Source organism: Polypterus senegalus, chromosome 4 (assembly GCF_016835505.1).
Source record: "Polypterus senegalus isolate Bchr_013 chromosome 4, ASM1683550v1, whole genome shotgun sequence".
Classification (NCBI taxonomy): Eukaryota; Metazoa; Chordata; class Cladistia; order Polypteriformes; family Polypteridae; genus Polypterus; species Polypterus senegalus.
In genome coordinates, this window is record NC_053157.1 from 3369555 (window position 1) to 3441643 (window position 72089).

A 72089-nucleotide genomic window follows, 5' to 3' on the forward strand; every position below is an offset into this window, starting at 1 on the left:
GAATTTCTTGTACAATTTGTGTTTTGCGTTGCAGTGATTGCTTTTCCAGTTGTGCGTGACCATTTGTCCATTACATATATGTTCTTTATTTCAGACTTGGATGTGCTCCTAATGACTTATATCTGCTCTGGCGCTGCTTCCTCTGTTTCTTTAGCTTTCTGCAGTCTTCATATGTCATCAGATCTGGTGGTTCAAAATCAGACAAGTCCACACCTTCCACTAAACTAGCCCACTGAATTGTACAAATTCTTTCCTTAGTCTGTACTGGTGTTGTGCTAATTAGACCCCTGTTCCGAACTCTCCATTTAAGCATATGCAGGTGTACAATTTGAAGGGTAACATACCACAGGTGGCAGTACAATCACTTCTGCCCAAGTGAGAGTACATGTGCCACTGCATAAACTGTTCACACGGCAACATTTGTGGCCCCCCCTTCACACATTTGGAGTTGACTTAGTTGCGTTTTGTGCTTTTCCACCCATGGTGTACCTCTTGACTACCATCAAACCATTGCTGTTCTTATCAATAATGCAACACTAATATTACATTTGTTTTTGTGTAAGTTGCAAGTAAAGACATACAAAATGTATATACAAAATTTCACACCACATTTTAGAATAGACATGGATACTTTTGTAGGCGATGTAAAAACGTTTGTTGAACGAAGATCAATTTTTATTAAAAATGGAATTTTTAAACAAAGTGTTGTGGTGTGAACGTAGCCTTAAGGGCCAATAACGACACTTTCGGACTTGCCATCGTTCAGTTTTAAAAAGCTGCTTGCCATCCAACATCTATTGTCAGAGTTACAATTCATCAAAAAACTAAACTGAAAATGAGAGTGGAGGAAATGCATCGTGATGATCTTATGATGGTAGTCGAAAAATTAGAGAATAAATGAGCAAGAAAAACATTACGTTGGCAGACATCCAGCCACCATCATGCAAGTAAGTGAAGTAGTGTGATCATGTAACACAAAGATCAGTTAACACTAGAATTACCAGAGCCTACGAAAAAACTCATTGATCTGTCCCACCTTAAATTGCTTCTCACCTCTACGGCAGCGACTTTTGTCCTTTAAATGTGTTGATAAGCAGCAAACAGCAAGCAGTCTGCTATCACATCCTCCACTGGTGCACAGTTTTCTCAGCTCAAGTCTGTTTACCTGCACGGGTTCGATCCCCGACGAGTCCGTTTTGAGAAGTGAGCTGCTTTTACTCTTACTATTTTAGAATAAAAAAATACATTTGATTTCAGTCTGTAACAGCCGGTGTAAATGTATGATACTTGTAAAGGTTAGCTTTGTTTTTTTGTTATTTTTATTCAGTTTCATTCTCTCAGTCACGTTCACGATCCTACCCTACACTCCCCACCATCTGACATTGCTGTTTTCACATAAAGACACACATTCTCGTACCAATGCTTGCGAACTGAAGTGTCTGTGTGCACTTTTTGTGGCATTACACGTGTATTTTTTGAGCGTGCCCGTGTCGTTCAAACACAGGAAGCTCTGCAATGTACTTGTGGCTTTCTTTTTTCTTCGGTTATAGTCTTGAATAAAAGTGCACTTGTTTTGTTATACTTGTACATCAACATTTATATGTTAGCCAGATCAAATGTTATTTATTTGGATTTATTTACTTACTTTCTACAGAGTGCAGAGTTATAGCGCGTCTTTATGTGAAAACAGCAGTGTCAGATGGAGGGGGTAGGGTATTGTGAACACGACTGAGAGAATGAAACTGAATTAAAAAAAAAAAAAACAAAGCTAATCTTTACAAGTATCATAAATTACACTGGCTGTTACAGACTGAAATCAAATGTAGGTTTTTATTCTAAAATAGTAAGAGCAGTTCAATTCTCAAAACGGACTCGTTGGGGATCAAACCCGTGAAGTTTTGATTACCAGTCAGCAGTTGATACCGTTGCGCCACCGAAGCAGTCGTAGTAAATGCGTGTCAATGTAGCACCCTAACGCATGTTTTTCTGCAGTTATATTTTTGAATAAAAGCGCACTTGTTCTGTTATATTTGTACCTTTTGTGAAAGTGTTTCTTTGATATTTGGACTTCAGGCTTCACACATTATACACTTCATGTCTACATTTTCTCATTCATTACGAAAACATGAAAAACGTTTCTTTTTTAACGATGTGTTTACATAGATCGCTGTAGACACGGAACACACATGAAATGCATGTGTTCCAAATGATGATATAGTATTTATAAAAGGTGTAATTTTGCTTGACTTCTCACTCTATACAACTCTATGCAACTGACACGCAGGTAAACAGACTTGAGCTGCGAAAACTGTGCGCCAGTGGGGTATGTGATAGCAGACTGCTTGCTGTTTGCTGCTTATCAACACATTTAAAGGACAAAAGTCACTGGCAGAGAGGTGCGAGGTGATTTAAGGTGGGACTGATCTACGAGTTTTTTCGTAGGCTCTTGTAATTCTACTGTTAAACAGATGAATGTAAAAGTCATTTTGTGTGACTTCCTGCCTTCTTCTTTTCCTCTGCAGGTTATCTGGTGTATGAATTTGACAAATTTTGGTTTCAAGAAGAACCAGAAAGCATCATGTTGTTTAATCAGTACAGAGAAAAGTTCCATGAGAAAGTGAAAAGACTCTTGCAGCAGCCCAGCGTGGTGCTCGTCTTGACTTTGGACTCTGAAATATAAAGCTGGAAAGTCTGAACGGATACGATTTACAGCAATATCATGCATCTTGAAATCTGAATTCTTAAAATATAATTTATTTGGATCCGATTTTATTTAAAACTTTAAAATGCGGCCTTAATAACGAGACAATCATTTAACTTTTTTTATTCTTTTTATTGACTTCTTTTTGTAAAAGCAGCATTTTTCATCTTGCATTTGGCACAGATTCAGAGCATCTATGTGAACACACAAAGTGTGCTCCACTTCAGTCTTTTACCTTGTAGCGCGGACCACCATCTCCCTTTTGTGGCGTCTAGGACTCGTTGACCAATTTCTTGTATTTTTTTTTCTTTTTTCAGGAATCTGAGCAGGAGTCCCATTGTTGTTAACTCTGTAGTCGTTTGCAAAAAATAAGTTTCATTCAGTGGAATAAGTCCTCGGTATTAGTGGTCCACACACGTGTAAGTGAGCGGGAAATAGACAAGCCATTTATACGATTTATTGTTTTTAATCGTCTATGCGTACAAGAGCCCGCAGCACATGGCGTTAATCATGGCAATGATCATTGTACAGATTTAACAAAAAATTTAAAACGGTACAGAATGTTCACTTCTGGAGTTTGCATGCGTTTCTCACAGTTTAACACTTGGTTATGTGTTTTGGATTTGAAATGGTTAAAGTCGTGTGGTCAGGGAAAATATTCTGATCTTTGGTTGAGCCTCCAACATGTGGCTGTGTGCCTCACTTTCTAGACTGAAATGTTTTAGGATATTTGCTGAGATTGCTTTCTTATTTGCACGTTATAAATAATAAATCATTTTTATTGTTTCATTTTTTTTATGTAATTTATTTTTTGTCTCCTTCGTTGACAATACCCATCTGTCGTACAGACTGCTACGCTCAGTTCTGATATCCGGAGAGTGGCAGTGTGTTGCATGTTGGCCAGACACTCAAGTAAGAATTCCACTCTGCTCTGCACTGCTTTTTCTTGATTCCCTTTCCACGCTGGTTGGTAAGTCGGTGAGTGTAGTGTTCCTAACTCCAATTTCTCAAGTATCACTCAACCATTAAGTTGTATGTCAACAAAAGTTGACGTCAGGAACTAGAAGAATATTTGTCAACCTAAGAAAAAAATGCTTATAGTGGTTTGTTTGCTTTTATCCACTAGATGGCAATAAATACCACAAAATAAACAAAGTAACGCACACTTCAGGCATTCATTCTCCTTCCAGCAGGTCAGGTGAGGTTGGGGAGCCTGCACTGCTACACCACACGATGAAACAGGTTAGGATCCCAGTTGGCAACCCCTGATGTAGCCACGGAGTCCAGTCTCCACCTCCGGAAATGACCCTCTATCTGCCGCAGCCAGGTGTTATGTGGGCATCCCTTTGGCCTGATCCAGTCACTCTGGTCGTCAACAATGAGTTGGATGTGCCTCTTTCGGGACTCCGTGAGCAACACATAGTCAAACCAGCGGTACTCAAGGGAGAGACACACATGAAGGAGTCCAGTCTTCGTCTCAGGTCACTGGATAGTGTCCATGTCTCGCAACCATATAGCAAAACAGGAAGCACCGGGACTGTAAAGACTTGGACCTTCGACCTTTTGCATGAATATCGGGAGTGCCCCACACCCCTTATCAGTGACCTCATGACCCCCCCCCATTCTCTCCCAGTCTGTCTACTGGCTTCATAGAAAGAGTCACCAGAGACATGAATGTCACTGCCAAGGTAAGTAAATCTCTCGACACTCTCTCTGCAGACAGAAACTATGCTAATGCCTGTGCCCAAGAGGTCATTAAAGGCCTGGCTCTTGGTTTTTATCAGAACCCTCACATGCCCAGACACTCCGACTCCTTGCTTAGTCTCTCGAGACCCCCAATCAGAGCCTCCATTGCCTCCGCGAAGATCACAGCATCATCGGTAAAGTCAAAATCCGTGAATATCTCTTCACTGCCCCACAGCCACAGGACCCCACGTCTCTGCCCAGCAACCAGTCCATGCAAGCATTGAACAGAGTAGGAGCAGAACGCAACGCTGACGAACCCCAGAATCAACTGGGAAAAACGCAGAGGGTCTGTCTCTTCCACTATGCATAGCACTCACAGTACCAGTGTACAGGCCAGCCATGATATCCAGCAACCTTCAGGGGGATCCCACAAAGTCTTAGGATGTCCCACAGAGTAGCTCAATCAACTGAGTGAAAAGCATTACAAAAATCGACACAGGCCACTAAGAAACTCTGCTGATATTTGCATCTGTGCTCCATGAGAATCCTCAGTGCCAGGATGTGGTCAATGGTCGACTTCTTAGTCGTAAAACCAGACTGATCTAGTTGCTGGTAGGTGAACAAGTGATCAAAGATCCTATTGTGGACGATCCTAGCAAGGACCTTACCCAGTACCAAGGGCAGTGTTACCACCCTGTGGTTGCCGCAATCCAGGTGATCACTCTTCCTTTTCCAGATAGGGACGACAAGTCCAGTTTTTCCAGTCAGTTGGGATGATGCCCATCTCCCAAATAGAAGCAGAGATTGCTGGCAATGCCAGGAGGACACCCTCACCTCCAGCCTGGAGAAGTTCACCCATGGATACCACAGATCCCTGCAGCCTTCCCTACCCTCATCTCAGTGAGACTGGGGGGGTTCACCGCTAATTGGAAGATCAGCCTCAAGAACCGCGGATCCACAGATGTCCAGCAACCTGATCGGAGGATCAGCTTTAAACAGCTGCTCAAAGTAGCCAGGCCATTGGGTCACAACTGCAGTGTCATCTGTAAGGACCGTTCCATCAGCTGCCCTGACTGCAACTCTCCGAGGAACAGATTCAGATTTGCGCTGATGAAGTTAGGAAAATATTAAAGACGGACTGAGCCCCAACTTGACGCTGGTCATTCAGGGTCTGCCAAGTCCTTTTTTTATGTCCATTTCTTTGTTCAGCTTGTTACTGCTGACCACCAATCAGAATCATTTGTGACCGCACTTCCTGGTTATTTCAGTGTTTTTTGCTTTTTGAATTCTATTGGCGCCAATGGCTGCCTCATCGTATTTTGGGTTGTTTGAATTGTCACTCTGAATCCAAGCAGGACTGCCTAACCGCCATATTAATTTGTTTAATTTTAAAAAACACAAAAGAAACCAGTGATATTTGTATAAATATTTTTTTTTATTATTCACTCACTGTATGAATAAATAAATATAAGGTTAGAGTTTTCTTTTTCACGTTTTAAAACCTTAAATAAGGATGCTAATTAAACACTTTAATTAATCGCTGCAGTGCTTTACCGTCGTGTCGGATGAAAACGAGACGCAGGCCTTTGGCTCGCATGTGGCTTGCCTGTTGTTAGTCTCATCTTTGTGACTGGTTGGTTTGCACAGGAAGATCTAAATGGTGACTGTCAGGCCAGCGGCTAATTGAACTGTGTAACCGTGGTCAGCCCACTGCCCACCAGGTGACACCCACCTTCCTGCAGTCCCCTTAAAGTGCTTTGTGGTCTCGCTCCGTCTCCTGCATTATGAAGATGGCCTCGCGTCTTCACTCGTCTCCACCGTCAGTTTCCCATCTCAGGTTCAAACACACACATCCAGGGCGAGGGTGCTGATTATCTACTCCACTACCGGCTCCGAATGGCGTGAGGGATTGAAAGTGCTTACGGATCATTTCTGGTCCGCCCTCCGAATTTTAATTTCTAACGTGGTCTAAATCAAAACGACCTGAATTCCCTTTTTTTTTGTTTTTGTTCCGTTTGAAGTCTGTCTCCGTGTGTCTGTTTGGATCAAATTCTAGCAGGACAGGCAGATTCTGCAGACGCCCGTCTTCACGCCACGTATTCCATGGACTGCTTGGACTTCATCATGGCTCGCTTCAGTTGTTCGTAAGACACAAACATCACAATGTTCCAGGAGCCCAGCCTCAGGAATGACGGGACAAACCTTGAAAAAAGGAAGACACGACAGAAACAAAGAAAAAAATCATTAGGTCCGTCAGAAGCTGGCATTGCAAGGGCACCCTTGATGTGGGTCGTGTGTAATTGTATTCTTGCTTGCTATTTACAACATAAATCATCTTCTGGTGGGACAAATGGTGCAAATTACAATATAAAGTGCAGATTGATTAATGAATAAATATTTAACAGAAAGCAAACAGTAGATTTGAGGAGCCGCATTATAGTTTTAACAGTAGTAGTGAAGAGCAGTGTGATTTGCATTTACAGTATCCCACAAAAGTCAGTACACAGTGCTGTCCCCTCAAAACAACTCAACACACAGCCATTAATGTCTAAACCGCTGGCAACAAAAATGAGTCCACCCCTAAGTGATAAATGTCCAAAGTGTCAATATTTTGTGTGGCCACCCACCATTATTTTCCATATTTCTCTCTTGGGCATTGGAGTTCACACGAGCTTCACTGGTGGCCACTGGAATCCTCTTCCACTCCTCCATGACGACATCACGGAGCTGCTGGATGTTCGAGACCTTGCGCTTCTCCACCTTCCCCACAGATGCTCAATAAGGTTTAGGTCTGGAGACACGCTTGGCCAGTCCAGCACCTTTACCCTCAGTGGTCGTCTCGGAGGTGTGTTTGGGTTCCTTATCATGTTCAGTTTCTTAAGGGAGGGGATCACGCTCTGCTTCAGTATGTCACAGTAGATGTTGGCATTCATGGTTCTCTCAATGTAACCGTAACTCTCCAGTGCACTCATGCAGCCCCAAACCATGACACTCACACCACCATGCCTGACTGTAGGCGAGACACACTTGTCTTTGTACTCCTCACCTGGTTGCCACCACACACGCTTGACACCATCTGAACCAAATACGTTTATCTTGGTCTCATCGGACCACAGGACTTGGTTCCAGTAATCCATGTCCTTAGTCTGCTTGTCGTTCTTGTGCATCATCTTTACAAGAGGCTTCCTTCTGGGATGACAGCCATGCAGACCAATTTGATGCAGTGGGCAGTGGGCATATGGTCTGAGCACTGCCAGGCTGACCTCTGCAGCAATACTGGCAGCACTCATAAGTCAATTTTCAAAAGACAACCTCTGGATATGACACTGAGCACGTTCACTCAACTTCTTTGGTCGACTATAGCGAGGCCTGTCCTGTTAAACCTGTCGCTGTATGGTCTGGGCCACCGTGCTGCAGCTCAGTTTCAGGGTGTTGGCCATCTTCTTGTAGCCTCGGCCATCTTTATGTAGAGCAACAATTCTCTTTTCTCAGATCCTCAGAGAGTTCTTTGCCATGAGGTGCCATGTTGAACTTCCAGTGACCAGTGTGAGAGAGTGTGAGGGCGATAACACCAACTTTAACACACCTGCTCTCCATTCACACCTGAGAGTCACATGACACCGGGGAGGGAAAATGGGTAATTGGGCACAATTTGGACATTTGTCACTTAGTGGTGTACTCACTTTTGTTGCCAGCGGTTTAGACATTAATGGCTGTGTGTTGAGTTATTTTGATGGGATAGCAGATTGACACTGTGATACAAGCTGTACACGGACCACTGGACATTGTATTAAAGTGTCGTATCTTCAGTGCTGTCCCATGAAAAGATATCATAAAATATTTAGAAAAATGTGAAAATTCCGTCAAGCCCTTTTATTGGCCAACGACAAAGATTACAATCTGCAAGCTTTTAAGGCCACTCAGGCCCTTTCTTCGGACAGCTTGCATAATGTGATCTTTGTCATTAGCCAATAACAGGGCTCAATTGGCTCGACTTCTCATTACATCCGTAATGGCAAACGCGGTACAACCACAGACATATATAGATAGACGCCTCATTCACTGTGTTGCCCAGTCGACACGATACGTCAGCGCGTCCGCCCTATTGTGAGTGGCAAAAGTGCATCATACGGCCACTTTGTAATGGAATGGTGGGAGAGACTGGTGCCAACGCACATTAAACTGATCATCTTTCACTCACAACCAATCAATCAACAGAGTTGGCCATATTCCCTGATATTTCTTATACCCTGGCATTGAGTACTGTTGTCCCCAAGAGTTATTCGGGCTCAACCCTATGAAGCATATCGGTACACGTCACTCTGAACCAGACTCGGGTTTAATCGTAATTGTATAGAATTCCAAGCCCGAGTCCCACCAAGGAGCTTAAGGTCTCCACGGTTTTCCCCCAACCTATTTGGGCACCTTTCATCTCCTAGTCCTTAAACTTCACTGAGGTTCTTCCTGGTGTGGCACCTGCTCAGCCCAGGGTCACAAGGCACTCCAGAGGGTGGTAAATTTGGCCCAGCACATGCCTGGCACGTGTTCAGGCCATATTCAGTTACTGATAGCCAGACTTTATAGCAGTTACAGTGGACTCAGAAAGTGTTCATTCCTCTTCACTGGCTGCACACTTTGTCGTGTTGTAGATTTAATTTTAAACGGGTACATTTGCCATTTTTGTAGGCAAAGGGGTTTCGGCAAAGTACCGAATTAGGGGTCTAATTACTTATATGAAAGAGAAATTTCAGTGTATGATTTTGAATAAATTTACAAACCTTTCAGGCCACACGTTTTCACTTTGTCATTATGGGCTTTTGAGTGTCGATGGATGAGCAACAATGGCAAATGTAGCCGTTTAAAATGAAATCAGCAACACCGTAAAATGTGCAGGAAGTGAATGGGTCTGAAGACGTTCTGAATGCACTTCATAAGCTTAAATCCTGTCTTGTGCCATCCTGGCTGTGTCTTTGCCCCTGGCATCCTCTTCCTCAGAGGTGTTAAGTGCCCTTCAGGGCAGCATGGTCGTGACCTCTGGGTGGACTTACCCTTTGTAAAACGCCGTCGGCCCCTCTCTGGTGAGCATCCTCCAGGCACAGTTGATGGCACTCGTGTATTGGCCCGGGGGCGAATTCATATAGCGGGTTTTGACGACATCTACTGGCGAGGCCACCACCGTGGTACAGAACCCGGCTCCAAACGCTGAAACAAAGTGGCAGGGCAAGTTGTCTGTCCAAAAAAAAAAAAAAACAAGAAAGGAAAGCGTTAGTCTAATGTGACATGCGATACAAAGGCGCGTCGTCTTTTAATTCCGTTCGATTGTCTCGACGAACTGTAAAGCTAAAAGCATTGCATTTCTCTTGGGGTCTGCTTGGAGCTCTTGGCCCGTTTCATTTCACAGCCACACGTTCACTGTGCCCAATAAAACCAAATGACCAATCGGCTTCGAGAGGTGGGGCAAGTAGGCGTTCCAATCCTGTCTAATCTTCAACAGATGAAGTCGCTGAAAGCAACGGGCAGAGGCGTCCAGAAACCGTTTACTCTGCTGTTGTTGTTACTGATTTTCGGTGCAGTTAGCCCTTCTCACGACGTTGGGAAGTGACACATCGATGTTTAGCTCTACTTCCTGTTAGTTTGCCAGTAATGGATGGCACATATTACGGGTCTCCATTTCCACTTTGAATAATTGATTTTTACCATCTGAAAACTATTGTTGAAAAGCAGTGTATGGCAGAAGCCTCCAAGCTGAAAAAGACGGCAAGATTTCGGTGGAGGAATGATTGTGTGACTACAGAGGTAAGTAAGTCTGTTTGTTTTCTTGTTCCAGTTTCCAGTTTCAGGTAACTTGCTGTTTTTTTTTGTTATATTTAAAGTTCATTTGCTCCGTTTCAACAGATGTCAGAATAATGTAATATAGAATACCAGTAACGGCGGACTGCTGTAACGATAACGTGCAGTGAATACACTTATTAACTAAAAAGCAAAAAATACAATTCTCGTGGTTATATGTGACTACATACAGTATCTCATAAAAGTCAGTACACCCGTCCCATTTCTGTAAATATTTTATTCTATCTTTTAATGGGACAACACTGAAGATGTGACACTTTGACACAATGTTACGTGGTCCGCGTACAGCTCGTATCACAGTGTCGGTCTGCTGTCCCCTCACAATAACTCAACACGCAGCCATTAATGTCTTAACCGCTGGCAGCAAAAGTGAGTCCACCCCTAAGTGACAAATGTCCAAATTGTGCCCAAAGCGTCAATATTTTGTGTGGCCGCCCAACATTATTTTCCAGCACTGCCTTAACTCTCTTGGGCATTGGAGTTCACAAGAGCTTCACTGGTGGCCACTGGAATCCTCTTCCACTCCTCCATGACGACATCACGGAGCTGCTGGATGTTCGAGACCTTGCACTCAACAACAACAACAACAACAACATTTATTTATATAGCACATTTTCATACAAACAGTAGCTCAAAGTGCTTTACATATTAAAGAATAGAAAGATGAAAGACATAATTATAAAAAATAAATCAACATTAACATCGAATAAGAGTAAGGTTCAATGGCCAGGGGACAGAAAAACAAAAACTCCAGACGGCTGGAGAAAAAATAAAATCTGTAGGGATTCCAGACCATGAGACCACCCAGTCCCCTCTGGGCACCTCCTCCACCTATCGTTTGAGGAGGCTCAATAGGGTTTATGTCTGGAGACATGCTTGGCCAGTCCAGCACCTTTACCCTCAGTGGTCGTCTCGGAGGTGTGTTTGGGGTCCTTATCATGTTCAGTTTCCAAAGGGAGGGGATCACGCTCTGCTTCAGTATGTCACAGTAGATGTTGGCATTCATGGTTCTCTCAATGTAACTGTAACTCCCCAGTGCCGGCAGCACTCATGCAGCCCCAAACCATGACACTCACACCACCATGCCTGACTGTAGGTAAGCCACACTTGTCTTTGTACTCCTCACCTGGTTGCCACCACACACGTTTAACCAAATAAGTTAATCTTGGTCTCATCAGTTCCAGTAATCCATGTCCTTAGTCTGCTGCTTGTCTTTCTTGTGCATCATCTTTAGAAGAGGCTTCTTTCTGGGACGACAGCCATGCAGACCATTTTGATGGCGTGTGCGGTGGACGTATGGTCTGAGCACTGACAGGCTGACCTTCAACCTCTGCAGCAATGCTGGCAGCACTCATACGTCTATTTTCAAAAGACACCCTCTAGATATGACACTGAGCACGTGTACTCAACTTCTTTGGTCGACTATAGCGAGGCCTGTCCTGTTAAACCTGTCGCTGTATGGTCTGGGCCACCGTGCTGCAGCTTAGTTTCAGGGTGTTGGCCATCTTCTTGTAGCCTCGGCCATCTTTATGTAGAGCAACAATTCTCTTTTTTCAGATCCTCAGAGAGTTCTTTGCCATGAGGTGCCATGTTGAACTTCCAGTGACCAGTGTGAGAGAGTGTGAGGGCGATAACACCAACTTTAACACACCTGCTCTCCATTCACACCTCAGAGTCACATGAGACACCGGGGAGGGAAAATGGCTAATTGGGCACAATTTGGACATTTGTCACTTAGTGGTGTACTCACTTTTGTTGCCAGCGGTTTAGACATTAATGGCTGTGTGTTGAGTTATTTTGAGGGGACAGCAGATTGACACTGTGATACAAGCTGTACACGGACCACTGGACATTGTATTAAAGTGTCGTATCTTCAGTGCTGTCCCATGAAAAGATATCATAAAATATTTACAGAAATGTGAGGGGGTGTACTCATTTGTGTGAGATGCTGTAAAATCGTGAGGTGCACATACATTAATTCATTCAGTCAATTAATAGAAGAGCTACTTTCATCATAAAATATTAAAAAAAAAACAGTAACGGCGCACTGCTCTAACATTTGCGCGATAGACATATGAGCGCCGACAAAATAGCGCTGATTAAAACGCGAAAGTTTCATTAAATATGAATTACTAGTTTAAAGCATATATAATAATGTTTATTTTAGAAGTCAATATTATGAGACGCGGCATGCCATCAGCACGGCACGCAGATAGTCCTTAAGATCACACCCTGCATATGTAGGACGTCTTGATAGTTGAGCGTATTTAGACTTGCTGGCTGCCTGGCTGCTGGTAATTCCGCTTTGTATACGACGCGTTATGCCAACCCTCGACTGAGTTATTTGTTCGTGGCATGCCATCAGCAGTTGTGACAGTTATAACCTAGCACATAATGTGTACATAATGCGCACGTACGCGTCCCGCTCTCTTGGCCTTTCTCGCGATTTTGTCGGCGTGCATTTGTGGAAAAACCAGTTAGCGGGTTTGTCGGCGCTCATTTGTCCGTCGCGGTTTTGTCGGGGCGCATATGTCTATCGCGCTTTTGTCGGTGAACCCTAATGATAACGTGCAGTGAATCCACTTGACTTATAGTCTTCCTCCTCTTTCTCTGTACGTTTATCATTCGTTGGCTCAGAGGTTGATGCGCTTGTTCCTTCCTGAGCGGCTCTTCTCTTCTCCACCCTAGCGGCCCGCTGCTTCTCTTCTTTCATTGCCGTCTTTTCTCATTAAAACTGATTAAGTCAGAGTTTGTTTTTCAATTACTTAGTATGTTTTCCTTCATTTTTCACTTGAGCTGGCACTTACGTCTTCAATCTGCCTCAAGAATGATTTAAGATATTGTAATGACCCGGCAGTCAGCGCTGGCGGCATGGTGCATTGTGGGTAATTCTGTAACGTTCACTGTTTGCGCTGGGCAAGCAAGGCAGTCGATTTCCTTTTGTATTGGGAATGTATATGTGTATTGTGTTGCAGTTGCTTGGGGGGTTTGGGACATTTGTAGCCCAAGTATAATAAGTGTAACAGTTACCATCAATGAGAAAGATGTCTTCAGAAATGGCCTTGGCAATGGCTTTGTTTCTGACTATCTGCTCTAATAAAGAGATACAAAAGGACAGAGCTGTGTGTTGCTAGATTTCATCTATGCAATTATTACGGAGACACTCGGAGTCGTGCGGTGTATGGGACACGAGTGCTCGCCTACTTAATGAGCTGGGTACAGCTGCGTGCATGACGCTGGCATTCCGCTAGCCGATAGCTTGGGGGAAGTGCACGGCAGAGTTCGGCTCCGAAAACTTCAACACTCAACCACGGGTTGCTACAATATGAAGAGGTAGGGGATGTGACGGCGAAGGTGCAGCCACCCTGCTGGCCACTGCCGAGAGTTGATTCTACGATAAAATAAAAATAAAAAGAGGAATAACCTTGGAGGTCAATCATCACCCTGAAATCGGATAGTAGACGTCACGTAATATACAGTGGGATGCAAAAGTTTGGGCAACCTTATTAATAGTCATTATTTTCCTGTATAAATCGTTGGTTGTTACGATAACAAATGTCAGTTAAATATATCATATAGGAGACACACACCGTGATATTTGAGAAGTGAAATGAAGTTTATTGGATTTACAGAAAGTGTGCAATAATTGTTCAAACAAAATCAGGCAGGTGCATAAATGTGGGCACCACAAAAAAGAAATGAAATCAATATTTAGTAGATCCGCCTTTTGCAGAAATTCCAGCCTCTAAACGCTTCCTGTAGGTTCCAATGAGAGTCTGGATTGTGGTTGAAGGTATTTTGGACCATTCCTCTTTACAAAACATCTCGAGTTCATTCAGGTTTGATGGCTTCCGAGCATGGACAGCTCTCTTTAACTCACACCACAGATTTTCAATTATATTCAGGTCTGGGCACTGAGATGGCCATTCCAGAACGTTGGACTTGTTCCTCTGCATGAATGCCTTAGTGGATTTTGAGCAGTGTTTGGTCGTTGTCTTGTTGAGAGATCCAGCCCCGGCGGGCGCAGCTTCAGCTTTGTCACTGATTCCTGGACATTGGTCTCCAGAATCTGCTGATACTGAGTGGAATCCATGCGTCCCTCAACTTTGACAAGATTCCCAGTCCCTGCACTGGCCACACAGCCCCACAGCATGATGGAACCAGCACCATATTTGACTGTAGGTAGCAGGTGTTTTCTTGGAATGCTGTGTTCTTTTTCCTCCATGCATAACGCCCTTGTTATGCCCAAATAACTCCATTTTAGTTTCATCAGTCCACAGCACCTTATTCCAAAATGAAGCTGGCTTGTCCAAATGTGCTTGAGCAGACCTCAAGCGGCTCTGTTTGTGCTTCCTCTGCATCACTCTCGCATACAGCATCTCCTTGTGTAAAGTGCCGAATGGTTGAACGATGCCCAGTGACTCCATCTGCTGCAAGATGATGTTGTAGGTCTTTGGTGCTGGTCTGTGGGTTGACTCTGACTGTTCTCACCATTCGTCGCTTCTGTCTATCCGAAATCTTTCTTGGTCTGCCACTTGAGCCTTAACTTGAACTGAGCCTGTGGTCTTCCATTTCCTCAATATGTTCCTAACTGTGGAAACAGACAGCTTCAATCTCTGGGACATCTTTCTGTATCCTTCCCCTAAACCATGATGGTGAACAATCTTTGTCTTCAGGTCATTTGAGAGTTGTTTTGTGACCCCCATGTTGCTACTCTTCAGAGAAAATGAAAGGAGGAGGGAAACTTACAATGGACCCCCTTAAATACTCGGATTCACCTGTGTATGTAGGTCAGGGGTCACTGAGCTTACCAAGCCAATTGGAGTTCCAATAATTAGTTCGAAAAGTTTTGGGAATCAATAAAATGACAACGGTGCCCAAATTTATGCACCTGCCTGATTTTGTTTGAACAATTATTGCACACTTTCTGTAAATCCAATTAACTTCATTTCACTTCTCAAATATCACTGTGTGTGTCTCCTATATGATATATTTAACTGACATTTTTTATCGTAACAACCAACGATTTATAAAGGAAAATAATGACTATTAACAAGGTTGCCCAAACTTTTGCATCCCACTGTACGTGTACCAAATTTCAGGTCAAGGGGTCAAGCGGTTTGCGAGCTTCAGGTGATTTAAAATCCTGGACAGACAAGCGGACAACCACGGTAGCGCATTATAGAAGAAGAAACAAGGAAATTTAGTTGTAATCTATCAAAGAACCGTGTGTGATCTGTTTCCCTAGCAGTTTCCCAGCATTCCCAGGCAGTGACTGAAAACTCCAAAGGTTGTGCAACCAAATACGAGGTGAGGGTCTTTTCGTGTACACGGAGAACGACAGACACTTGGAATAAGCTGCCAAGTAGGGTGGTAGACGTTAGGGACTTTCAAAACTCGACTTGATGTTTTTTTGGAAGAAATGAGTGGATAGGACTGGCGAGCTTTGTTGGTCTGAATGGCCCGCTCTCGTCCAGATTGTTCTAATGTTCGTAATTTCTTTCATCTCTTCCTCCATAGTCTTTGTCCAGGTGCTCAGGGGTCTCCCTCTCCTTCTTTTTCCTAATGTCCACCAACACATGGTTGTCCGTTTTTGCCCGTCTGCAGTACATGGCCTGGCCGCCTGCAGTGTCTCTCCTTCACTACATTAGCGATGTTGTTGGTGTCTGATCATCTGCTGACTCCTGGGACCACCGAGAATTCAGCAGACGAAGGTTAAAGGATTCACAAAATACATGAACAGCTGAGTGACCCACCTTACCTGTCATTAGATTGTGCTTCAGGATGGCCTCCTTGATAATGTCATAGGTTACCAGTTCGGCACAGTTCACAATGGCGTTCCTCGTGATGTTGGGCAAAGTGCCTGAAACAAAAATACAAATGTCAGCATGTCTGTCCTGGAATACGGAGCCCTTTATATCCGACCCTCCTACTGATGTTATGACCCGCCCGACCGGGGATGATCCTCAGCTCTTCACATCCGTCACCTCACTCTAACCATGGATAATTTGCACAAAATTCCTAAATGGAGGAATCCGAAGTGTTCACTTACCTGACCTGGAATTATGGTTGCTATTATCGACGGGTACTTCACAGCGGGACTGCATCGTTGTTTTACTGACCGGCGTAGTGAGTGAAATCTGCCGAAGTTCACCGAAGGACGTTGACTCAGCAGGGAAGTGAAAACAGCAGCTCAGCGATAAGTTGATAAATGGGTCGGACAGTTAAAAGAGGAACGCGAGTAACCGACGAAGCTCGATCTGGTTGACCGTCAACTTTGTACACAGAAGCCCACATCGATATGGCGCATGTCTTCATGGGAGAAGGCCGATGGATTACGTTGTCCGCTGTTGCTGCACATTTGGACATCAGCTGTGGATCTGCACACGCCATAGGGGTACGTAAAGTTTGCGGAAGATGGATACCCAAATGGCTTACCAGATCTGCACAAGCCAACATCCTTTGGTGGATTTCAGCAGGTTGCTCCCCGTCTGCCCCAAACAATCTCGCTATGGTGCGTTGTACAGCAATGGTGCGACCCCACAGAGGAGCGTCCATGTGCACTTGGCCTTGGCTACAACTAAATTAAGGACAGAGTGGTGCGCTGTGTGTGTTCAAACTACCCATAAGCCATTGTGAACGTGTCGCATTGTGTCCTCTTTTGTTAGTTGCAGTTACCACGTAATTTTCAAACTGATGAATATTGTTTCAGCTCTTTCATAAAATTTAATCCTATGCTGTACACGTGGCAGTTTACTTTCTGCTTGGTTGTAAACCGGAATGGACTCCTCGGACCTTCACCATTGTCTTCCCTACCCTGGAGTAAATCGGTCATTTGCAATTCCTCTGTGACGGTGGTTTCGAGAACCTACAGCTTGAGGTGTTTGCAGTTCCTTGCTGTTCTAGAACTCCTCTCATGTATTTCAGACCCACTGGGCAAATCCCCGCGCCCGCTCAGCTCATTACCCTGCTGCTCTTACCTTTCCAAAGCCCTCGGACTCCTTCTTCTAGGAAGATGGTTTTGTACGCGTGGAGCGTGCCTTTGTATCTCCTCTGTACGCCCCGGAGGTTCATCTGAGCCTGAAACCTGACCTTTACCACGTCGGTAGGCTGAGCGACGGACACGGCCATCGCTCCCGTGGTGCACCCTGCCAAGATCCTGATCCCAATGCTGGCATCTGCAAGAAACACAACATGGCCGCCTTTAAAATTGGAATTCACAGAGCAGACGCTCGTCCTCTCGTCTGGACGCCGTCAGGGTTGTGCGTCCCCCTTCGTGGCTTCCATATTGAGGAAGAACATCTGCTCAGTTAAGGAAAAAAGAAAAGAATTCAGGGGTCTGCACCTTAAACAGCAAGTCAATTACAAATAACGCAAAAGGAGTTAATTAGCAGCAGAAACTGGCCACTCATTAAGAAAACGGTTAGGATGAAAGCCTGAAGCCACTGTGGTCCATCAGGACTGAGTTCGGGGACCCCTGCTGTAGAGATGCAAATGATATTCCAAATAGGAGACCCCAACAAGCCTCTCCGCCACGAGGGTCATGGATTAGAGAAGAGGGCGGCTTACTCTCCCTGCCGTTCATGTAGAACTGCTTGACCGTGTCATAGAGTCCGATTCGAATGGACGCAAAGCCCATCTGGCGCTGCAGCCCGGCCACCAGACCGTTGTAGAGACTCCTCGGGCCTTCAGTTTTAATCATGGTCGTGATCGTTCCAAACACTCCTCTGTAGCGGATGTTTTTTGCGGCTTCCACAGCTGTTTTTTCTCCTTGAATCTGCCAGAAAAAAAATAAAAATAATAATACGTTAAGGGCGGCGCGGTGGGCAGCAATGCTGCCATGCAGTTAGGAGACCTGACTTCGATTCCTGGGTCCTCCCTGTGTGGAGTTTGCATGTTCTCCCCGTGTCTGCGTGGGTTTCTTCCCACAGTCCAAAGACATGAAGGTTAGGTGCATTGGCAGTCCTAAATTGTCCCTCGTGTGTGCTTGGTGTGTGGGTGTGCCCTGAGGTGGGCTGGCACCCTGCCCGGGGTTTGTTTCCTGCCTTGCGCCCTGTGCTGGCTAGGATTGGCTCCAGCAGACCCTCGTGACCATGTGTTAGGATATAGTGGTTTGGATAATGGATGAATGGATGGACGTTAAGGGTGAAACTTTTTTACTAACATTTGCCGGCTGATTTGGCAAAGGTGAAATCTTTTTATTCAGCCTTGAGGACACGTCCAGACTTCAGAACTTCATGCAGTATGGCGCAAAGGAGGCAAGTAGGTGAGGCAAGAGGGAAGGACAGCCCATTGACCAACTGGGACCTCCCCTGAGGTCTGGCCCCACCCCCTCATTCATTTGGACCCCACCCACACCTTTAGTCACACTTTACTTCCATTTTGTGTTTCAGGGATTTGCAAGGGTGGCGAAACTTCGCCCGTCCCAAAAGTCGTGAATAAGGCGGCCAAGACTTCCGAAGCACGTCGTCCCAAACGCTACCAATATTGGCCACTGCAGGGGGAAGTCGTTAAGGAACGGTTTGAGGAACATGAAAAAGGAGTTCAAGGTGTTGACTTGGCCCCCAAATTCCACAGATCTCATGATGGGATGTGCTGAAAAAAAACAAATCTGATCCATGAAGACCCCCACATCTGCTGTGAACATCTTGGTGCAGATGCCACAGGGCACCTTCAGAGGTCTTGTGGAGTCCATACCTCGGACTATGGATCAGAGCCGTTTTGGTGGGCACGAGGGGGGTCCTACGTGATATTAGGCAGGTGGTCTTAATGTTGTGGTGGATCGATGTATACTTTAAACTAAGTTTAGGTCTGAAGGAACTGCAGTGGGTTCAGAAAGTACTGAGCCCCACATTCTGCATTCTTTATAAAAGTGGAAGCGTTTGCCATTTCGGCACATCGGCCTCCACTCAGTGACTCATAATGACAAAGTGGAGACACGTTTTCAGGTGACACTTGGAATAAGCGACCAAGTCACATGGTAGACAAGAGGACTTTAGGGACTTTCAGAACTGGACTTGATTTTTTTTAGAAGAATGAAGTGGGCAGGACTGACGAGCTTTGTTGGGTTGAATGGCCTGTTCACAACTCCATTGTTCTAATGTTCTAACAAAAGTTTATTGAAAATCAGGCTCAGGTGCCTCTTGTTTGCTTCAGGTCTCCTTGAGATGTTTCAAGAACTTGACTGGAGTCCACCTGTGGCCACCTGAGCGGACTGGACGTCATTAAGAAAGCTACATGTGTCTCCGTGCATAGAAGGTCCTCAATATGTGCTACGTGTCAACACGAAAACCAAATGATGAAGTCCAAGGGGGTCTCTTTGTGGGCAAGGGGATCAAACCACTTCTAAAGCTTTTAGTGGAAGCCAAGAACCGTAAAATAGAAGACATTTGGAACCACTTGGACTCTTCCTAGAGTTGACAATCCATTCAAACTAAGTAACCGGGCATGACGGGTCTTGGCCAGGGAGGTCACCAAGAACCCAATGATCATCCTAACAGTGCTTCGGAAGAAGAAGACATTTTTGGTAGAGTAGTGAGACACTCTTGAATTGAAAGCATTTGACGGCATTCAGAAGACTCTTAACGGCACGAGGGAAAAAAAAATCCTCTACTCCAATGATACAAAAATGGATCCCTTTGGGCAGAACTCCAAACAATATGTCTGGTGAAGACCAAGCACTGCTCACCACCTGCCTAATAATGCCATCCCTCTGGCACAGTGAGGTGGTGGCAGCAGCATCAGGCAATTGGTGACAGGCAGACTGGGCAGAATTGAGATCAGGATGAATTCAGCCATCGACAGAGAGGTCCTTGTTGAATATCTGCTCTGGAGTCCACACAACCTCACACTGGGGGGTGACAGTCCACCATTCATCGTGACAATGACCCAAAGCATAGAGCCAAGGCAATGCTGGAGTGGCTTCAGGACAAGTCTGTTGGGTGGCCCAGACCCTAAGACCCTTCCAGTCTAATGGAGCTGCCAAGGGTCCGCCAGTAAGAATGGGATCAACTGTCAGGTGTGCAAAGCTTGTGGAAACTTCTACAGGAACATGTGACACTGCCAGTGGGGCTCTGCGAAGTGTCAGGTTAATTGTATTAATAATTTCAGGAATTCGAGGTTTTGATTTTTTAATACATTTACAATCCTTTGTGGTCACATGTTGTCACTTTGTCATTATGGGTTATTGAGTGTAGATTAGGTGTGTGCTTGGTGTGTGTGTGTGTGTGCCCTGAGGTGGGCTGGCACCCTACCTGGGGTTTGTTTCCTGCTTTGCGCCCCGTGTTGGCTGGGATTGGCTCCAGCAGACCCCCGTGACCCTGTAGATAGGATATAGCGGGTTGAATGGATGAGTGTAGATTAATGGGCAAAAACTGCAAATGTATTTATTTAGAATTAATTTTACAACACAATAAAGTGTGCAGAAAGTGAAGGGGTCTGAATACTCTCTGACCCCACTGTATGCTAAAAAAGAGAAGGAAAAAAAAATTCTGAATATGAAATTGTGAATTCCATCCTGGGCTGATGGTCTTAACACTTTGACAATGTGATTACTGCTGGTTTAAGAGGCTTGTGTTGAGTTTGAACAAAGCCCAGCTGTGTCTGTATTTACTAATGAAGTGACTCGGCCATCGGACCACCCTGCCCACACAGCCTGGCTCCCCATCTCCGGCCTTTTACCTGCAGCCTGACTTTGGCGGTGTCCAGCGGGAACGTGAAGAGGTCGGCGATGCAGGCAGCAGTCCCGGCACTCAGGAACTTCACCCCGGGGGTTGGAGGAATGTCTGAAGGCTTGAGTCCAACCATGTTGATGGAAGCTCGGGGGGCACCTGGAGAAGAGGAGGACATTTGGGCAAATTTCAGATTAGTGTTGTTATTATTATAAGAGCATTGAAACAATGGCATTCGTGAGTATGTCGCCCTCTAGTGTCTCAACTCTCTGACTGCCCATATCCTTGACTATGTCACCCCCTAGGGTTTCTTCTCTCTTACTGATGGTGTTCATGACTGTGTCACCCTCTAGGGCAGGGGTGGGTAATGTCGGTCTTGGGGGGCCGCTGTGGTGTCAGGTTTTTGTTTCAATGCAGTTTCTTAAAGAGAAGTTAATTACTGCTAATAAACCCTTACTGCTCAAATGTCATTTTGAAGCTTGTTCAGGTTCCCCACCCTTTATAGCTTATTGCAGCACTGTTTTTAATGGCTCCTTATTAGTATTATTAGTAATATGATGCAAATGACAAAGGTGCCAGCAGTTCTCTATCTAACTTGATTCCATTTATACCTTTGTGGATTCATCCTGCACTATCTAGTTTAATAAAACACTTCATAGGGAAATATGGCAGACTGAAAATGATCCATTTTAGGCTTCAAATCATTTGGGTGATATCCTTGGAAAGGAACAAAAAAATCTACAATATAAGAACTTAACATTGTCGACTAACAAGCCATAACATTAAATAAGGTCTGAGATTGGCAAGGTTTGGCTTCTAATTAAGTAACTTTGTTGGAATGAAAACCTGCAGCCGCTACGGCCCTCCAGGACTGACATTGCCCACCCCTGCTGTAGGGTCTCGACTCTGTTACTGATGGTGTTCATGACTGTGTCGCCCTCTAGTGTCTCGACTCTTTCACTGCCCACATCACTGACTATGTTGCACTCTAGTGTCTCAACTCTGTTACTGAACATCTCCCTGATTAAGACACCCTCTAAGGTCTTAAATCTGTTACTGATGGTATCTGTGAATACATCGCCCTCTAGTGTACGAACTCTGTCACTGCCCATATCCTTGACCATGTCGCCCTCTAAGGTCTCGACTCTGTTACTGATGGTGTTTCTGAATATGTCGCCCTCTGGTGTCTGAGTGCTGTTAGTGACCGTATCCCTGACTATGTTACCCTCTAAGGTCTAAAATCTGTTACTGATGGTATCTGTGAATACATCGCCCTCTAGTGTCTCGACTCTTTCACTGCCCACATCCCTGACTATGTTGCCCTCTAGTGTCTCAACTCTGTTACTGAACATCTCCCTGATTAAGACACCCTCTAGTGTCTCGACTCTGTTACTGATGGTGTTCATGACTGTGTCGCCCTCTAGTGTCTCGACTCTGTCACTGCCCATATCCCTGACCATGTCGCCCTCTAAGGTCTCGACTCTGTAACTGATGGTGTTTCTGAATACGTCGCCCTCTAGTGTCTGAGCGCTGTTAGTGACCATATCTCTGACTATGTCACTCTCTTGGGCTTCTTCTCTGTTACTGATGGTGTTCATGACTGTGTCGCCCTCTGGTGTCCCAATTCTCTTACTGATGGTGTCCCTACTGTCCCTAACAGTTTTTATGACTACACATTGAATTGAGTTGCACAAAACACAAGCACATATTCACAGGCACAACAGCAAACATGGAGGCCACTTGGATACAAATGCACATCAATATAATGCATATATGTATAATATACATGCATTGTGACCACTAGGAGGTGCTCTTGAGTCAGTTCCGAATATAAACTGACCCAGAGAATTTATTGAAGGAGAAGGTTTCTTGGGGGGCCTGACTCCTTAATATACAATATATGTATGCAGGTGACAATCGTCCTTCCTCCTCCTCCATCTCCTCCCTTGGTCACCACTAGCACTGGAATTTCCTCCTCTTCTTCCTCCATCTCTTTTGTCAGAAAAGCCCTTTGCCTCCACTCCACTCCTGACCTCAAGCTCAGCTGGCTGATGGCAGGAAGGTCTTTTTAAAGGGCAGCACAAGCCTGCTGCCAGGGCCCCCTGGTTTTGGGTCATTCCTGACCCCTCAGGAGCTGTGAAGCACATTATTTGGCCGGACCATGGCTGATTCTGAGTGGCCCGAGGGACTAACAGTCAGTTGTTTGACCTTCTCTGGACCCCCTTTAACATCACATCTGCGACAGGACCTCCAACTTCCAGACGGCTCCTTGGCCTTCCATCCGGGCAGTGCACTTGAGCGCACCCTGCTGTCCTCCACCGTATGGAAGCGCACAGAACAGAAACCAGAGTGACAGCTGACAGCACGTCCTCCTGAACACAGAGACGTTCCTGGTGGAAACTGTGTGTGTCATGGCGGTGGAGAGCAGCAATCTGCTGTATGTGTAATCGGACAAGGGCGGACATTTTTATACTCATAAACCGATAAACCTGTTCAGTGAGAAGTTAACTGCACTCCGTACACGTGGCAGCGCACGGCGACTACTACGACTGTCATTACTGTATTTGAAGCTCACCTGTCACAGCGAGCATCCACAAGCACTTTAGAAGGCAAGTAGTGAAACTTCATGCCAGGGGTCCACAACTCCAGTCCTGGAGGGCCCCAGTGGCTGCAGGTAAGTAATTAACTTCTTTTGAATTGATTTTAATTGACTTGTTTTTTTAAGATTTGTTCCTCTGAGTTACTTCATTTCTTTCCTTAAATGGCCCCCAAACAGAAATGAAATGTGAAGCCAGTAAGTCAACAGAAGACCACCTGAGTCAGGGCCTCAAACTCCAATCAGTTGCTTAATTAGGTTGTTAATTGAACCCGTTCTTTAATTCCATGGCTTGTTTCTGCTCTCATTGTGTTATAGCAGACATGTCCGAGATTGTGGATTTTCTCTTTTCTAAGAGCTCTGTTTGGGGTCCTGAGCAGATCAGCAGTCCTGAGACCCTCACCTTTCTTTATTTTCAGATGTGATGGCCACAGTTTGCTGCTCATGTTTTGGTTCATTTTCTATCTCATTATTGTTTGGCTGTGTGGTGGACGGCCCGGCCAGGATACCTAGAAGGACCAAGAGTGGGACTCTACCTCCGCCTGGACCACAAGAGGGCAGCCACCCTGGTCTGTATGGGGGCCACGGGAACTGAGCATGGAAACTAAGCCCTATTGGGGCCCAGGCCACCACAGGGGATAGGGGGGTCCACCCAGAAGATTGTGGAGCCCTTGATGTCAGCACTTCCGCCACACCCAGAAGTGCCACTGGAAGGAATTCCAGGGACACCTGGAGTGCTTCTGGGTGCTCATGCGGCATTTCCGGTACACCAGGAAGTGCCGCCGGAAGACCATCACAGAGCACCTGGAGTACATCCGGGTGGCTATAAAAGAGGCCTCCTCCCTCCAGTAGACAAACCGGAGTCGGGAGGAGAGGAGGAAAGGCAGGAGGAGACATCCGGAAGGGAGAGATCCGACTTGAACAAGGGTGTTTGGTGCCTGGGTGCTGTGTTGTGTGCTGGACTTTATAAATAAATGCGTGCGATTATGGGACCTTCTGTGTCTACCTGTTTGTGTCCAGGCTGAACCCACCACAGCTGCTAATAAAGGAAAAAGAAATAACGAAGGGGTCCGAGTCTTCAAGAGCAAGTCAATTAAAATGAATTCAAAAGAAGTTAATTAGGGGCAAAAACAGGTCACTTATTAAGAAAAGGGTTAAAATGAAAAACCTACGGCCCACCGGGACCGGAGTTGGAGACCACTGATATATCATGAAGCAGGGGTCCCCAACTCCAGTCCTGGAGGACCACCGTGGCTACAGGCTTTTCATTCTAACCCTTTTCTTAATGACTGACCTGTTTTTGCCCCTAATTAACTTCTTTTACATTCATTTTATTTGATTTGTTCTTGAAGACTCGGACCCCTTAATTGTTTCGTTTTCCTTAATTAGCAGCCAAACAGTCATAAGATAGAAAATGAGCCAAAACAACTGGTGTCCATCATACAATATCTGAAAATAAAGAACGATGAGGGCCTCAGGGATGTTGCTCTGCTCAGGACCCCAAACAGAGCTCTTAGAAAAGAGGAAATCCACAATCTCGGACACGAGAGCAGAAACAAGCCATGGACTTAAAGAACGGGTTCAATTAACGACCAGAGTCGACACCTAATTAGGCAACTGATTGAAGTCTGAGGCCCTGACTTAAGTGGTCTTCTGTTGACTTACTGGCTTCACATTTCATTTCTGTTTGGGGGGCCATTTAAGGAAAGAAATGAAGTAACTCAGAGGAACAAATCTTAACAAACAAGTCAATTAAAATGAAGGGTAAAGGAGTTAATGAGCAGCAAAAACAGGTCACTAATTAAGAAAAGGGTTAGAATGAAAGCTTGCAGCCACTGCGGCCATCTGGGACCAAAGTTGGGGACCCCTGTGTTATATAGTGCCTTTCACAATGAACTAATATGGAAGTTTACATCACCCAGCCAAGGGGTATTTTATATTTCACAGTGAGCACTTACAAACAGTTCAAAGAAACAGAACCAATTTCTTATATAGCGCCTTTTTGCAATGCACACGTATAAACTGTTTAAAAAAGCTTATAGCCATTTTTTTAATTTAGTGCCTTTGACAATGTTCAGATATACACATTTGCAAATCATCTAGTGAAGCACTTGCAAACTTATTAAAAATCACTTAGAGCCAATTTTTATAGAGATTCATTCAAATGAGCAAAGACGCAGGCATACAACGCAGTTAGACAAGGTTGATCTTATATAGCGCCTTTCGCAATGAGCAATTTACACTCTGACCAAAAAATGACCCAATTTCATATATAGCGCCTTTCGCGATGCCCACTCACCAACTGATTTATAACATTTCTAGCCAATTTTTATTATACAAGGCCTTTCACCAGAACCGATATGCCGGTTTAAAACACACCCAGTCAAAGTTAATTTCATACTCAAGGCACAGACATACAAATTTACAAAGCATCTAATCAAGGATTATTTTATATAGCGCCTTTACGATGAGCACCTATGTACTGATTTTTAAAAAAGCATAGCCGATTTTTATATAGCGCCTTTCACAATGAACAACTACACCGGTTTAGAAAGTATCTCGTGAAGGTTTATGTTATAATAGTGCCTTTTAAAATGACCGCTTAGAAACAAATTTCAAAACTATAGCCGATTTTTATCATATAGCGCCTTTCTCAAAAACAAATCTGCCTGCTTACAAAGCATCTAATCGAAGTTTATTGTATATTGCGCCTTTCACAAGTAGCATCTACAAACTGATTAACAGGAGTAGAGCTGATTTTTATATAGTGCCTTTCACAATCATCATTTACAAATGGACTAAACCCTGTGTAGCCAATTTTTTGATATAGCGCCTTTCACGATGTGCTTATATACAGATTTACAAAGCGTCTAGTGAACGTTTATCACATATAGTGCCTTTCACAATGAGCACTTACGGTGCAGCTAATCAAGGTTTATCCATTCATCTTCCCAAACCACTGATACACAGCAGGGTGTCAGGGGAGATGAGTCCATCCCAGCAAGCGCAGGGTCCCAGGGCAGGACGCTGGCCCACCACAGGATGAACACACGAGCATCAGGGCCAGTTTAGCACCCCCAGTCCATCTAACCTGCAAGTGTTTGGAGTGTGAAGGAAAACCGGAGCAGCCGGATGAAACCCAGACTCTGACATGGAGAGAACAATCAAACTCCATGCAGGGAGCACCTGGACTTATTGCAAGATAGCAGCAGCACCACCACTATGTCACCCTTCAAGCTTTATCTTGATATTCCTTTTCACAATGAGGTTCATATTATATAGCGTCTTTCACAATGAGCACCCTGGACGGATTTATAAAGCAAATAGACATTTTTTATAGAGCGTCTTTGCACTGAGCACTTACAAAGCAGCTTATCAGGCTTCATCTTGATATCACCTTTCACACTGATGACTCACATGGGGATTAACCAGACATCTGATAAAGTTCTCTATTTTATAGCGCCTACATAGCAAACAGCAAGCACCCCCTCCCACCCTGATGTTGATGTCTTACAGAACTGAACTCATAGGCGGCCCTCATATGCCGACTCATGAAGACGCCTCGGCTCCTTGCACCTTCAGAGGCCACTGCTGTCTAACAGAACATGAGCTACCAGACCATCTCAAACAGAGGGGATGTCTGCAGACTCAATGGCGGTCAAATCCCCCCTGAGAGCGCCCACTGACTCTGTGGTACTTACAGCCGTGTGGAGGTGTTGGTGGCCGGCAGGTGTGCTGCTGATGTCCTGCTGTGTGAGCTCCAGGTGCTCCTCTGCCTGCTGCCTGTCAGTGAAGGACCATTCCAGTGCCCGGACTCCATTTATAACACCGTCGTGACGCACGGCTCTGCCGATCATTCGGTTGACAAAGTTCAGTGAGAAACTGTTTGGCTCCTCATTGCTAATTATTAACTATTACACAACTGGAAAAGAATAAAAAACAACAGCCAACCACCACCATCACCAGCTCCACCACAAACAGGGTGAGCCCCTCTGGGATCGTCTACTTTTGTGGTTTAAGAAGGAGTTCTTCTCAGAACGTGTGAACTGTTGGCACTTTGGCCAGCAGCAGGTTTTGGGTTCAAGTGTGCTTGAGTGGGGCATTGTAAAGGTCAGGACCACCCCACTGTGGTGGGCTTATTCACTTGTTTGGCCTCATTTCTCTCACCTTGTGACTTCTCGGTGCGCCTCAGTCTGTTTCTGCTTGCATCTGCAGTAGAGGCTCGGTCTGCAGAACCAATCACAGTGGGGGAGTGACAGGAGCCGGCCAATGGTAGCGCACTGAGGACACACACATCCGTCACTCTGGGATCATCTCTTTACGTGCAAATAAAGCAAAACAATGAAAAGCAATATGCATGGATTATTTAATAAAAAACAAAAGAATAATAATTAAACACAGAGAGCTCATGGTTTCTATGCCTGCGTTCGTCTGTCCCTCCATTCTGCTCAGTCAGATAGCTTGATGCTCCCACCACCATGCATCAGTCTAGGAATATCTTCTTATTATGATGGTGATGATGATGCTAGCTCCATCCTCTATTCTAGGAATGTCTTCTTCTTCTTCTTCTTCTTCTTCTTATTATGATGATGATGATGTGATCAGAATATTCTGGAGTTGGCTGCATTCACCCTTCCCTCAACTCTGACCCTCCTGTCTCCATATCATGATAACGATGCTGCCACCTCCATGCTGCACCATAGGGATGATATTAAGCAGATGATGAGCAGCATCCAGGTCTCCACTAGTCACAGTTCTTGAAGTTCTGCCCAAGAGTTTACCATTTTTGCCTCACGGGACCAGAGAGTCTTGTGCCTCATGCTCTTAGACACCTTTTACTTCCTTCTGGCCACTCTACCATAGACCAGCTTCTTGTACCTTTAAAGGTCTGTGCCTTCTAACAGGACATGAACTACCAGACCATCCCAAACATGGGGGGGCCTGCAGACCCGATGGCCAATCCCCCAGAGGGCACCTACTGATTGGTGGAGCTCAGCTGAGACGATTTTCCTTCCAGCAGGGTGTTCCATTTCAGCAGAAGATCTGCTGCATTCTCGGTTACCAACCCTGACCAAGGCCCTTCTCATCTGGAAGTGCCAACTCTAAGAAGATCCCCTGGTGTTTCCAGATTTCTTGTTTCATAATTCTTGAGACCACTGTGCCCCTAGGAACACTCAAAGCTCTTTGATCCCCTTGCTCTGACCTTTGCCGTACCACAATTTAATCACAGAGGTCTTGATGGGTAAAAAACAAGTGTGACCCCCATGTTCCTCCTGATCCCTGGTTCAATGCCAACATTCTCAGGACTCCAGCAAGTAGATGAGACATTAATTGAACCAAGATGCCTCTGGCACACACTGAGAAAGTTGTGTTTCCATAAATGGGCTAACAAGTGTTTGTTCGGTCAAAGCTTTTACAGATATGAAGATACGAGAGCATCTTTAGCATTTAGGTGATGGCATGGAAATTATGGGCAAGAACATTTACTGAACTAAACCTGAATAATGGAATACATTCTCGCTGATGGGACTCAGGGTCACTTACTGCGTTCTACAGACGTGTCTACATACTTTAAAGTGGACTGACTCAAACCAGTATCAACCAGTAATCTTACGGGGTCCTTTCAAGGTTGGATTGACCAAAGCTCATCTCTTAAACAATCCTTGCTTATTTATCACAGACAGAAAAATCTTCGTGAGCCTGAGACTCCCTGATGCTAAACGGTTAAGAGAAGATTCTCTTCAAGGGTCTGCTGAGAGCTCCTTGGACTTCATGGTTTGGTATTTTTGTTCTGATGAGCATTATGAATGGTGGACCTTCTATACACAGTGTGAGGGGCACCAGCTGGGACCCCCAAAGCATGGAAGGGCAGGGGGAGACGACCAGCATGTGGCTTCATCTCCCCAGGGTACTAGATGGCAGCCCCCCCACTGGGTTACGACATTGCCATGGATTCCCACAAGGCATCGCAAGACTTGGAGTTTGTTGGCTCAGCCCTGTTGGGTTCCATGGGTGCCACCAGGGGGTGCTGGGGGGACTAGGGAGCCCTACTTTGTGGGGATCCAGTCTTACCTGGAAGTGCTCCCGGGCTAGGCCTTTGTGGGATAAAATAGGAGTTGCCCTCCATAGCTTGGGGAGCCAGAGTCAGGTGGAAGGAGATGAAGCTTACTGGAGGAGCAGAGGAAACAGTGACGCAGAGAAAGGGAAAAAGAAGACAAGAGTTGTTGTGTGTATTAGTAAGAAACGCTTACTCTTTCCCACAATAAAAAGCCTTTGCTTGCAGCTCTTGTGACCAGAGTCAGGTGTTTGGGGGGAGCTGGAGCCCCCCACGGTGGCCGCCACTGCTGCACATGTGCCTTTCTGAGCAATGTCCAAACAACTCACTTTGCCACAGGTGGACTCCAGTCAATGTTCTAAAAATATCTCAAGGAGAATTCAAGCAAAGCAAAGGCACCTGAGCACAGTTTGGAGGGCCACAGCAGAAGGATCTGAATATTTTGAAGAATGAGAGATTTCAGTTTTGGATTTTTTAAGAAGTTTGTACGCCTTTCCGAAAACACATCTCCACCTTATGGGTTATTGAGTGAGGATTGATGGGCAAGACATCTCCATTTCAAATGAAATCTCCAGTGTGGTAAAGTGTGAAGTAAGTGAAGAGGTCTGAAGACTTTCAGGATCCAAGGGGTGTCTGATGGGGAGTGAGCCCACCTAAGAAGGAGTAACGCCAGGTACGTGAAGTTATTTTAAGTTGACCAAGACCTCGTTTGTGAAGCTGAAGGGCACCATTGCTGGAAATTGTCCAGAAGTGTTGTCCCTCGGGGTCCTCATTCATCACGGCGAACACACGTGACAGTGGAAACATCACAAGTACGATCTCACCGATCTTGCCTCTGTGCCACATTAAATGACACGACTGAAAATCGCAGCTCACATCGTGGTTACCGTCTTAATCTCGTTTCCTGGCAGCCAGTGGCATGGCACCTGACGGAGTTGCAGTGAATTCAGCATCGGTCGCTGCCCTTGAATTCGGTCCTGGTGTGTAAAATCAAAGACAGACAAGCTCTTCGGTTTGTTGAGGTTCAAAATGCACACGTTTGTGATTCCTCATCGCAGCATTCTGTGCGTCGTACTTCCCCACGAGCGTTCGTCAGTTCATCACGTTGTCAGCTCTCCTTTGATGACTTCAGAGAGTCGATATCTGCAGATCGGATCAGGGTTTGTACTCATCGAACGTTGGAATAATCTGGACGAGGACAGGCCATTCGGCCCACCGAACATCAAGTCGAGTTTTGGAAGTCCATTGAGTCCTCCTGTCTACCACACTGTCTTGGTCGCTTATTCCAAGTGTCTGTGGTCCTCGGTGTGAAGAAAAACTTCCTAATGTTTTTGTTTCCAAATGTGTCCCCGTGTTCTTGATGAACTCATTTTAAAGTCACCGTCTCAATCCACTGCACTAATGCACTTCATCATTTTAAACACTTCAGTCAGGCCTCCTCTTCATCTCCTTTCAAGGCTCAGCTCTTTTACTCTTTCCTCATAACTCATCCCCTGTAGCACCCAGTCAGCCGAGTTGCTCTTCTCTGGACCTTCTCTTGTGCTGTTATGTCCTTTTTGTAACCTGAAGACCAAAACTGCACCCAGGACTCCAGACGAGGCCTCACCAGTGTGTTATAAAGGTTGAGCAGAACCTCCTGTGATTTGTACTCCACACATCAAGGCGCTATATAACCTGACATTCTGTTAGCCTTCTTCATGGCTTGTCTGCCAGTCGATAGTGTCAAGTCCTCTACGACTCCTAAAGTCTTCACAGAAGGTGGACTTTTGATATTCAGAGCTCCCCTTTTGACTTCCTACGTGTCATACTTTGCATTTCATTAAATTACCTTTTCTTCTGTTCAGACTCTAAAGGCTCGGCTCTTTTCATCTTTCCTCATAACTCCTCCCCTGTAGCCCTCAATCAGCCTGGTTAATCTTCTCTGGACCTTCTCTTGTGCTGTTATGTCCTTATGGAGACCAAAACCACACCCAGGACTCCAGATGAGGTCTCACCAGTGTGTTATAAAGCTTGAGCAGAACCTCCTGTGACTTGTACTCCACACGTAAAGGCGCTATATAACCTGACACTCTTTTAGCTTTCTTAATGTCTTCTGCACACTTATCTGGAAGTCGATAGTGTCAAGTCCTCTGTGACTCCTAAATCCTTCTCATAAGGTGTACTCTCGATTTTCCGACCCCCCATTGTGTATTCAAACTTCACATTTTTATTTCCTGTGTGTAATTCTTTACATTTACTGACATTAAATTTCATCGTCCATAAATCTGCTGTCCAAGTCCTTCTGTGATGATATAACGGATTCCAAATGATCTGCTAATCCACCTATCTTGGTATCTTCTGTAAATTAACCAGCTTGTTTTTTATATTACCATCTAAATCATTTATATTTATTAAAAATAGCAGCGGCCCCCACACTGCCCCCTGCTGCTCACCACTCTTAACGTCGCCCAATTCTGAGGAGGTTCCTCACCCCATCACCCTCTGTTTCTTGTGTCTGAGCCAATTCTGTACCCGCCTACACACCTCACCCTGAACTGCCTCTTCTTTTAGTGCCCACCCTCTCATGGCTCCTCATCAAACACTTGCCATCCTTTTATCCCATCACACCGATTACCCATGAGTCCTGACTTCAAGGCCACGCCCCTAGCAACGGGAATAAACACTGACGGCCTTTGAGGACCCAAACTCCTATCAAATCATGACAACCGTGGGTTCTGTTTTGCCATCTTGCCTTTCCAAAAATGCTGTTCCCCCATATCTGAAACCTTTTCTCAGAAATCGTCAGGCATTGCTAAACCCTTAAGGAGAAGCGTGTTTCATTCTTTCCACTCCCCAAAAAGCCTTTATAAATTACAAAAATAAATAAATAAGACTGTTTTACTGAATTTTGCAACTGCCAAGTTGCTTGTAAAAATGGATTTTCGCATCAGTTTCATGAACAGCTCTTTTGCTCGTCACTCCCTATTTTATTTTGTGGTGTGATGTCTTCTGTACGGCGGCATGGTGGCACTTCCTGGGTCCTCCCTGCATGGAGTTTGCATGTTCTCCCCTTGTCTGCGTGGATTTCCTCCCACAGTCCAGAGACATGCAGGTTAGGTGCATTGGCAATCCTAAATTGTCCCTGGTGTGTGTGTGCCCTGCGGTGGGCTGGCGCCCTGCCTGGGGTTTGTTTCCTGCCTTGTGCCCTGTGTTGGCTGGGATTGGCTCCAGCAGACCCCCGTCACCCTGTAGTTAGGATATAGCAGCTTGGAAAATGGATGGATGGATGTGTTCTGTACACTCGTGAACCTCACCACGAAATGCAGTCTCAGACAATGAGATGAGATCTTAACATAACCGAGTGATTTTCAGACACTGGCGGGTGGCATGTTGGCTGTTTGTCTTGACAAATTGGAATGTGCTAACAGTAGGAGCGCCACCGAGCCCCCAAACCCCAGATATACACAACCCAACACAACTCAATGCAATCACAGTTACAGCCAATATTCAAACTTGGAAGTTCTCTCGCCTTCTTTCCTCCAATGAGTGTTGCCCGCTGCCTCCCGACTCTGACTCCATCCAAATGAGACGGCAGCTTTTCTTTTAAGCCCGATCTGGGAATTGTTTCCAGTCTCTTGTCCCAGTCATCCAGAGCACTTCCAGTTCATGCCAAAACCAGGGCAGTCCTCCCCTGACAGAAAGACCCCAACAGGGTTCTGTTTCTGGACTCCATTTCCCATGCACCCCTGGAGGATTTGGGTTTAGTCCTGAGGAACACTGTTACCTGCCTTGTGGAGGAATGACCTGCTCCTGATGAGTCCGTTTGCCTGGTCCTTCCATACAGGTCTGGCATGATGATGATTCCTTCCTTTATCCCTGTCCTTCTTCTGGGGCACTCATGAATGTCATTGCACAGCATAAGAGGTAATACATTACAAATAAACTGACGACATTATATGTTTTTAAAATAGCCAGGGCCATTGCACAGCTGCATTGCAAGTTCACCACCCCAGTGAACACTCAGCATTGCACGCCTTGTACGACACGTCGTTTGCACGTATTATTGGAAGATACTTGAGGAAATGGAGAAATACAACATGAAATAAGAGATACAGCCCAGCCACGATGAAACAGAATACGAGTACAATTCTTGCTGTTGTGTGTGCTGAGTCGCTTTTGCTCAGAAGACGGTAGAAGGAGAAGGACTGAGGAGTAACTGGTGACTTTTACTGTGCTGCCATTAATTTAAATCAGTGTTATGTTGAGGCAGAGCGAATTTTTGAATTTGGTCCCAATACGGCATCTTAATTTGTCACAGTTTTAAATCAACTTTGAGAGAAGCTCCTTTGAATCTTCTTCTTCTTAACACTGCTGGATATTGTCAGGTGTGCACGGGGCTGCGGCGGTCTCGGGGACACCCGCCTTCTGTGGTCTGTGGTGACGCATCCACCCTGACCAGTTTCAGGCACAGCCTACAAGATATTCACGTCACATGTGGAAGCCTGAGTGGTCTATTGACAGCGTTTCCCAGGCTGTGGGCCGCGGGTGACCCCAGATGAAACCTCACCCACCCCTCACCGCTCTGACGGCTGCACTCAATTCACAGCAGCATTGACAGATAGATATATGGATGAAAGGCACTATATAATAGATAGATAGATATATGGATGAAAGGCACTATATAATAGATAGATAGATGTGAAAGGCACTATATGACAGATAGATATATGGATGAAAGGCACTATATAATAGATAGATAGATAGAGTGATAGATGTGAAAGGCACTATATGATAGATAGATAGATAGATAGATAGATAGATAGATAGATAGATAGATAGATAGATAGATAGATAGATGTGAAAGGCACTATATGACAGATAGATAGATAGATGGATGAAAGGCACTATATAATAGATAGCTAGATAGTGTGAAAGGCACTATATAATAGATAGATAGATAGTGTGAAAGTCACTATATAATACATAGATAGATAGATAGATGTGAAAGGCACTATATAATAGATAGCTAGATAGTGTGAAAGGCACTATATGATAGATAGATAGATTGATAGATGTGAAAGGCACTATATGACAGATAGATATATGGATGAAAGGCACTATATAATAGATAGATAGATAGATAGTGTGAAAGTCACTATATGACAGATAGATAGATAGATGGATGAAAGGCACTATATAATAGATAGCTAGATAGTGTGAAAGGCACTATATGATAGATAGATAGATAGATAGATAGATGTGAAAGGCACCATATGACAGATAGATAGACTGATGAAAGGCACTATATAATAGATGATAGATAGTGTGAAAGGCACTATATAATATAATAGATAGATAGATAGATAGATAGATGTGAAAGACTAGATACTTTATTAATCCCCAAGGGGAAATTCACATACTCCAGCAGCATCTATCCATCCAGTATCCAACCCGTTATATCCTAACTACAGGGACACGGGGGTCTGCTTAAGCCAATACCAGCCAACACAGGGTGCAAGGCAGGAAACAAACCCCGGGCAGGGCGCCAGTCCACTGCAGTCTCCAGCAGCAGCATGCTGATAAAAAACAATATTACTTAAAGAGCAATAAAAGTGCAGTGCAAGTTAAAAAATGCAAGGTGGAGAGTGCCAGGCAGGTATAACAGACAATAACTTTGTTTAATGTTAACGTTTACCCCCCGAGTCGTATAGTGTGGGGTCTCCTCAGTCTGTCACTGAAACTGCTCCTCTGTCTGGAGATGATCCTGTTCAGTGGATTCTCCATGATTGACAGGAGTCTGCTCAGCGCCCGTCGCTCTGCCACTGACGTCAAACTGTCCAGCTCCGTGCCTACAATACAGCCTGCCTTCCTCACCAGTTTGTCCAGGTGTGAGGCGTCCCTCTTCTTTATGCTGCCTCCCCAGCACACCACCGCGTAGAAGAAGGCGCTCACCACAACCGTCTGGTAGAACATCTGCAGCATCTTATTGCAGATGTTGAAGGACGCCAGCCTTCTAATGAAGTATAGTCGGCTCTGTCCTCTCTTGCACAGACCATCAGTATTGGCAGTCCAGTCCAATTTATCATCCAGCTGCACTCCCAGATATTTATAGGTCTGCACCCTCTGCACAGTCACCTCTGATGATCATGGGGTCCATGAGGGGTCTGGTCCTTCTAAAATCCACCACCAGCTCCTTGGTCTTGCTGGTGTTCAGGTGTAAGTGGTTTGAGTCGCACCATTTAACAAAGTTCTTGATTAGGTTCCTATACTCCTCCTCCTGCCCACTCCTGATGCAGCCCACCATAGCCGTGTCGTCAGTGAACTTTTGCACTTGATTTGTATTACGGAGATCCTGGATGATCCATCAAGTATTGTGCTTGACTCATCTAACACTCTGATGCTCTGGTGGTCGTGCAGAACATCCCTCCTTGACTGGATTCACCAAGTGGGACCACCATACTCCCCCACTCACACTATCATAAAAATTCACAAAGGGGGGGACCCAAGGTGTGTTGTGCTAAATTCCCGGTGGGCTGCAAACACACTGGCATGTGAAAAACTGGGCTGTGACACCCCAAAGGTTGGGACACACTGGACTCTGATTTGACTTCATCATTGGCATCAACCTCCTTGGAATTTTATCATACCAGAAACCAAAAATAGCGCCATGTTTGGCTGGAACCTCGTACTCCTGAGTGAGCATCCATTTACTAAATCTGATGCTCCTTATAATACGGACATTGGAAAAGACAGGAGATACTGAGTAAAGCCATCCATGGTGTCCTGGGCCAGCTGCAGAAGTGGGCAAACATTTGGAAAATGACAACTAATGTGGAAAAATTGCAAAGTGTATCAATTGTAACTTCAAAACTGAGACGTCCTATTGAATCAACCACCAAAATGGATTTAGTTGATGCAACATTTTCATCCACTAAGCAATGCGGAGCAGGAGTATGTGATGATAGAACACCCACTACGCAACAAACCACCTGGACTGGGACCCGAGTGCAGCGGGTGAAGCTGTCAAAAAACGTTGGGTTAGTTTGTAAAACCTGCTGAACGTAAATCGAGGGATGTTGTAATGCGCTGGTAAGAACACAACATAGCAGTGCTTCTTCATTGGACTGCAATTCCCAGCAGTCCCGAGAGTACTACACCATTGGACACACCGCGGGGATTGCTTGGAGGAACAAGATGGGGCTCTGCTGTTTAAAAAGGAGCTAAGAGACAACCGGAAAAGGTCACCATCATCTGGGGTCTTGGTATTCCAACTGTTCACCCCACAAGTGGATTTCAAGTATCATCCACCATTGGATTACACTTTCTCTGTGCCCACTTGTCTGTGTGATCTCTTCATTCATTGGCTGGAAAAAGACTTTGTCTGGGGAGAACTCACAATCACCGTGGATCTTCATTTGCATCGGCTTCACGGTTAGGACTGAACTGTTCAGAGCATTCAGGAGGCTCTTCGCTTTGGAGTTCCGTTTATTTCTCCCCATCATCTGCCTTCTGTTGTGCTGCTCTGCGTCGCACTTTTGTCAAGAGTGTTTACCGTTGATTGCTCCCCTCTTTGTGTATTGTTGGGTTTCATTTGTTTTGTCTTAGTTAATTAATTATCGCCGTTGGAGTTATTCAGGTGGGTTCCGTCGTTTGCAATTTTTGTTTAATTGTATGGGCTTCATTATTTATTATTATTATTAAATCTATCTATCTATCATATGGTGCCTTTATATCTATCTATCTATCTATCTATCTATCTATCTATCTATCTATCTATCTATCATATAGTGCCTTTATATCTATCTATCTATCTATCTATCTATCTATCTATCTATCTATCTATCTATCTATCTATCTATCTATCTATCTATCTATTATATAGTGCCTTTCAATCTATCGCATACTCGAGGACAGCAGTGCAAATTAAGGGGAAGTGCCATTGGGGCTGAAGCCACAAAGCCCCTCTTTCCTCAGAAGTTTTATGGCATTCTGTCCCAAACTCATCTATCTATTATATAGTGCCTTTCATATCTATCTATCTATCATATAGTGCCTTTATATCTATCTATCTATCTATCTATCTATCTATCTATTATATAGTGCCTTTCATATCTATCTATCTATCGTGCCTTTATATCTATCTATTATATAGTGCCTTTCATATCTATCTATCTATCTATCTATCTATCTATCTATCTATCTATCTATCTATCTATCTATCTATCTATCTATCTATCTATCTATTATATAGTGCCTTTCATATCTATCTATCTATCTATCTATCTATCTATTATATAGTGCCTTTCAATCTATCACATACTTGAGGACAGCAGTGCAAATTAAGGGGAAGTGCCATTGGGGCTGAAGCCACAAAGCCCCTCTTTCCTCAGAAGTTTTATGGCATTCTGTCCCAAACTCATGGAGGTGAAGCAGTGACCCTGGTGGCCTTTAATGGGGACCTCGATGAGATGTTAGGACCGCTTAGCTCTGAGCTTCAGACAGAAACAACAAATGGACTGAATGGTCTCCTCTCATTTTTGTCAATTTTCTTATCCAGAGAAGCCCAGCGTTGAGCATCGCCCTCATCACATTCTCCCACCCGCTCAGTCCAGTTCAGGGTCCTGCTGGTCCCAGTACGAGCTCTCCAGTTAGTCTCACAATCCCATTTTTAAGGCTGTGGAGTAAAAGGTGCAAACGCCACACAGGCAACAAGCAGGCCTGAGATTCAAGTCCAAGTTGCTGGGGCTGGGAGGCAACAATGCTGATGTCTGTGACATGTGCCATCATAGCGTCCAGGGCCTCATTAGTTAACATTTACGTTTAGGGTGAATGGTGTTTTTGTTTTTTGTGCTCGTATTCTTATCGCTCTCCCTTCAGGCTCCACATGGACCTTGTTTGCTTTTCTCTGTTTTACGCAGGAACAGGCCTATCAGCAGGACGGGGTCCATAGTGTCCAGGATAAGCTTTAACGGAGGTTGAGTAATCCACACTGAGCCTGTGCCGCCAGCTGATGTTGCATAACGTGTGTGGAGAACAACAGCAGTAAGAAAAAGAGAAAGAGAGAAAAGAAAACAGGCCTGTTTAGCTGACGACAGCCACACTCTCCCCTCAATCTCCTGTTTGTTGAGATTTTACAGTCTGCCGCAGGACGACGTCTCTTTGCTTCTGTCACGCAGGGATGGGTGCCAGGGAACTTATTGTCTGTGCGCTTAAAACACAATATGATACAATTTATTTTTGTGTAGCCCAGACTCACACAAGAAGTGCCACAATGGGCTTTAGCAGGCCCTGTCCTTTGGCATCCTGGAAATGTGTCTTTTAAAGCACGTTAAACATATATATCGCTTTTTGCACCATATTTCTCTCACCTAATTATTTCCACCATTGGTTACAAGATGGATGGGTAAGACTCGAGTCTGTTCTACAATTCAATAAAGAGCACAATGCCAGGGAGCAAGCGCCCCCTGCTGGGTACAGACTGTGCTGGACAGTCGTCACCGTCGTGGGTCTGCCTGTTCATGTTCTGTATTCACTCCTTAAGTTCCTTTACTTATGTCTTCTTTGTTCAATTTTGATTATTTTCTTATATGTTCATTATATTTATTTATTGATGTCATGTCATTTTCTAACTCAATAATCAGATAATCAAGACTAGGGTCATGTGGGCTTTGGGGGGCTGGGGCCTATCCTAGTTAACAGTGGGCACCAGGCAAGACCAAACCCGGACAGGACGCCAGTCCATTGAAGGGTGGCCGCAAACACAGACACACAGACGCACACACAGATGCACACACACACACGCACACACACACACATACTTACGTGCACACACACACACACACACACACACACACACACCCACTATTTAATTATAATTTTTCATTGTCGTGCAGTTCCTACCTGAGCTCATGTGTTCTCTCAGGTCCCTTGTGCTCTGTGGGTGGTTCCCCAAAGGGCGGGGCCTCCCGCCTTTCTCTGAGTGGCACCGCCCTCTAACCCTATAAAGGCTGGGCAGACTCACTGGTCTAATGCGGTTCATTCTTATATACGCGTGCGGAGTGACGAGTCCTCCTCTGTTTTCTGTGATTTCTGGTTTATTTTTTTTACTGGATTTCTGATGTCTGCTCTGTTTTTTGATCACCTCTCCGGGATGGCAGTATATTTGGGCATTTATGCAGTATATTTGCCTTTTAAGGCATATCCAATTTGTGATTTTTAGTGGTCTCCCAGAGCGTTTCTGTACTTCTGTGCTTTTCAGAAATATACACACACTAGGGGGTTTGCCTCCTGCTCGCTTCACTCGCCAACATGGCCTGTGCTACATGCCAGCCAGTTCACGCGTCTGCCGCTTATGTTGTGAGGAGGGGGGCTGAACGCACCCCAAGAGGACACAGTTGCTCCTCCGAAACCCCCTCTTAAACGGTGATACAATGGGAAACAAATGCAGTGTTTTTTATTTTTTATCTTCTCTTTGCTCGATCAGCTGCTGGCTTGTTGCTGATGCTGTGCCCCGTGAACTGCATCTCGTACGGCACTTAAAATGTTTAAAAGCCTGTACAGCAGCGGCCTTTGTCATCTACTCTTTGTCTTTTATTTCCTGGTTGGCACAAATTCTCGTCTCGCGGGATGCAAGTTCTTGATATTTTTTAGTTTATAATTTAAAAATGGAATAAGAATCTGAAAATCTAACAACATCACATCACATTAAAGATCGATAAATTCTGAAAAGAATGATACCAAACATACAGGTTTTAAAATAAGCCCGATTTAAAGCATGACAAAAAAGTCACATAAAATCGTTGCTCCTTTAGGCTGCAGTAGATGTGTGTTATTTTATAAAGCTCCTTGGTCTGCCTCTATTTCTAGCCAACGGCTGGCAGTTTCCCTTTCCCTGCTGAGGTTTTTCTTTCAGTATTTTTAGGTGGCCAGTCTCCTTTTTTCAAAGCCTGCTCCACCTGAAGCCACCAGGTGAGATTTGAGACCTGGGCTGGACTAAGTGGGCTTCTGCTGGGTCCACCAGTGAAGATCCTGGCTTCGTCCCCAGCGAGTGTGGAGGCCTTTGAGGATCTCATGATGAAGAACTCCCCGCATCGTAACAGCCATGCAGTCGCTAAATTTGACATGCCTGCCGTTTATCTCGTCCTCATCTGGTGACAAGATCATCAACAGCGGTTCAAAAGTCGGACATACCCTCCAATTAGAAGTCACGTTAATGCAACATCACGTCATCAGATCAATGGAGAACACCTCGTGTCTGGACGGTGCAACTTGTGTTGACTGAATAAGGTGGCCTAACCTGCGCAGTGAAGAAGAAGAAGACATTGCAATTATATGACGTATTTCAAGACACCCAACGCACTTTACAATGGGGGGGTCGGGGGTGCCACTTCAACCACGACCAATGTGCAGCACCCATCTGGGTGATGTGATGGTGGCCATTTTGTGCCAAACTGCTTAACACACATTAGCTGTGAGGTGGTGAAGTGGTGAGAGAGAGATAGCCAATCAGAGGCAGGGGGTGATTAGGGGGCCCAGAATGACCAGGCCATGGTGGGCCATTTAGCCAGGACATTGGGATACACCCTACTCTTTATGAAGGATGATGAAAGATTTTTAAGTACCATAGAGAGTCAGAACTTCATTTTTGCAGCACAGTGTCCACTTGGGGTCCATACTCAACCCCCAGGGTAAGCGCCAGCCCTGCTGGCCTCACCAACACCAGGCTTTTCCTAGGTGGTCTGCAATCCAAGCACTGGCCGGGCCTGAACATGCTTAGCTTCAGGTGGAGGTCCTGTTCTGAAGTGACAAAAGGAGACCACGAGCAACTCCATGAAAAGCACTGGTCAGGGGATGGGGGGACAAGAAATTCTCCAAGTCACTGAATATCCAGTTAAATCCACCATTAAGGAATGGGAAGAGAATGGCAAAGCTGCTGGAGCACATCCGCTACAAAATGATGAAGACGAGTGTGGGAGGCCAATGAGAGACATCTGAGAACACCAAAGGAGTCTCAAGCTACAATAGATGACATTGGTGAGACTGTGTTACTCGGGTGCTTCACCAGTCACCCTTTATGGGAGAGGGGCACAGAGAAGATGGTTTTTCTTTAACCATTTAACATGAATGGGATACTCCTTTGAAAGTATTCTATAATATACATCCAGCCATCCATCAATTATCCTAAGTACAGGGTCACAGGGGTCTGCTGGAGCCAATCCCAGCCAACACAGGGTGCAAGGTAGGAAACAAACCCCGGGCAGGGCACCAGCCCACCGCAGACATAATATACAGTCATATGAAAAAGTTTTGGACCCCCTCTCAGCCTGCATCATAATCGACTTCCATTTTCTAGGAACATCTGAGTACTGCGGTGTTTTCCGAACAAAGATTCCTAGTGACGCAGTATTTAGTTGTATGAAATTAAATCAAATGTGAAAAACTGGCTGTGCAAAAATGTGGGTCCCCTTGTCATTGTGCTGATTTGAATGCCTGTCACTGCTCAATGCTGATTACTTGGTATGATGAGCTCGTTAAGCCTTGAACTTCATAGACCGGTGTGTCCAATCATGAGTGGTCAAAGGTATTTAAGGTGGTCAATTACAAGTTGTGCTTCCTTCCCTTTGACTCTCCTCTGAAGAGTGACAGACAGCATGGGATCCTCAAAACAACTCTCAAAAGATCTGAAAACAAAGATTGTTGAGTCTCCTGGTTTAGGGGAAGGCTACAAAAAGCCATCTCAGAGGTTTAAACTGTCAGTTTCAAGTGTAAGGAATGGAATCAGGAAATGGAAGGCCACAGGCACAGTTGCTGTTAAACCAACACAGCAGGTCTGGCAGGCCAAGAACATTACAGGAGCGGCACATGAGCAGGATTGTGAGAATGGTGACAGACAACCACAGATCACCTCCAAAGACCTGCAAGAACATCTCGCTGCAGATGGTGTATCTGTACATCGTTCTACAATTCAGTGCAATTTGCACCAAGAACATCAGTATGGCAGGGTGATGAGAGAGAAGCCCTTTCTGCACTCACGCCACAAACAGAGTCGCTTGTTGTATCAAATGCTCACTTAAACGAGCCAGATTCATTTGGGAACAAAGTGCTTTGGACTGATGAGACAAAAATGGAGTTATTTGGTCAAACAAAAAGCGCTTTGCATGGCGGAAGAAGAACACCACATTTCAAGACAAACATCTGCTACCTCCTGTCAAATGTGGTGGAGGTTCCATCATGCTGTGGGGCTGTGTGGCGAGTGTCTGAGGAATTCAACCCAATATCAACAAATCCTTCAGCATAATGTTCAAGACTCAGTCACAAAGTTGAAGTTACTTAAGCAGGGGTTGGATATTCCAACAAGACAAGGACCCAAAACACAGTTGGAAATCTACAAAGGCATTCATGCAGAGGGAGAAGTCCAATGTTCTGGAATGGCCGTCACAGTCCTCTGACTTGAATATCATCGACAGTCTATGGGATGATTTGAAGCAGGCTGTCCATCAAATTGAACTGAACTGGAGAGATTTGGTATGAAGAACGGTCAGAAATACCAACATCAGAGTACAGACACTCATCAGAGGCTACAGGAGGACAGCGTCTAGAGGCTCAAAGGAGCAAAAGGAGGCTCAACTAAGTATTGACGTCATATCTCTGTTGGGGTGCCCACATTTATGCACCTGTCTAATTTTGTTATGATGCATATTGCATATTTTCTGTTAATCCAATAAACTTAATGTCACTGTCTGAAATCCTACTGTGTCCATAAGGCATGTCGTGTATTAAAAGGAAGTTGCTACTTTAAAAGCTCAGCCAATGAGAAACAAAAATCCAAAGAATTAAGAGGGGTTCCCTAACTTTTTCATATGACTCTTTGCAGAATTACAGGGTGGTCCAGATCTAATTATGCAATTATGAAAAGGCAAACACATCGCACCTGCTGTTAGACTGACCACCGTCTCCCCGCCATTTTGCAATGCAGGGCAGGTGCTGCCATCTATCGGCAACAAAAAGAATTTTTTGTGAGTTCTCTATGTAATAAACTTAATAAGTTATAGCGTAATGAAAAATGCATAATTAGATCTGGACCACTCTATATTTGAATACTAAAACAAATGATATTTTGGTGCGGTGGGCCCAGGGTTTGTTTCCTGGCTTGCGCCCTGTGTTGGCTGGGATTGGCTCTGGCAGACCCCCGTGATATAGCAGGTTGGATAACAGATGGATGGATGATATTTTGGTCTCTTTATTTGTCTGTTCAGGCTCTTATGGGATTAGCGCTTGGTTGCTGTGAAAAAAAAATATCGACGACAGAACGGCAAGCTTACGCCAATTCTTCCTCACCGTCATCACCAAGGCTACTCCTTCACAAGATTAAACAAGTAAAGTTGGCCCACATATTTACCCCCTCAACTCACTGGCAGAGCCAAGTGGGGGCAAACCAATGCGTCTCTCACTCGTTTGCTCCGAAATCTCACTCTCTTCTCTCTCCTTCATCGTTGCGTGTGCATTAATTGGAATCGCATAACCATTGATTACAGTGAAATGTGTCACATCGGTTTTGACGGATTATTGTATTGTCATCCATCCTGAACACGTATGCAAAATCTGAAGAAATTCGCTTTGCCAAAAGTGAGTTTGAAATCCGTTGCAAGATTTGACCGAGACAAACAAACAGACAGAGGAGTCCTTAAATAAAATCGTTTAAAAAGAAGGAATGCTGATCTCCTCAGGTCCCCAACATTTTATCAGAGCATCTTAGCAAAGAGAAAATCAGCAATTTCAGAAATGTCTGCTATTACACAATGAGAGGAGCCACAAGCCACGGAATTAAAGAACGAGTTTAATGAACGACAAGACTCGGCGCCTCATTAAGGAACTGGTTGGAGTGAAATTGTTTCACAGTTTAAGGCCCTGACTTAGGTGGTCTTCTGTTGGCTCACTCGCTTCACATTTCATTTCTGTTTGGGTGCCATTTAAGAAAAGAAATGAAGCAATAAAGAGGAAAGATGGAGAAATTCAGGTGGAAGGAATCTTAAAAAAAAAAGTCCATTGAAATGAAAGGAAAAGGAGTTAATTGGCAGCAAAAACAGGGCACCAATCAAGAAAACGGTTAGAATGAAAACTTGCAGCCACTGCAGCCCACCAGGACCCCCTGATTTAGACCACCTTGCACAGATGTATTTGCACTTTGATATTAAAGAGTCATTTTGTGTTGATCAGAGTCAGAATAGTTAAACTTAGTCCACTGTTGTATAACAAGAAAATGTGGTGTTGGTGAAGACTTTCCATAGGCGCCTTATCTATGGATGTGTGTACAGTGGACGCCGACTGGATGGACTGCCACTCCCAGCAGCTCTTAACTCGGTCTGAGCGGGTCGAGGAAGGACTTAGCAGGCCCCAGCACTGCCGACTCCGCGTCCCTGCTAATCAGCGTGAAGGCCTGATGGCGACTCGTGAATCTCGCACTGGCCGGCTAGTGTTGCCCTCCCAGTCAATGTAAAGTTCATTTCTTACAGGCCTGCAAGCTTTCAGCTTGGTTCAGCAGATTACTTCTTATCGCCGCGTTTGAAGGACACCCTTATTAGAACTGGAATCGGACGGCTGCCCCGCTCCTAATTGGCTCATTAATGCAGAAAGCCCTGAGCCTCAGCACAAAACCCGCCGTAAACAAAGGTGAAGGAATAAAGTCCACCAATCCAGCCTCAGCTAGAGTGTTTCTGGACATTTGCCCAGACAGACGGCTTATCAGAGGGAATCGCAAACAAATACAAGAAAGGAGCAAAGGCACAGACAGGAAATGTTTGGCTCTGAGGTCAACAAGCAAACATGTTGGCTGCCAAAGCCCCCGTCTGAAAGTCACACTCAGTCATACTGCCGACATTTAGGACACTTCCTATGAGAAAAGCCAATTCATATTTGTGATATAGCGCCTTTCACAACATGGGTCAATACAAGGAAACACGGTGGGGGGGGCACAAGTCATTGGGATACTGAAGTGAAGAGGAAGGTGCAGTGAGACTGGGGAGACAGCGGTTTGTGCCACGGGTGCCCCCTGCATGAAATTCACATGTCCTCTCACAGTTGACAGACATGCAGGTGAGGGGAACTGGCATTGCTAAGATGGCCTTAGTGGCTCTGTGTGTGTGTCTGTGTGTGAGTGTGTTGATCGTCTGATGGGCTGGCGCCATGGCCAGGTGTTGTTCCTACATTGCATCCAATGAATACTGGAACAGGTAAAAGCTGCCATGCAATCCTGTGCTGGATACACTGGTTTAGAAGATGGATGGATGGATGGATGGAAGAAAACAAAATGAAGATGAAATGAAGACTGAAAGTATAGTTTACAGATGTCGCTGTAAATAAAAAAGAACAAGTGAACTTTGTGAGTACAGTGAAAATGTTCAGGAGGAGATAAATTAAGAGGAAACTGGAGGATTACAGTGGGATTGGTGGAACTTGCCAAGTTTGTTATGGGTTGGCCTGCTGTAAGTTTAACACACCCACAAACACAGAATGAGCCAATCCACTTAAGCACTGATTATGAGTGACACCTGTACAACCAATCACTGCTCAGTACTCGACAGAGGGACTCACTGGCTTTAGGGTTGTTATGTTTCAGCCAGGCGTGTGTGTATTTTCTCTTTTCTGTTTTTCTTTTTATTTTTGAATTATCATTTTAGATTAGGATAGATAGATAGATAGATAGATAGATAGATAGATAGATAGATAGATAGATAGATAGATAGATAGATAGATAGATAAGAAAGGCACTATATAATAGATAGATAGATAGATAGATAGATAGATAGATAGATAGATAGATAGATAGATAGATAGATAGATAGATAGTGTGGACATTGCCCCGGACACAGACAGGCAGACACGCTCATGTCACCCAGCACACATTTATTTTTCATCTATTTACACAAGTCTGTGCTCACAAGCCCCCCAGTACCCCTCAGTCCAGGCCAATCCAATGCCTTCTCTCTCTCTCTCTTTTCTTCTTCCACCCGACTCTTGTCCTCTTCTGAAGGGAGGCGGCCCCTTTAAATAAGCACCCGGATGTGCTCCAGGTGTGTTCCCAGCAATCTCCCACCGACTCGCTCCAGTGTAGCGGAAGTGCCGGCTGTCTCCCTGGAAGCACTCCGGGTGTCCCTGTTCCTCTCCCTTCCAGCACTTCCTGGTGTGGCGGAAGTGCTGAGGTCCAGGGTCTTCCAGGTATTGGGGTCCCCCTGGCGGTAACCCCGGGTCCCTACAGGGTCGAGCTTCCCAGCTCTTTACCCGAGGCCCCCAGGGCGGTCACCCCTTCGAGGTCTGGTGGAGGCACCAGCTCTCCTACGGTCTTCTTGGGTGTCCCGGCTGGGTACCACCTCCATCCGGGTACTGGGTATAGATAGATAGATAGATAGATAGATAGATAGATAGATAGATAGATAGATAGATAGATAGATAGATAGATAGATAGATAGATAGATAGAAGCTGTGTGCATTCTGTCGGTCTTGTGGCTGGTGTCAGTCTGTGACGGGTTTGGGGAGCTGGTGCGCCCCCTGCAAGCCACAGCATGACAGATCACTCATATGGACACCCTCTGTTATGTTCAGATTGAATTTGGTTCACAATAGCAATGTCAATTACAAAGGGCCAAGACAGAAACTGAGCCAGCAGTACAAGAAAGTGAAATAGAAGTTGTGATAATAATCAGCTATTTTATCAGTAATTACACAAGTTTATTGTCATTTAGTATCTTGCATTGAGTGACATTTATTGCTGCACACTTGTGAGACATATGTTATGTAACTTGAGAGCGATGACCCTTGTCATCTGAGTTAGATGAGCAGACAAGACAGGGGGCAGCAAATCAGATGCTTCAGACTTTTATTACCTCACATACAGTATAAAGTAATGGCTGTTCACAAGCAGTCTTCTTTACTTTACACTTACTGTGTAAATGATTAGAGCCACCTGTGACCCTGCTTATCCTTGAAATGATCGACTCAGCCAATCATCTGGCAGCAGTTCAATGTATAAAATCCTGCAGATGCAGGTCAGGAGCTTCAGTGAATGTTCACATCAAATACAAAATATGGGATCTCAGTGGTGTGATCATTGGTACTAGACAGGCTGGTTTGAGGATTGCAGTAACTGCTGATCTCCTGGGATTTTCACACACAACAGTCTCAAGAGTTCACTCAGAATGGTGTGGAAAACATCTGGTGAGCAGTAGTCCTGCAGACTGAAACTTGATAAACCTCTGGCGTTATCAGAACTACTAGATGCTATAAAGTCACTCCAAGGCGGGAAAGCAGCAGGCCCTGATGGCTACCCTGCAGAATTTTACAAGAAATTCTCCGCTCAGCTAGCTCCCCTCCTATTAGCAACATTTACAGAAGCCAGAGATAACCAATCTCTTCCACAAACCTTTCGCCAAGCACTAATCACTGTTTTTTCAAAACAAAATAAGAACTTATTACAATGTGCATCATACAGACCAATTTCACTTCTGAATAACGACGTCAAAATACTCTCTAAAATCTTAGCCAGAAGGATGGAGAAAGTGCTCCCCTCGGTAATATCACAAGACCAAACTGGATTTATTAGGGGCCGACACTTATCTTCCAATCTTCGACGCCTGTTTAATGTAATATACTCACCAACTAAATCAAACACCCCAGAAATATTATTATCATTGGATGCAGAAAAAGCATTCGACATGATTGAATGGAAATACCTTTTTACTACATTGGAGAAGTTTGGGTTTGGCCTGGACATTTGTACATGGATTAAATTACTGTATACTAACCCAGAAGCTTCAGTTTGCATCAATAACATTTGCTCAGACTACTTTAAACTAGAACGTGGCACTAGACAAGGATGCCCCTTGTCACCGCTGCTGTTTGCGCTTGCCATTGAACCACTGGCAGTTCACTGTCGAAATACTGATCAGATAAAGGGGATTAGCAGAGAAGGACTGGAACAAAACATTTCATTATATGCAGATGATATGGTACTGTATATATCGGACCCAGAAAATTCTGTGCCTGCAGTCCTATCAGCACTCACAGAATTTCAAAAGATCTCTGGACTCAGAATTAATCTGAATAAAAGTGTACTCTTTCTAGTGAATTCTCAAGCATATAATATTAGATTAGACACCCTACCTTTTATCATTGCAGAACAGTTTAAATACCTCGGGGTAAACATCACAAGTAAACATAAAGCTCGATATCAACATAATTTCACCGTCTGCATGGACAAAATTAAACAAGACTTGCACAGATGGTCAACCCTTCATCTCACACTAGCTAGAAGAATTAACACTGTTAAGATGAATATTCTTCCTAAGCTCCTTTTTTTATTTCAAAACATTCCAATATACATTAATAAATCGTTCTTTAGGCAATTAGATTCAACAATAACCTCATTTATTTGGAATTCAAAACATCCACGCATCAAAAGAGTGACCTTACAAAGAAAAAAAGGCAGAAGGCGGCATGGCTCTACCTAACTTCCAGTTTTATTACTGGGCAGCAAATATATACTAATAACCCAATTGTGCTCCACTAACTTAGAATCTGAAACCAATGTAGAAAGCATTTTAAGACGGAGAAGCTTCTATCTGTGGCACCTCTGCAAGAGAACCACCTCTTTCAACCTTCACAAACATATGCAGTTTTTAATATCTGGAAAAAATTAGGAATTAACTTGCTTAGAGATCTTTATATAGACAACGTCTTTGCATCCTATGAACAATTACATTCCAAATTTAACATTCCAGCTACACATTTCTTTCACTATCTTCAAATCAGGAACTTTGTTAAACAGAACCTTCCAGATTTTCCTCATCTTGCACCCTCATCCATGCTGGAAAAAATATTGCTTAATCTCAAGGACTTAGACACCATCTTTACAATATATAAAATCATTTTACAGTCCCTCCCTTTCAAAGATCCAAGAGGACACTGGGAAAAAGATCTCTCAATTAATATATCAGAAAAGGAGTGGAAAGTAGCAATGCAGAGAATTCACTCGAGCTCCATATGCACAAAGCATACAATTATACAACTCAAAATTATATATCGAGCACATCTGTCTCGCCTAAAACTCTCCAAAATGTTTCCAGGGCATGATCCAACCTGCGAATGTTGCAATCAAGTCCCAGCCTCACTGAGTCACATGTTCTGGTCCTGCACCAAATTAACATTATTCTGGACAAACATTTTTAATTACCTCTAAGACAGCCTTGGACTCACAATCCCTCCTAACCCATTAACAGCTGTGTTTGGGGGGCTTCCAGAGGGGCTTAAAGTGGAGAAGGACAAACAAATTGTGATTGCATTCACTACACTGTTGGCACGCAGACTTATCCTGATAAACTGGAAGAACCCAAACTCTCCTCTTTTAAGTCAGTGGGAAACCGATGTGTTATATTATTTGAAGTTGGAAAAAATCAAATACTCAGTTAGAGGATCCGTACAGACTTTTTTCAAAACATGGCAGGATCTAATCAGTAATATTTTAAAATATGCTCATAAAGCACAGAGAATTTATTAATGTAGGTATGTTTACAAGCCTTACATTTTATGCCGTTTGTCTTGCTCTCTCTCTCAGGGGTGGGGATCGATCTGTTCTTAACATAATTTTTCTCTTTGTAAAAACTTGATTGCTTTGTATGGATTGTAATAAAATTAATAAAAAAAAATTAAATAAATAAATGGCAAGGGACCTTGTATGTGGCTGTAACATGTGTCACTGTATTGTGCGCCTTTAATTTTTTCAGTCAGTAATACTGGTTTGTATTTCCGTAAAATAATAATAATTTTGTCTGGCGGTAATACAGTGGAACCCCGGTTCACGACCGTAATTCGTTCCAAAACTCTGGTTATAACCCAATTTGGTTGTGAACCGAAGTAATTTCTCCCACAGGATTGTATGTAAATACAATTAATCCATTCCAGACCATACAAACTGCATGTAAATATATATTTTTTTTAAGTTTTTAAGCACAAATATAGTTAACTAAACCATTGAATGCACAGCGTAATAGTAAACTAAATGTAAAAACATTGAATAACACTGAGAAAACCTTGAACAACAGAGAAAACTAACACTGCAAGAGTTCACGCTATAGCCTTACTACCCGCTCGCTAAAAACACCATTTTTTAATGAGTTTTAAGCACAGGGAAAAAAATGAACATTTGAAAAATCTGCAATTTAATAAACAACCAAGAAAAGTAACATTGCAACAATGCACGCGCGCTCCTGTGTGTGTGTCTGTCTCGCGCGCTCCTGTGTGTGTGTCTCTCTCTCGCACGCGCGCCTCTGTGTGTGTGTCTGTCCCTCTCTCTGCACACACAGGGAATGCACAGGAAGAGACTGAACACGTGCCGTGATGCCCCACGCATGCGCACTTCACCAGAAGACACACACACGCGGACACCTGGACGCACACAGGGGTTTTATTAAAGAGGATATTATTGATCAGATTTTGAAACAAATTCTGCACAGATCTTCTGAGTATTTGATTTTTTCCAATTTCAAATAGTATAACACATCAGTTACCCACTGACTTAAAAGAGGAGAGTTAGGATTCTTCCAGTTTAGCTAAATAAGTCTGCGTGCCAATAGTGTAGTGAAGGTGATCCCAGTTTGTTTGTCCTTCTCCACTTGAAGCCCCTCTGTGAGCCCACCAAACACAGCTGTTAATGGGTTAGGAGGGATTGGGACACTGAAAGGCACTTCAAAATGTTTGTCCAGAATGATGTTAATTTGCTGCAGGCCCAGAACATGTGACCCAGTGAGGCTGCAGCATTCGCAGGTTGGATCTTACCCTGGAAACATTATGGACAGTTTTAGACGAGACAGATGTGCTCGATATATAATTTTAAGTTGAATAATTGTATGCTTTGCGCATATGGAGCTCGAGTGGATTCTCTGCATTGCTACCTTCCACTCCTTTTCTGATATATTAATCAAGAGATCTTTTTCCCAGTGTCCTCTTGGATCTTTGAAAGGGAGGAACTGTAACTTAATTTCAATGCCAAGCAGAACAAAAACGTATAACTCAACGAATACCTCTTAAGCACGGGTGTCAAACTCCAGTCCTGGTGGGACGCAGCGACTGTAGGTTTTCATTCTAACCCTCTTCTTCATTAGGGACCAGTTTGTGTTGCTAATTAACTTCTTTTGCTTTAGTTTTAATTAACTTGACTCAGGGCCCTTAGTTGTTTCTTTTTCTTTAATTAGCAGTCAAACAATAATGAGACACGAAACAAGCAGCCGCATGACCAGCTCACTTGTGCCCATCACACCATATCTGAAAATAAAGAAAGGTGAAGGTTTTAGTAAGGTTGATCTCTCAGGTCATCAAAACATCTTCTTAGGAAAAACAGAAAATCAACCATCTTGGAAATGTGTGCTGTGGCAGAATGAGAGCAGCAACAAGCCATGGAATTAAATAACAAGTTTAATTAACAGCAAGAATCAGCTTCTCATTAAGAGACTGGTTGGAGTTTGAAATTCCAGTTTAGCTGGTCATCTGTCGGCTCGTTTCACATTTCATTTCTTTTTGGTTGTCATTTAATGAAGAAATGAATCAATTCAAAGGACTGAAACCTTAAAAACAGGGCTATGAAAATGAAGGCAAAAGGAGTTAATTAGCATTGAAAACTGGTCAGTGATTAGGAAAAGGGTGAGAATGAAAACCTGCAGCCACTGCGGTCCTCCAGGCCTGGAGTTTGACACCCCTAACGCAACATGAAACATAATTTTATTTCAATTTGTTACGTTAGTTCTATTATGCATATGTAACAGTTCCCAAGAAAATAACAATCTGTTTAAATTGTACATCTGCTTACCCGTACGCGAGCAGCAGAGACTCAAAGTGGCGGGCACTAGAGATGGAGAGCAAAGCCCCATAGTTTATTCATCCATCCATTATCCATCCTGCTATATCCTAACTACAGGGTCACGGGGGTCTGCTGGAGCCAATCCCAGCCAACACAGGGTGCAAGGCAGGGAACAAACCCTGGGCAGGGTGGCTCCCCACCACATGTCACACACACACACACTAGGGACAATTTAGAATCGCCAATGCACCTAACCTGCATGTCTTTGGACTGTGGGAGGAAACCCATGCAGACACGGGAAGGTCTCCTAACTGTGAAGCAGCAGCGCTACCCACTGCGCCACTATGCCGCCCCCCCTAGTTTATTTCAAATCTTAATTTACAATACGCTACAGCACCTAGCATCAGGATTTCCTCAGTGAGTGTATGTTACTTCTTTCATGGTGGATGCCATCTCTTTGCTCGAGCAGCGATCTACTTCTGTACTGCCAGCGGTGAAAAACAGCAAACCGCCAAAGGCAGAATGAACAGGAATGGACCAAGAGATGAATTAGGAAATTGGGGTTGAAAAGAAGCAGAGGTCTAAGCTCAAAAATACGTCAAGACAGCAAAGCCCCAAACGTCATCGTTGAACGTTGTGGCAGTAGGGGGCTCTAGTGCTCCCCTTGAACCCTCAGGTACCACGCTAGACACTGGATACAAGTCCAAGACTTTTTATTATTTATCAATACTGTGCACAAAGCACACGCCACACTACTCATATATCAAACAACAACAATACTATTGTCTCTCCTCCTCGCCCAGACACTTCGCCCCTCTACCTCCCAGCTCAGCTCAGTGTCTGGACTGGCCCGTAGTCCTTTTATAGCCCCTGACCCGGAGGTGTTCCTGCCCAATCAGTCCACAGTTCCTTATTACTTCCGGGTCAGGGTAAACAGTCCTTTTCTTCAACCCGGGAGCACGTCGTTCCTTCCTGTCATGTGACCGTGACGTACTCCCGGGTTATAGGGCACACAAGAGCCCACGAGCCCCCCTACAGTGACTCCCGGTGGCCCCCAAGGTATCCAGCAGGGCTGTGTAAAAACACTACATAGTCCATGAGGCCCAACTGGAACTCGGGGCACGATCCTGCTGTCGGGAGAGCCCCTCCTGGCGGCCTGGGGGTGAGGGCCGGAGCACAAAGCCGGCAGTTCTCCACAACGATCCTAACTCCCTAATTGGATTTGCAATAACTAAATGCCACATTCATTTCGTTTTCAGTTCAGTTCAGAACTCTGGCTGCACAAAATAATAAGGGGGTGAAGCTTCCAAAAAAAAAGAATTCTCACTTGAAGGCAAGCCAAGTGGGGTGCCAAGTGACTAACAGGTGCGGCTTGACGTCCAAATGCAGATAAAGCGCAGTCCTCCAACACCTCTGCCTGCCTGTGATAGGCGCCCGGCCCACACACCCACAGCCATGAACAAATGAAACATTCAAGCTGGCAGACACTTGTGGCCACGTTACGTAGACGGGTCACTTCAAAGTCCAGGCTTGGACTGATAAGAAGTTAACATGCGGTGATGTTTTTATAGTGCCTGTCAACTCCTTGGTGCAATGATTATGATACACAGAGCTGCCTATAATATAACCTATATCCTTAGGTTGTACTATTATTATTATTATTAGATATTTGGCATTGTGACAGACAAACCGGCGCCCCAGCCAGTATGGACCCCACTCCCTTACCTGGCCGGGAGGGAGCGACATTTACTTTCCATGCCAGGACGTGGAAGTGGAAGGATGTTACGACAGCTACATAAGGAGTGGTATCCTTAAAACCCCTGAGCAGCATCCAGGATGAACTTGGGAACTTGGAAGGTCCACACAGTGGTCGACTGCCTGCTATGGACAGAGTGTTGCCCCCCAACACTGGCCTGCATCATTCTGCAAGCCCCAGTATGGTCGCACAGCATGGAAGTTGTGGTCCCGTAAAGGCCTGCCTTGTCGGGTTCTGTGGGGGCCACCAGGGGACCTCTTAGATATTGAAGTTACAAGGATCTGAAAATGCTTCCTAGGGACAATATATTAGCACCAGAAGTACTTCCAGGTCTGGAGTTTTAAGACAGCCCACCACTCAACGCAGGAAGGGTTGAAGCCAGATGTTGAGGAGAGCATGGAGGTGTACATGAAGAAAAGGAAGAGAAAGAACAGAGAGTTGTGCTGAAGACATTGTTTAAATTAAAAGCACTTTAGTCGAACTGGGACACTTGTGGTGAAGTTGTGTCTGAGGGTTTAAGGGCCCCCCCTAGTGGCCACAGCGCATACATTCATCCAAGATAAATGACCAGATCTGAGCTGAGTTGCGTAACTGCCTTTGTGCCACAGACAGATCTGAAGCAGGAATTCAACTAGCAGTCTCAGCTATTGCCACACTTGGCCTAAACCTTTCTATAATTTAACTTTAGGACTGCTGAGAACTACGAGGGACATGTTTTACAGCTTCCAATGCCCCAGTTTGTGCATGGGGTTCTCCCCGGTCTGGCTCACTCAGGTGGGACAGCCGAACACTCACTTCCACTACAGATGAGCAAGGCTCCAAATGTAATAATTATAAGGGGGCACCATAAGAAGTTTCACAGGAACATTCAGGCCATTACACTAGTGTTTCTCAACTGTTTTCCAAGTGTGCCCCATTTTAACATATATTACTTTTTGCGGCGACCCCCTAAAGTTTTTATGGACATTTTTGATTATATTGAAATCCACCCAACAACGCAAAATGTTAATTTGGGAATGCACTATTGGCAGAAATGCTCAATTCTGGATCAGACTGGGACATCGCTAATATTTTCTTATCATCAAAATATACAGTCACACATGTGAAACATTTAAAATGAAAACCCATGTGATAAAATATCCATAAAATTCAAACATTTCTTCAGTTTTCATTACATTTCATGAAATTTTTAATTATTCCACTCTATCTCTCTATTATATAAAAAAATCCGGGGATGAGACGAGACTTTTTCAGAGAGATACTTTGAAGTCCCGCGAGACAAGACTTTGTGACAAGAGATTTAACCAACGGCTGGGGCCGGAAATAAAAGACAAAGAGTAGGTGACAAAGTAGAACGTTGTAAAGAATTCAAAAACGTTGGTGCGATACACGTGCAGAGCAGGTTGGAGATAATCCATCCATCCACCCATTATCCAACCCGCTATATCCTAACTACAGGGTAGTGGGGGTCTGCTGGAGCCAATCCCAGCCAACACAGGGCGCAAGGCAGAAAACAAACCCCAGGCAGGGCGCCAGCCCACCACAGGGTTGGAGATAATAGAAGTAGGAAAATTCAAAAGTCTCAGAAAAATGATAACTGTAGGGAATCCAAATTAATCAGGTCTAATTTGGAGCTCCATCTCTGGTTTGGAGAGTCGATCCAGAAGGAGATGTCACCATCAGTATGCACCTCTGACCGGAAGGGGAGGAGTCAATTGCCCTCATTGGGCGTCGTCTCTTGACTGCAGGAACAGAAAGAGAAGATACTGTTAGTGACAGAGCCGCCCTCCTGTCGTCCCGGGATGAGACTGCTTACCCAAGGTGAGCTAGTTGGGTGATCCACAGACACATATGCATGCCAAAGGTTTCAAACGTCTCGTCTCCTGGTTCTCTTCTTGCCTTTGGGCAGAATAGTGGGGTGTGTGCAGAAACTCCAGACCAGGAGACTGCAGACTGGATGTCAGAACTATGAAGGGATCTATGCAATTTATGAATGAAGTCCATCCATCCATCCATCCATTCTCCAACCTGCTATATCCTAACTACACAGGGCGCAAGGCAGGAAACAAACCCCAGGCAGGGCGCCAGTCCACCGCAGGGCACACACTAGGGACAATTTAGAATCACCAGTACACCTCACCTGCATGTCTTTGGACTGTGGGAGGAAACCCACGCAGACACGGGGAGAACATGCAGACTCAACGCAGGGAGGACCTGGGAAGTGAACCTGGGTCTCCTAACTGCATGGCAGCAGCGCTACCCACTGCGTCACCGTGCCATGCCCCCTAGTAATTAGAACATTAGAACAATCTAGACGAGAACAGGCCATTCAGCCCAACAAAGCTCGCCAGTCCTATCCACTTGTTTCCTTCAAAAAAACATCAAGTCGAGTTTTGAAAGTCCCTAACGTCTTACTGTCTACCACACTACTTGGTCTCTTATTCCAAGTGTCTATCGTTCTTTGTGTAAAGAAAAACTTCCTAATGTTTGTTCGAAATTTACCCTTAACAAGTTTCCAACTGTGTCCCCGTGTTCTTGATGAGCTCATTTTAAAATACAAGTCTCGATCCACTGGACTAATTCCCTTCATAATTTTAAACACTTCAATCATGTCACCTCTTAATCTTCTTTATCTTAAACTGTAAAGGCTCAGCTCTTTCAATCTTTCCTCATAATTCAACCCCTGTAGCCCTGAATCAGCCTAGTCGCTCTTCTCTGGACCTTTTCTTGTGCTGCTATGTCCTTTTTGTAGCCTGGAGACCCAAACTGCACACAGGACTCAAGATGAGGCTTCACCAGTGTGTTATAAAGGCTGAGCTGAACCTCCTTGGACTTGTACTCCACACATCAAGGCGCTATATAACCTGACATTCTGTTAGCCTTCTTAATGGCTTCTGAACACTGTTGGGAAGTTGATAGCTTGGAGTCCACTATGACTCCTAAATCCTTCTCATAAGGTGTACTCTCGATTTTCCGACCGCCCATTGTGTATTCAAACCTAATATTTTTACTTCCTATGTGTAATACTTTACATTTACTGACATTAAATTTCATCGTCCATAAATCTGCTGTCCAAGTCCTTCTGTGATGATATAATGGATTCCAAATTATCTGCTAATCCACCTATCTTGGTATCATCTGCAAACTTAACCAGCTTGTTACTTATATTCCTATCTAAATCATTTATATATATTAAAAATAGCAATAATAATAAGAATTAAATTACAAACATTCTAAATACTCATAAGAACACTTTCACTTTTTCTTTCTAAAAACAATAACTGACATATTAGTGATTACAGAAGTTACATCTAACGGTGATGAGTTATAACTTGAATTCTGATGTTTGCTTATGGGCGGTCAGGCCTATCGATACCTGAGTCTGATGAGTCTGGAAATGACAATTGACGCCATTAACTGTAGCAGCCCTTGACTGAATTGAGTCAACACTGCAGAGCGTCGCAAACTGGTGCCTTTATCTTTATTCACGTCTCAAACTTTACATTCTTTACACCATCACAAGCACCGGGAAAACTATACATAGAAAATATAAAGAAACATTTTTTTAACATTTTAAGGAGAAACAGAATAAATGAAACCACACCTGCAGTGGGCTGGCGCCCTGCCCGGAGTTTGTTTCCTGCCTTGCGCCCTGTGTTGGCTCCAGCAGGTCCCCGTGACCCTGTAGTTAGGATGTAGCGGGTTGGAGAATGGATGGATGGATGGACTTCATTCATAAATTGCATAGATCCCTTCACAGTTCTGACATCCAGTCTGGAGTCTCCTGGTCTGGAGTTTCCACACACACCCCACTATTCTGCCCAAAGGCAAGAAGAGAACCAGGAGACGAGACCCTGTAGTTAGGATACAGCAGGTTGGATAATGGATGGATGGTATGAAACAACAAATAATCAATTGCGTACCTCGCTCCATTTGTCAAGGGTGCAGCAATTTTAAAGATTACCATTTTAGAGATCACAGATTTTCCTCACAGTTCCTCCACACTCCCAGTATTCTACGTCATTACATCCCCTACATGCAGAATGATTTTGCGTCCATTTCCACGAATACCACAGAGCCGATAGTCAACATGGTAGCCATGCTACTATGTAAGAACTTCATCTCCCAGCAGTCCTTACAGGGGCTGTTGGGGTCAAAGGAGGTTAAAAGGAGCGCGGGGGGCAAATAGAGGAAAAAAAAAAGTCTGTTTTGTTTTGGTGCGTTGTGTGTTACGTTTATCTGTCGTGCTGCCTGCTGTTATTTGAACCTTAATTAATCTTTGTGTCCTGGACTGTATTCATTTGTTGTGGTCTGGATCGTCTGTCTACCTGTGCACTGAGGACTGTGTTGGAATTCATTGGTTTTCCGGAAGAGTGGCGCGCTCCTGAACCATCCATCCGACTTCATCTTTTCAGTAACTACCGGTAGGACTGAGTTTTCTTTCACCCTTTTCAACATACAGATTGCTGGACTTGACTTCATCACCTCTCAATTCATCCATTTGGTTTGGTTTACATGGACTTTGCTGTGTGGTGTTTCTGTTTATTTGTTAATTGTAATATCGCCGAAGGGGTCAGGGGTGGGATTATTGTTTTCATTTAGTTCATTTAATTTCATTATATTCTTAATTGTTCACTTTTCCCAGTGCACTTCATTTGGTCTCTGTTGGGAGTGTGGGTGGGTCGATCCAAGGCTGGGGACTTTCCTGGGGTCTCCTCTAATAAAATAAATAAATCACCGTCATTTTTGACGGTGCGAATCTTAGCGGCCCCTGACCTCTACAACATACTCTTTGTGATTTTTCTTCCATAAACAGTTGTGATAAGCGAGTTTGTTCAATAAATAGCTTCTACTTCGATTCCCACTTTTTTCGCGCCCCCCTTGTACTGTAGATATCTCACGCCTCCGCCCCACTGGTTGAGAAACACTGCATTACGCTCATTCAGTTAGGATTCAACGGGTGAGATAAAGCCTCCCATGAAGCCCAGCAGACCGACATATGAATTTGAATCTTCATAGAGGGGATTTCTGGAAAAGGTGTTTCCCATCAGTAATGTTATGTAATGCCAGGAGCATGCGATGGCCTCTTGTATGAAAAAAACAAAGCCACACCACGTTTAAGTGCCCAATAAATCTTCTGTGCTGGTCTGGGAAGTGGAGTGAAGTAATGAGGGACAAAGTCTGAAAAAGCAGCTCTATGAGAGTCAGCAGAGAATCTTTGAGGGCTTGAAAGACAAAAAAAAAAACACCTAGTGGAGCTGAGCAGCCAGTCTCCATAGAATAGACCAATCACAGATTGGCATTACCCACATTGCATTGCTTGGGTTTCAGGTCTCCCCTTAGGGTCAGCCATTTTTGGGTCTCATCTGATAGGCCTGAGGCAAATGACATTCAAAGATGTCTCCATGATGCACCATTTAGTGAACAAAGAGCCATAACTCAATGATTGGCAAACTTGATGGACGAAGCATTAAACCTATTGTCTACCAAAAGGTTCAGCTTATGTGCAGCCAAGAAGTCAATGACTAAAATGTCCACTCCTTCCTTCATAACCCATCTTGAAGCATTAGATCTCTCTATGTGCTCTCCAAGCTTTCTTGGCCTGGCTGCAACTTCTGCTCCATGGCAGGACCCCTCTGCCTTAGGGTGTGGTGGCAGCAATGACTTCAACAATCTCTTTTACTTTGAAGGACAGCCTGATGCTAAACTGTAAACTTGGAAGATCACCTGTAGTGAAGTTGGATGTGAAGCCATGGAACGTCCAAATCTTGCTAAAGTAAAGCAAGGTGCACAATCAAGGGGGACATTAGGCAAAGCAAATCGTTCACCTTGCTGAAGATGGGAGTGGATTGATTATCGACTACCCACCAGAAGTAATATTTAAATGTCAACCCCTGGAAAAAACAGCTGTGCTTCCTGAAACCAAAAGGTACAACCAAAGTGATGGATGAGACGAGCTTCAACTGAAGGAAAGAAGAAGTGCAATGGACATCTTTCCATGTGTGTTGGAGAAAACTGACCCATAATGATCAAGACAAAGCATCACCCAGAGTCAACCGGAACCAAACCAACGTGTACACCGACTTCTATTCCAATAACTATTGACCATAACTTGGCAGTTTAGGATACAGCCAGTTAATGTATTCTGGTCGCTGCAGTTAGTGTAACTGAAAAGTAATAACTGGTGTGAAGGAGAGGTTTGCAGGTGTTAGAAGTTTTGCTTCTTAGATTCCGTAGGAAAGTTCAGAGCAGCATCTCAGATACACACACAGAGGAAGCGGGTATGGTGGGTAAATCAGTGGAGATCACCTGTGAGCAGATCATCACCAACATCATAGAAGCTTAATAACTTTAATAAGATTAAATTGAGACAACTTGAGAGAAAATGGCGTTATAAACCGTCGGTGCCTTCTGTGATCCTGGGAAATGTAAACTCACTACCAAATAAGATCGACGAACTGGCTGTGCTGGTGAAAAACGTCAGAACCTACAGAGAATGCAGCTTGCTGTGTTTTAGTGAAACAAGGCTAACGTCTATCATCCCAGATGCTAACGTGGAGCTACCCGGGTTTAGCACAGTTAGAGCGGACAGAGACGCAAGTACCTGTGGAAAGAAGAAAGGAGGAGGACTCGCTCTCTATGTCAATACAAAGTGGTGCAACTCAGGACATGTAAACGTTAAAATCTCCACTTGCTGCAGGGACATCGAACTGTTGGCCGTAAGTCTGCGCCCCTATTACTTGCCCAGAGAGTTTGGACACGTGATTGCTGTTATTGTTTACATCCCCTCAAGCGAACGCGAGATGGCGAGTGACATCATCCATTCCGCAGTTGCTAAGTTACAAACGCAGCACCCTGAGGCACTTGTGCTAATCGCTGGAGACTTTAACCATGTAACGCTGGATAAAACATTACCTGCCTTCTCCCAGTATGTGGATTGTAACACTCGGGGAAACAGGACTATCGACCTACTATATGCAAACGTTAAAGACGCATACAGTGCCACCCCTGCTGCCTGCGCTTGGGAAAGCAGATCATAACCTGGTTCTGCTTCAGCCTCAATACAAACCAAGAGTGAGGGCGCTACCTACAACCACACGCTCATTCAGGAAGTGGTCCCCTGAGGCAGAGCAGGCTCTGAGAGACTGCTTTGGAACTACAGACTGGGATATATTGCTGGGTCACATAGTGAGAACATTGAAGAGGCTGTTGAATGCACAACTGATTACATCAACTTCTGTATGGACATTGTAGTTCCAGTAAGAACAGTATGCTGCTATGCTAACAACAAGCCATGGATTACAAGTGACATCAAGGGCCTTTTGAACCAGAAGAAAAGGGCTTTTAAAGGTGGTGATCAGCATGAGCTCAAGTGCGTGCAGAAGGAACTCGAGTCCAGCTCAGGGCGAAAGAGCAGTACAGGAGAAAGCTGGAGCAGAAGTTGCAGAACAACAGCATGAAGGAAGTGTGGGATGGGATGAAGATTATCACTGGCTGCAGCTCGAGCGGGTGCCACCATCGAGACAGGCGTGGAGAGAGCAAACCAAATGAACAACTTCTTTAATAGGTTTGATCACAGTAACCCACTCTCACCTCGAGTACTGCATCCTCCAACCATCCTTCTGCTGATACCAGCATAGGTGAGACATCCCCACCCACAATTACAGCAGCCCAGGTGAGCAGAGAGCTGAAAAGACTTTGTGCCAGCAAAGCAGCGGGTCCAGATGGTGTATCGCCACGATTGCTGAAGGCCTGTGCGTTGGAACTGGGGAGTCCTCTACAGCGCATCTTCAACCTGAGCCTGGAACAGGGAGAGTCCCAAGGCTTTGGAAAACATCTTGTATCACTCCTGTCCCAAAGGTATCACGTCCTAGTGAGCTGAATGACTTCCGGCCTGTTGCTCTGACGTCACATCTGATGAAGACCATGGAGCGGCTGCTGCTTCACCACCTGAGGCCACAGGTCCGCCACGCCCTCGACCCTCTGCAGTTCGCATACCAGGAGAAGGTGGGAGCGGAGGATGCCATCATCTATATGCTTCATCGATCCCTCTCCCACCTGGACAGAGGCAGTGGTGCTGTAAGAATTATGTTTTGGACTTCTCTAGCCTTCAACACCATCCAACCTCTGCTCCTTAGAGACAAGCTGACTGAGATGGGAGTAGACTCACACCTGGTGGCATGGATTGTGGACTATCTTACAGACAGACCTCAATATGTGCGTCTTGGGAACTGCAGGTCTGACATTGTGTGCAGCAATACAGGGGCCGCAGGGGACTGTACTTTCTCGGTCCTGTTCAATCTATATACATCAGACTTCCAATATGACTCGAGTCCTGCCACGTGCAAAAGTTGCTGATGACACTGCTATTGTGGGCTGCATCAGGAGTGGGCAGGAGGAGGAGTACAGAAAGTTAATCAAAGACTGTTGTTAAATGGTGCAAACCACTTACACCTTAACACCAGCAAGACCAAGGAGCTGGTGGTGGATTTTAGGAGGCCCAGGCCCCTCATGGACCCTGTGATCATCAGAGGTGACTGTGTGCAGAGGGTGCAGACCTATAAATATCTGGGAGTGCAGCTGGATGACAAATTGGACTGGACTGCCAATACTGATGCTCTATGTAAGAAAGGTCAGAGCAGACTATACTTTCTGAGAAGGTTGGCATCCTTCAACATCTGCAGTAAGATGCTGCAGATGTTCTACCAGACGGTTGTGGCGAGTGCCCTCTTCTACGCGGTGGTGTGCTGGGGTGGCAGCATAAAGATGAAAGACGCCTCACGCCTGGACAAACTTGTTAAGAAGGCAGGCTCTATTGTAGGATTAAAGTTGGACAGTTTAACATCTGTGGCAGAGCGACGGGCACTAAGCAAACTCCTGTCAATCATGAAGAATCCACTGCATCCACTTAACAGTGTCATCTCCAGGCAGAGGAGTAGCTTCAGTGACAGACTTTTGTCACTGTCCTGCTCCACTGACAGACTGAGGAGATCGTTCCTCCCCACACTATGCGACTCTTCAATTCCACCCGGGAGTAAATGCTAACATTAATTTTATTTTAATTTTTTCATTTTATTACTATTTAATTTAATATTGTTTCTTTGTATCAGTATACTGCTGCTGGATTATGTGAATTTCCCCTTGGGATTAATAAAGTATCTATCTATCTATCTATCTATCTAACTAGCTAAGAACTTATCCATCTTGATCACATTAATTGAAAGATCAAAATTCATAAGTTATCTGCCTTCTTCTACAACGATCAAGCTAAGCTAGTGTTGATTTATGTCTTGTCTTGTTTACTATTGTCCATTGTCTTCATACACTTGCATGTGTCCATGTTCTATTAGCCTACTTTGTTTATTGCAACAAGCATCTATGGGTGATTTGTTGAAAAAATTGCCTTTCATTGTGTCCAAGCCACAGGCAGAGACAGGAAAAGTTTTTTAATGTGAACTTCATTCATAACTGCGGTGGGCTGGCGCCCTGCCCGGGGTTTGTTTCCTGCCTTGTGCCCTGTGTTGGCTGGGATTGGCTCCAGCAGACCCCCATGACCCTGTAGTTAGGATATAGCGGTTTGGATAATGGATGGATGGACTTCATTCATAAATTGCATAGATCCCTGACATCCAGTCTGGAGTCACCTGGTCTGGAGTTTTCACACACACCCCACTATTCTCCCCAAAGGCAAGAAGAGAACCAGGAGACGAGACGTTTGAAACCTTTGGCATGCATATGTGTCTGTGGATCACCCTACTAACTCATCTTGGGTGAGCAGTCTTATCCCGGGGCGACAGGAGGGGGGCTCTGTCACTAACAGTATCATCTCTTTCTGTTCCTGCAGCCAAGAGACGACGCCCAATGAGGGCAATTGACTCCTCCCCTTCCAGTCAGAGGTGCATACTGATGGTGACATCTCATTCTGGATCGACTCTCCAAACCAGAGATGGAGCTCCAAATTAGACCTGATTAATTCGGATTCCCTACAGTGGGCAGTCTATGTTTTGTTATCATTTTTCTGAGACTTTTGAATTTTCCTACTTCCATTATCTCCAACCCTGTGGTGGGCTGGCGCCCTGCCTGGGGTTTGTTTTCTGCCTTGCGCCCTGTGTTGGCTGGGATTGGCTCCAGCAGACCCCCGCTACCCTGTAGTTAGGATATAACGGGTTGGATAATGGGTGGATGGATGGATTATCTCCAACCTGCTCTGCACGTGTATCGCGCCAATGTTTTTGAATTCTTTACAACGTTCTACTTTGTCACCTACTCTTTGTCTTTTATTTCCGGCCCCATCGTGCGCATTTTTGTTTAAAACTTTGAATTGCTATTAAATGATGTTAACCAGTCGAGCCCCAACAGTTCTCCAGTCCAGTTGTCATACCATGCACAACTACACCTTACACGCCAAAGCCTAATTGTACACCAGAAATCAAAGTCACAGAAAGAAACGGAAGAATTGGAAACCTAAAAGTTAAAAAAGAATTCACATTTCTTTGATAGAGTATTTTACCCTAATTATGGATACTGAATGAATCTCTGTGCCAAATTTAAAAAGGCTGTGCTGCGGATGCAAGGCGTGGTGTCATTCTATGCAACTTCCATGCCATTCGGGAGCCACATGCAGGTAACGGGAATAATAACCTGGCAGTGGCCGATAGTAAAACATCATAATTAAACATTACATTCAGGAAACATAACTGTGGAGAAATCATGCAGAAAGGTGCTAGAAAAAAAGCAGCCCAAAGTCCAACATAACATATCTCTCTATTAGAAAAGAAAATCTTGAGACGAGGCTTTTTTCAAGAGATTTTTTCAAGTCCCGCGAGACAAGGTTTATTTCAAGTCCCATTTCCGGTTCACGGCCCACACCCACAGTCCACTCACCCCTCGTTGGTGTGAATGCTTTTGTCAGACACAGTTCCTGCGCTCTCAGCTCAAGTTATCCTCACTTTAAGTTCCCAATAAAAGAAGATTTATTATGTTGAAATCTTACTGATGGACGGAGTGGTGGCTCTGAAGCTAGGTATCGGAAGGTTGCCGGTTCGAATCCTGTAAATGCCAAAAGGGACTCTGCTCTGTTGGGCCCTCCCTTGCGCAAGGCCCTTAACCTGCAATTGCTCCATCCTGGGTATGACGTTAATCTGCATCCAGCCCTGCATGTAGGCCCTCCAACCTGCAGTGAAAAACCTGGGGGCTGGTGGTTGAATTGGCACTCCAGCCACCATAAAAAAACTCCCACTGTTCCATTCCATCTGAACTGGTGTGGTGCTGAGGTGTCACCCGTCGCATGGCTGCACTTGGGTCCTAATCTGGATCCTGAGTTGGTTTGTCGTGTGGTGGATGTGGCAATGCGCTATATCAGTGCCTGCTGCTAACCTCTCTCTTATTGATGAATTTCATCCCGAAGGGTTATCAACACAGGCAATCCTAGCACCGGGAAACGATGAAGTCAAACAAATGAACACGAAAATTGTCGTTCAGTTACATGGCAATGACATGTAAAATTTTAACAGGCGACAAGAAAGGTAATGTAGTACATCTTCCGCGGATAACATTAGACACCAAAGGAGATCTTGATATGCCTTTCGCATTAAAACGTTTACGGTTTCCTGTTAGAATAGCTTCTACTATGACAATTAACAAATCACAAGGACAAACATTTGAAAAAGTCGTTTTATTTATTAGAGAGAAAAAACAAAACTCGCTCATATTGTGTTGTCATGATGGAAGTCCAAACACTGAATTAAAATTCAATGCGATATTGACAAAAAGTTAATTAAAAAAAGTGTTCTTTACTGAAGTTTTACAGTCAAAGTGTAAGTTTAAAAAGATTTAAAAATTTTAAAGCCAAACAGAATGAAAACATATAATGCAACGAATAACTCTAACGCAACATGAAACATAATTTACTTTCAATTAATTACGTTTTACTATTTTTTAATATGGTTAATTACTCACTGTAATGTAAAATAGTTAAGTTCTATTATGCATATGTAACAATTTCCATGAAAGTAACAATCTGTTTAAATTGTACATCTTCTTCCCCATACGCGAGCAGCAGAGCTGCAAAGTGGCTAGCTTGTAGCGCCCGCCTGGGGGTTGGCGAGCGAAGTGAGCAGGGGCAGAGCCCCCTAGTTCGCCTATAGTCAGTGGGTGGGCCTCTCTGGCAGTGTCTTAAATTAGTTTGAATCCTACCTGGCAGGTAGAAAATTCTTTGTTAGTTGTGGTAATTATACTTCAAAGACATGTGATATTCTAAATGGTGTTCCACAAGGCTCTAACCTGGGTCTGCTGCTCTTTTCGATTTACATGCTTCCGTTAGGTCAGATTATCTCGGGGCATAACGTGAGCTACCACAGCTATGCTGATGACACACAGCTGTATTTATCAATGGCACCTGATGACAACGACTCTCTTGATTCACTGACACAATGTCTTACTTGTGTTTCTGAATGGATGAGTAGTAATTATCTCAAGCTAAATAAAGAGAAAACTGAAATTTTAGTGATTGGCAATAACGGATATAATGAGGTTATTAGAAATAAACTTGATGCATTAGGATTAAATGGTTTACAAAGCCTTAAGTAATCTGCTCCATCTTATATTTCGGAATGTCTGACACATTATATTCCAAATCGTAATCTTAGATCCTCAAATGAGTGTCTGCTTAGAATTCCAAAAGCTAAACTTAAAAGAAGTGGTGAGGCGGGCGGCCTTCTGCTGTTATGCACCTAAAATCTGGAATAGCCTGCCAGTAGAAATTCGCCAGGCTGATACGGTGGAGCACTGTTAAAAACACATTACTTTAACATGGCCTTCTCATAACTTCATTTTAATTTAATCCTGATGCTCTGCATATTCAATTAATTATCATTACTATTCATGGTGGCTCCAAAATCTGTACTGACCCCTACTCTCTCTTTTGTTCGTTTTCCAGTTTTCTGTGATTTGTGATTTGCGCCACCACCACCTGATCAAAGCACCGTGATGTCCCTCCATTGATGGATTAAAGGCCAGAAGTCCACATCACCGTCATCATCAAGTCCTTCCATGAGAACCCAAAATACAATGAGGACTGATTGAGGTCATGATGTTAGGTGGAATGCCTAGAGAGGGCAGGCTGGGTGGTCTCATGGCCTGGAACCCCTGCAGATTTTATTTTTTTCTCTCCAGCCATCTGCAGTTTATTTTGTTTTTTCTGTCCTCCCTGGCCATCAGACTTTACTTTTATTCTATGTTAATTAGTGTTGTCGTATTTTAATTCTTACTTTGTCCTTTTTTCTCTTTCCTTATCATGTAAAGCACTTTGAGCTACATTATTTTTATGAAAATGTGCTCTAGAAATAAATGTTGTTGAAATGGTGAAAGGGTCAAATACTGCGGTTTGAATTAACCATCAAACCAACCTACTGTGCAGGTTTGAGTATTGTGGGTAATTAACCAAAAACAATAAAAAAAAATAGGCCTGAATTTAATATACACCGATATACATCAAGAAATGAACGAGTTTTTGATTTAGGCTTCATTTTCCATATTTGATGACCTAAGAGAAGGTTAATGGAGGCGGTGAGAGAGGACATGCAGGTGGTGGGTGTAACAGAGCAAGATGACGAGGACAGGAAGAGAAGGAAGAGGTGATCCACTGTGGCGTCCCCTAACGGGAGCAGCCGAAAGAGGAAGAAGATGACCAATGGAAACATTTAATGAGTTAAAAACTACCAGCATGGCATAACATTAAGGTGCGCTCAGAGACCGAATTCATTAAATTAATTCAGTTTTTCTAGTCACTTCTCCAAAGACAGCAGGGAGATGAGAAAGGGTCAGGGTCCACCTGGCACCCCGATTATTGGTGGGCAAATAAGCAAAAAGTGAAGAAAAAGGTCGTAAAACGCTGTCCACATTTGAGTTCCACCATGTTCTGAACACAAAACCTTAACAACAGCCTGAAGCAGCCACTTGTTATCCATATGCAAGAATAAAATAGGGGCATGCAAAAAACACAGCCAAGGTTAGCCAAGGTATAACCAAGGAAGCTAGGAACGATATCCTGACGCCAAGGTGGAAACAACTTGAGGAAGACGTCAAAAGTGGAAAAGAACGCCACGTACACGGGGGCTCTCAAGGCCTCGAGCTGCTTAAGACATTGAAAAGCTGCCACTTGACCAGCCGACTGCTAAGCAACACTCAGTGTCTGTCAGATCCACCTGAATTGGCAAACGGGAAAACAAATGAAGGTAGAAGAGTGGTAGGCCAAAATGAATTTCACATCAGAAAAAAAGAATGTGTCTCGTAGCAAGTGAAAGATGCAAAGGATAAGCCAAAAAAAAAGCAATCGATGAAAACCGACGAAAAGGAAATAACGGCAGCCAGATCTTGCTTTTCACACTAAGGAAACCACTTTCATTCATCCACATAATTCATCCACCATCCATCTTCTCCAAACAGTTTTGTAGCTGGAGAGCAGGAGACGAGATATCGGAATTCCACATGTGACTTGAATGAGTGTCTGAAATACAATATATAACAAAAGTTAATCACACTGCAGGGATGCTGGAGAAAAAAAGATGGATGTGCGATACTTATTTTAAATGCTTAGGTGCAGATGGGTATGCTGTTAAAGGCGTTACAATAAATGCAGATTGATTGATAAACCAAGTAATTAATAAACAAGTACTACGCTTTTTTAACCAGACTGTCACTTCTTTTCATTATCCTTTCTGTCAGATCAGTATATCTTATTTAACAGGTAGAAGACTCTTTGTTAGTTGTGGTGATTACTGCTCAGAGATCCATGAACTCTACATATAAAAGGCAAAGCCCTCACTGACTCATCACTGATTTCTCCCACTTTCCATATCGGTGGGAAGCTGAAATCTGCTCAATGCTCATTCCTTGCAGTGTATTTACAAAAGTTAGGTATGTTTCCTGTCCTAATGCAACACCCAAGGGGGGGGGAACGGGTGTACCCCCTAAACTGTATATTGTGGAGGACTGCTGGCTTCGTGCTCCGGCCCTCACCTCCAGGCCGCCAGGAGGAGCTCTCCCGACAGCAGGATCGTGTCCCGAGTTCCAGCAGGGCCTCATGGACTATGTAGTGTTTATACACAGCCCTGCTGGATACCTTGGGGGCCACCGGGAGTCGCTGTAGGGGGGCTCGTGGGCTCTTATGTGCCCTATAACCTGGGAGTACGTCACGGTCACGCGACAGGAAGGAACAACGTGCTCCCGGGTTGAAGAAAAGGACTGTTTACCCTGACCCGGAAGGAATAAGAAACTGTGGACTGATTGGGCAGGAACACCTCCGGGTCAGGGTGTATAAAAGGATTATGGGAAAGCCCCGAGACTGAGCTGAGCTGGGAGGTAGAGGGGCAAAGTGTCTGGGCGAGGTGGAGAGAATATCATTGTTGTTTAATTTATGAGTAGTGTGGAGGGTGCTTTGTGCACGTTATTGTTAATTAATAAAAAGTCTTGGACTTTTATCTGGTGTCTGGAGTCGTACCTGAGGGTTGGAGAGGTGGAGAAGAGCCTCACGGTCACAATATATAAATTAGTAATAATAATACATTTTATTTATACAAGGCGCCTTTCTGAGAACTCAAGGACACCGAACAAACAATAAATAAAAAGACACATTATAAACAACTTAGGGCGGCACGGTGGCGCAGTGGTAGCGCTGCTGCCTCGCAGTTAGGAGACCCGGGTTCGCTTCCCGGGTCCTCCCTCGTGGAGTTTGCATGTTCTCCCCGTGTCTGCGTGGGTTTCCTCCCACAATCCAAAGACATGCAGGTTAGGTGGATTGGCGATTCTAAATTGGCCCTGGTGTGTGCTTGGTGTGTTTGTGTGTGTCCTGCGGTGGGTTGGCACCCTGCCCAGGATTGGTTCCTGCCTTGTGCCCTGTGTTGGCTGGGATTGGCTCCCGTGACCCTGTATTTGGATTCAGCGGGTTAGAAAGTGGATGGATAAACAACTTAAAACATCAGAAGATATACAAATTAAAACCAAACAAAGCCACTGCATTTTAAACAGATGCGTTTTAAGTTTACATTTAAAGATTGAAAATGATTCGATATTTCTGAGCTCAGTCGGTAACGAATTCCAGAGCTTGGGAGCAGAAGAGCTGAATGGAGGTTAGACGGGTGAGAGGGACGGTCAGGTGGATGGAGGAAGAGGATCCAAGGTTACAGGAGGGAATGGCAACATGAAGAAGGTCAGACAGATACGGAGGGGCGAGGTTATGATTGGCCTTAAATGTTAGTAGCAGAATCTTAAAATCAATTCAAAACTTAATCGGGAGCCAATGCAGCTGCTGCAAGACCGGAGTAATATGGTGAATAGAGGAGGTTCGAGTAATGATGAGGGCTGCAGAATTCTGGACCAGCTGAAGCTTATGAAGAGATTTATTAGAGAGACCAAAGAGGAGTCCAGACAAGAAGTAACAAGACTGTGAACAAGAATGGCAGTGATAGGGAGAGTGAGGGAGGAGCGAATGCGATTTAATATTACGTAGGTGGAAATAAGCAGACCGGGTGACGTTATTAATGTGAGATTGGAAGGATAGAGGACAGTCGAGGATGACACCCAGACTCTTAACCTGAGGTGATGGGGAAACAACAGAGTTATCAACAATAAAAGAAAGATTATTGGCTTTGGATAATGAGGATTTTGAGCCAATGAGGAGAACCTCAGTTTTGTCACTGTTTAATTTAAGAAAATTCAAAGAAAACCAGGATTGAATTTCAGCAATGCAGTCAATAAGCGAAGGTGGTGGAAAGGAAGAGGTGGGTTTACTAGCAAGGCAGAGCTGGGGGTCATCAGCATAACAGTGAAAATTAATGTTATGCTTATGAAAGATATTGCCAAGGGGAAGAAGGTAAATAATAAAAAGAAGAGACCTCAGGACAGAGCCCCCCTGAAGTAACAGCGGTGGGTTGGCATGTGAAAGTTTTAAGCTGAATGAACTGAGTGCGGCCTGAGAGCAAACCCCTCCTCACTATTTCTGTGACTTCCAATATACGTAGGAAGCCCAAATTTCCCATGCTCATTCTTTACACTGTACTTACAAAGGTTAAGTATGTTTCATTTCGTGCCCTGCCCCGTAATGAACTTTCCAAAATAACGTCTTTTTGGCGGTTCTCACCATTATGCCGTAAGGAACTTTCGGAACTGATCTCTCCTTTTGGCAGTTTCGTTCCTTATTTCCATTAACAGATGATTTCCTTCAAGGTTGAGATGCACAAGGGCCGCCCCCGGTCCCCCTTCCTTTTTCCACACGGCCACTGTCCACGCCCCTACCACGGGATTGGCTCCCTGCGTAAAAATGTGCATTTCTCATACGCAACATCCATCCATCCATTATCCAACCCGCTATATCCAAACCACAGGGTCACGGGGGTCTGCTGGAGCCACAACACAGGGCGCAAGGCGGGAAACAAACCCCGGGCAGGGCGCCAGCCCACCGCAGTCATACACAACATTTACCATCATAAGTTAAACTCTTTACAATCATCAAATTCACTCTCAATGCTAAAATAAGCCTACGACAATTAAATTGATGATCATGTTATGTTATTTTTAAACTGTTTCCTTTTCTTTTTCATAACTTTTTTAACACACTGCTTTTTTCCACTGTGAAGCACATGTATTTTGCTAGTATTGTATATGGTGTACCAGAAGATATTCTGGGCCTGCTCTTATTTTCAATCTACATGCTCCCACTTTAACTCAGAACACAAGGTGAGATATCACAGCCGTGCAGATGACACACGGCTTTACTTATCTATAGCAATGGACACTTCTGGCTCTCTGACCCAAAGTCTGACATCTATTTCTGAATGAATGAGAAGTAATTTCCTGAACCTAAATGAGGAAAAAACTGAAATTGTAGTCTTTAATGAAAATGAAAAATAATAAGGTGTCATACGCATGCGCATTGGAGGCAGCTTAAAGACTGAAG

General features: G+C 44.5%; 2 protein-coding genes across 2 annotated transcripts in view; one reads left to right on the top strand and one right to left on the bottom strand.

Moving 5' to 3' along the window:
- Window positions 1-3489, top strand: part of elmod2 (ELMO/CED-12 domain containing 2) — a 51277-nt gene extending 47788 nt beyond the window's left edge. Inside the window, exon 9 of the mRNA XM_039750175.1 lies at window positions 2523-3489. Within this exon, the coding sequence (XP_039606109.1) occupies window positions 2523-2680 (158 nt within the window). The 3' untranslated portion in view covers window positions 2681-3489. The remainder of the gene's footprint in view (window positions 1-2522) is intronic.
- Window positions 3490-6273: 2784 nt separating this feature from the next.
- On the bottom strand, window positions 6274-27334 carry ucp1 (uncoupling protein 1). The gene is made up of 7 exons (XM_039750176.1): window positions 27205-27334; window positions 20918-21066; window positions 17807-18014; window positions 17218-17415; window positions 15999-16100; window positions 9436-9616; window positions 6274-6589 (listed from the first exon to the last, which is right to left on the bottom strand). The coding sequence occupies exons 2-7, from the start codon at window positions 21041-21043 to the stop codon at window positions 6475-6477; spliced, it is 930 nt and encodes a 309-aa protein (XP_039606110.1). The 5' UTR covers window positions 21044-21066; window positions 27205-27334; the 3' UTR covers window positions 6274-6474.
- Between the last annotated feature and the right edge of the window lie 44755 nt (window positions 27335-72089).

Bases quoted from the DNA above. Each gene is read 5' to 3' on its own strand.
- ucp1 (XM_039750176.1), bottom strand. From the start codon at position 21,043: ATGGTTGGACTCAAGCCTTCAGACATTCCTCCAACCCCCGGGGTGAAG. The intron at 18,015-20,917 runs GTAAAAGGCCGG...TTTTTCTGGCAG, and splicing joins CCGCCAAAGTCAGGCTGCAG to ATTCAAGGAGAAAAAACAGC. The intron at 17,416-17,806 runs GTAAGCCGCCCT...TGTTTCTTGCAG, and splicing joins CTACATGAACGGCAGGGAGA to ATGCCAGCATTGGGATCAGG.